We start from the raw sequence: 71,283 nt of genomic DNA, 5'->3' as shown, positions 1-71,283 counted from the left end.
GTTTGAATCCTTTTAAAGGTTTCCATTATTCCAAAACCAAAAAAGCCTTGAATTGCAAACAAAACAAATGAAAATTGTCGAAAGAATCCTTGGAAGAAATGTGCATCCTTTTTCATGTGATTATGTGAGTGCTCACTGTCAAGAACTAGGAGTTCCTTAGCCGGGCAGTGCTCAAAGCAATCAGATCCTTTTAGGCATCACAGTAGGCTTTAGTAATTGATTTGTTTAGTGACTGGAAAAAATACGTGGGAGATGATGTTGTATGGAAAAAACACACTATGAAAGGCCAATGTCCACAAAGGAGACAGAGGAGCCCTGCAAGAATCAACTTTATTCGAATAAAGGGAGAGAGCCACTAGGCCATACCTCCATGGGGCCTCTCCGAGTTTTTGGAGGATGCAGCCTCCTTTTATTCTAAATTCCCAACTGCATGTTGCCCTCCCCTTTCCCTGTTGGCTGAGGTACTAGGAAGATACAGCCACCTACTACATGTTCCCCCTTAATATGTATTCCGCTCATCACATTGTAAACCATTAAAATTTTTTTAAGACACCAGAGAAGTTAATATTCATAAGTCTTTTAAGTCTGTACATTTTCCCTACAAAGTTCAGAAGTTCAGCCTGTGCTCAGTTCTTCAACAAACTTGTGCAGCTTGATTTTCATAAAGACACCAGCATCTCTTCTTCCAGAACCCAACAGGTTCTTTTGGATCACTTGTGAAGGAATGCCCATTTCTCTATGCTTTGTCACAAGAGGAAGGAGATGATCCTGGCACTTCAAAAGCGTTGCAATTTTTCTTTGATTGAGGTGTAGATGCTTTCTTAGAAAAGCAGTATCTTTGGAAAATCATGCCAAAAGGAGCTGGCACTCTCTTCCATCTTTATTAATGGCCATACATAAATTACAGATTGTGTTTCTGTAGGTTCAGAGGCACTTTTCACTGTGGTTGACAGTAGTTGCTGTAGTTTAGATGGGAAAAAAGATTGTGGTATTGATGTGGTATCTCTCGATCAGGTTTTAAAATCCGTGCCTGAGGTTCTTCAGTAACCTGAAGAGGATGAGAGATTTCAGAAACTGATGCTTTGTCCTCTAGGTTAGCATGAGTTAGTGAGAAGCCTCATTGCAGAGAATGCATTGAAGCTGGAATCATTACTCTGAGCATTGAAATCTCTTGAGAACTTTCCTCTGCCAGCAGAGGTCATGCCAATATTTCCTTGCATGTGGAAATCTTTGCTGTTCATTTGCTAATTCTCTAGCATCAGAACATATGTAGTGCTGGTATCCATCTCAAAAAAAGTGTTAGAGTTAATTTCCTTGATTCTTCACTGTCACATTTACTTAGAGGACAGGTTTCATACCTGCCATGTGAGCTGAACTCTGGCTGCCTCTGGCTGCACCTATCTGTGAGGCTGCAGTAGTGGCTCTTTTTACTGTCTAAAGATGCCTGAGAAATCAAGGACACTTCCTCACAGTCAGGCAGTCCTTGCCCCAAAGAGATTATGAAGTAGAAATGTTAGAGAGAGAAGAAAGAAGTTTTTCCCCTATTCTTGCTGACTGACAGAGTTGGCTGACATGATACCCTGCTGTGCTACTGGCAGAGGGGAGCAAGAAGCATGAAGCACAAATGTGGCTCTTGCACATGTAACTTCTTTGTTGTGGGCAACCCCACAGTGACCCTGCCTTCAGCACTGAGTGTGACAGGACATTCACTGTTAACCACTTATGTGCCTGTCAACAAACGGGTGAGAAGCAGAAGATGGAAAGGAAGGAATGGGTACAAAGACAAGGTGAAGAGCAAAGTGAACTGCTGCAGAGCAGCAGCATCTTATGAAGTACCTCTGCATTTCCAAGGACACAAGCAGATACAAGTTGGTGGCCTATTTGTGTTATATAATGTGCACAGTACATCTAGGAAGTGACATTGTTGAAGTTACCACTACAGGAGTATTGCAGTTACCACTACTTTACCATCACATATATACTCATAAAATATTTTTTTAAATCAAGTTTGACAACTGTGTTAGGATGAGGGCCTAAGAATCCTGATGTTCTGTCAGGGAGAAAATCTGCTCATATACAAGTGAAGCCACCTGCCTTTTGTGAAATTTCAGTGCAAACTCCAGTTTGTAAACTGTGTAGTTGAATTTACACAAGATGCCAACACAACTTTGATATGCTGCTCTGTGACATTTACCTTGCTCACGTTTTTTCAAGTCACAGTGGGGAACACTGAGAACACTGGAGCAAAAGGAAATAATGTCAGGAAAACTGCCTGGGTTTTTGAAGGAGCCAGTACCTTATTAGGGAGACACTGGGAATATAATGACTTTTCTGTCCTTTGGTGTGATTAAGCACATAAATGCTCTGCATTTAAGGGCACATTGGTAACTCAGATGTTCTGGTATTTGAAGCTGTAGGATATATGTCAGTTTAAATCCAGATAGCCAGGGATTAGTATCACAGCTTATTTTAATACAGAAGCCACACAGGATTAAAGGAACTGCTTGCTTTTCTTCTCATACAGAGAGGGTGAAAATAACTCCTGAAGAGCTCAAGATTTATGCATCATTTAAGTCCTGTTCTGATGCTCACAAGTAGAGCATTGTGATGTATCTCTGCATAAAGGTGACCTTAGCACAGCAGGAGTACCCCAAGGTGTTTATCTGGCCCCTGCCAGGACATGTGAGAGAACTGAAACTCTTCTTAAAGGCAGATTTATAGCACCGGCAAGAATCTGATTAAACCAAGAATTCTCCAAGGATTTTCTGGCAAAACCCTCAACATAAGTATTTTATCTCAATATTCATTGAGTTCTGTACTGTGTCTCATAAAAGGTGTTTGTTTTTCTAGATGTCTTTCACATGACTACTTTTGAATCCTGGTTCTAATCTAACCCTTTTAATCAAGTTCTTTATTTTAAATTAAACCTCTACATTGGGATTATACAGTTTATTGCTGGTTTATATCCAAAATCATTTGCTTTCTACAGTTTTCAAAATAAGACCCAGACTGCCAGAGATTGGCATGATGGAGTTTCTGCTGGAGCCTGCCTGCCAGCATATGTACAGCAGTCTTCTGTGGACACATGAGATTAAACTCCCTTTAAGGTCAATAGCACTGTTCCCCTGTGTTATTGAAACAAAATCTCAGTTTCAAAGAGTTTAAAGTCATATATGTCAATTATGATGCTCTAGTCTGACTTCTTCCAGAGGACTGACCAAAGTAACCCAGGAATTCCTATTTAAATTCCAGGATTCTCCTCTGGGAGGTAGTCAGGCTTTTAGGAAGATATTCCTTCTTGTCACAGAGACTACAGAGAACAACAGGGAATTCAGTACACCCAACTATCCTTCACTGTTAACACATGCAGATACATGCACGAATTGTAGTAAGAGTTTCAGATATTCATAACACACTAGATCTCTCATTTCTAATTTTTTTGAGTCTTCCTTCACATTACCATGAGATTTATTGCCAATCTTTGCATACCAAAGGCTAGCTCCTCTAATTTTTATTTTTTTTTCACTTCTTACAGAAATTGTATTTTGACCAGCAATCATGACACTGAATAAAGGCACAGAATCTAGAAGCTCCGAGTTCCTGGGACTCTGTGGGAGCCGAAAAAGCATACTCATGGCTATGAATGACGATGTGGGCATTCAAGCTGCCCTTCCAGTTACTGCTGCCTTCTACTTCTATGGGTCTACTTCCATGGGTCCAGAAAACCACAGAGTCTGTGGGGAAGCAAGCAGGAAGGAAAACACCATACATGTTAAATCCCCAGCTTTTTCTATCAGCATAGAAAAAAGTCACAGACTAGCTCCTGACACAAGAATGCAGGATCAGTGCATTGCTGTCAGTCTGAGGGATGGATAAATGCCACACATAAACATTCATGGGAGGGTTGTAATGATTTAGCTAAAAAAAAAATTGCATCACACTTCTTTAGTTTAACCAGTGCACAGAGAGTGTGTTTGTACATACTCTGTAGTAGTCTGAGGGAAACTTCACCAGGATCAGCAAGGTTTAAATGGAACACTCAGTTAAACTGGTGCAATATCATCCCTGTAATGAAACAGATCCATTTCCTCTGTGTAATGAACTGGTTTTCAGACTCCACTGTCTGGTCTGCACCATCATTTATACTGACAAGGAAAGGGTACCTTACCAAATCAGCTGAGGAGATACTTCTTATCAGATCAAAAATTCTGAAGGCAAAACCAGGGCTAATCTAATAGTGACTTAATGCCTTTCCTGTTAGGTTTTTGTTTATAAAGCAATCCAGGAAATGGCAGGGACTGTAGGTCAGTATGATTGATCTCCATAAGCCTATGAGTATGGGAATAATTGCTTATTTGACATGTATGTCCATCAGGTTTCCTAGCTAAGCAAACTCCTCTGTGTAAATAATCTTGTCAAAAGACAAATTCTGTCCAGCCTGTACTTTATAAGCAGGCTGCTAGCAATTCTAGGACTCTGTATCTGTAGACTCCAGTGAAATGAAACCTTGTTCAAGAGTCCACATGACTACAACCATCTTACTAAGTACAGTGAAAGTCCTTGCTGCATCCTCCTGTGTAACAGTGCTGGAGCAGCTCTGGGATGCTGCAGCACCCTGATGTCCTGCCTCCTGGAACAGCTCACTCCTACCCAGCTCAGTAAGCTACAGTCCTTAAAGGCTGCCAGACTGAAGAGCCAGAAAGTATTCAGAGGATGCAGTATTTCACTGATTCACCCCTGAAACATGGCAGGGATCACACATAATGTGCCTGCTCTGCAATTGCTCTGCGGTTCACTGTTAGGGAAGGTGTTAAGCTGTGGCAAACAAAAGCAGGAGGAGGTGAAAATTGATTGAAGGTCTATTTTATTTCTTTTGCTAGATGGCCTACCAGACATACAATGGCAAAAAGGTCTAGTTGCTGGCCTTTGTTCCTCAAGACCCTCCCATCTGAGACACAGGCTGCATGGAGGAGCATATGCTCCACAGATAGCTAGCTAGCTGTGAATAAGCAGAAATCTTTTTATCTAAGAACTCCCCTTGCTGACTAGTCCCAGTGGCCTGTGGACAGTGGAGCGTAAATTCTAGTCCCTGCAGTCTCTCTTAGCTCCAGGAACAGGGAGTCCGATGCATCTGCAAGTTTTGGGGTAATCAGAGGCCACAGTGCCATGCACAGACACATGACAGGAGCTGGGATCTGTCACAGTCCATTTGGTTGTCAGCTCTGTTCTGATACCTACAAGAAACATTATCCCTTGCTTTGTAAGAATACGCTTATTTGCTCAAGATTTGTATTTGAGGCATGACTCTAACGCTGTCTGCCTTAGTTATTCAGCAGGAAATCTGCAGTCTCTCACTGAAATTATAGCAAGTCCCATATTTGCTCTGTATATGTTATGTAAGAGTTACTATTCTGGGCTATGCTAAATTTAAAAGAGAAATCTATCAGGGACTCCCACCAGCAACTTGGGCATTGAAATATTCAGGAGAATCTCCTTATTGATTAGGCAGATTGTGAGCAGAAAAGCCGAGTTTGAAGCTTAATTTACATCCCAGTTCAAGTCAAAAGAGGAAAATTGTAAAGCCCTAGACAAATTGTCAATGATACTGCCATTTAACCTCCAGAATAAAATTTCAGTTAGAGTGCCACACAGGATTTTTAAGAGGCCATATCCTGAGGCCCCTCAGCAACAGATGAAATTCCTTTTCTAGACTGGTTAGGATGGCCTACACTCAAGCCATGTAGGCTTACTAGAACCTTGTGAAAATAAGCTCTCTTCACTCCTGAATGTTCATGGCTTAGGTAGGGCTCACACAGAGACCTTGTACTGCTTTACCTCCTAGAAGTGATTTTTAACTACTTTCAAGTGGTTAAAATGTCAAGTGAATGCCATAGAATATGTGATACATTGCTTTGTTGCTTTCACCCTACCCACATTTTACTAAATAGCAACAATAATTGGATAACTACTTAATTTGCCAGCACTAAGAAAGTTACCGAGCGAGGGGAGATAAACACTAAGAGCTACATAGCTACAGGTTCAAATGTTTACTGGCTCCTAAGTGTATGGCATAAACCTGTGTAAACTTAGATGTTTTGATCAATGTTTGTAACATAATAAATATACACTGTCTCTGAAAACTTTTCCTTCTATGACATAGGGCAGCGGATTGTAAAAAGGCTTGAATAACTCTTTTTGGAAAGCTTTAGCAAGAAGGCAGATAAAGCGAGACTCCCCAAAGGATGATGTTGTGACAAACAGGTCGATACCTTAAACCGTGACTGGTCCCACTCGGTTCTCCATCCTAACTCCAGGCAATCTCATTCAGTTCAATTCCAGCTCCAAAGGCTATAAGGGCTCAAAAGATGCACAAGTTTTCTGTCCGTTGTGTCTCGAGGTGCTCTGTGCATGCCAGAGGGGGAAGCCCATTCCAACCCGGGCTGTCGGCGTGCTCCATCCACCATCAGCGGGACACTCCCGACTGCCAGCAGCACTTGAGGAATGATGGAGCTGGTCCCTAGGTTATTTGCCCCAAATACTTGCTTCCAATTCAACACTTTACCATTAAACACCTTATCATGGGCCAGGCTAGGTGAAAGAAAGACACCCGAGGTTTTTGAATCTCGGTGAAACGCCGAGAGCTGTGTTTTCAGCTCTCATTTAGGAGGAGTTGGGGGCAGGCTCGCCGTGAGCAGGAATGGCGTGTATTCATCACGGTGGGTTTTCACACGGCGGGCAAACAGCGTGCTGTGTGTAGTGTGAGCAGCAGCTCTTTGCTGCTCATGTGGTTTCCACCGGGACGGTGCCTCCCGGAGCCGGGGCTCATTGAGCCAACCGAAAATCCCCATCTCCACCCAGCATAGGGAGGCATCACAGCTGAGCTACTGAAACGGCCCTACAGCACTTTGAAAGGCTTCTATTTCTCCCCATAACAAGGAGGACGAGGGCCCCCTCAGCCGGCGCCGCGTCCCTCCCGCCCGGCTCCCGCCCTCAGGGGCCACAAGATGGCGCCGTGCGCGGCTCCCAACATGGCGGCGGCGGCGGCGGCGGCGGGAGCGCTGCGCTGTCGCCGGCGCTGCTCGTTCCCCTGAGGGAAAACGTGGAGCCTCGGGTGCGACAGCCCTGCCCGTGGCCTCAGGGTAACGGGGGACACACACTGCGCCCGCTGGGGATGAAGGCTCAACCCCCCAAGCACATTCCAAAGGACTAGAAGACCCTTGCTCATGGTGAAGTAGTGATGGTTTAACACACGTGTAACACGCACGCACACCCCTCCTTATCCCCAGATTTTTTTTCAGGTTTTAATTTTCTTTCGTTTAAGAAACGAGGTAATTATATGAAGACCTTCAGCACAGTCTCGTAACAGGTCAGCGACAAAGCAGGGCACGGGCCGCAGGGCGCTGAGCTGCTGGACTGCTGGGAATGCTCGTGCTTCACCTGGGATAATCCAAATAACCACTGCTCTGTGCAGCCACAACTTTCCAAGCAAAGACCTCCATGGAGCGAAACCCAAACGTGACTGAAACCCGCCTGTGTATCAAAAGCAGAGAAATCCCAGCCAATTCTGGAGGTGCTGTCAACATTAACGAGGCTGAGGGGCTATTACTGCTCCAAGGAATTACCACTGCTCTTACAGATGAGAATAATCGTACCACATTTCAATCCAACACCGGGCTAAAGAAAAGAAGGCTTAGAGGCAAATAGTTGTACAGAAAAGCCTTACTTTTTATCTTTTGGAAAACTGCGAAGCTGTATGGAAAATTTCAGGTCTGTAGTACATGAATAGCTGCAAAACGCAGCCACATTAGTGAGAAAACTCTAAAATATACAAAAATCTCTGCACTTTAAAAACACTTCTCATTGGTGTAACTTGAAATGGGGATCAGTGCCAAAGCTGGGATTTTAATTCAGGACTTTTACTCACAGCCAGTCTGGTTCCTGTGTAACAGTGCCATAATAGAAAATTATCCCCGTGGAGCCAATTGCACCTTTGGAAATTTGGAAAAGGTGGGGGTCCCCTTCCTGCTGAAGTGGTGTTCAGCTGCTGAGAGAGTGTCTTACTGCATCTTCCTCACAGGAATCTTCTGGGAATTGCATAATCCAAAATCTGTGCCAAAAGGAGTGGATGGACTTAGGAGTTCACTCAGTACCCCTGGAAAATCTCCATAAAGTTATATATTCTTCCTGGATATTGAATCTGCCTGTGAAATCACCCGGCCAGAGCATCCAGAGTGGCTTCTGGGACAGCATCCGGGCAGAGATGGCCTCCTCGTGGCTGCAGCATCTCTCCCAGATCCTAGAGGACATCAGAGCTTGCAGCAGCTCCACTGCAGGGTAAACCTGTGAGGAGTCATGGAGCATGTTTTCCCCTCTGCTGCGCCTCCTGCAGCTTTTTCCTGGGGAAGGGATGATCTAAGCCCATGTGATTTGGGATTCAATGTTTTTACCCTAACATTATTCAGCGCTCTTCCCAAGTGGAAGTAAAGAGTTTTGCCTCTCTGCCACTGTGGAGCAGCTGTTAATAGTCCATACAAAGTATATCTCTGTGCCAAAATTCAGGCTTCTCCTTTAAGTAACTTACAAACTAGCCTTCTGGAAATGTCTTCTGCTTATTTAAGTGCCAGCACTGCCCTCTTCTCTGGGGGAGGAGGGGAGAGCCGAAATATGAGGTCATGCTCTAGTCATGTGACTGCTGCAGCATCTGTCAACTGTGATACAAATACTAAGCCATAACTGTGCATTTATGACATTCAAACCTGCTCAGCAAAGTCTCTCCTCCTCTCTGGTGCCTTTGCCCTTTTTCTACCTAGGGATCATCTTAAAAGTTGCCTAAGCAAACCTGCACCACAAATCATAAAGCATACATTTTGGTGGTCCTGTTGTACCGAACATTGCATTGTACCACAAAAATCACATTCTAATTAAATCCTTTCCCTGCAAAAAGCTTCATGGCAGTCTCTTGGGTGGGACTGTTAGAAGTGGCAAATTTAACCACTGTGTTTCAGGAGAGGTCTGAGCCTGTTAGGCTGAGCAGGGCTGAATGCAATCTTCTGCCTGGAGAAGCTGGGATTTGAGACCTTCTTCCAAACTATCTGCAAGATTCTCACCTCAGCTGCAGTGTGGCTGTGGAGGTTATGCAATCACTGGATAAAGTAGTTCGTGATTTGGTGGTTTTTTTCAGTGACTGTTTTATGACTACAGGGATAGCCGGAACCATTGTGGGTTACGTCAGGAGGTGCAGCAGCACACCAGTGTTTTCTCTCTCTCTCTCTCTCTGCAGCCTGCCTTCTGTATTGCAGACTCGGAAGCATTGCCAGCACAGTGTGAACACATTCCCATTGTTTACAAGTTTCCATTTTTATTTGGTGAGCCCCAGCAAAGAAGAATGAATACCGGCTGTGCACTGGGTAAACCCTGAATTATTAGAACCACAGATATATTTAATTGCATAGGATCCAGCAATATCGAACAACATTTGGTGTGAGTACTGGATTCATCAGAACTGTACAATGCCTTATATAAGCTAGCCCCTGTATGACACAGATTACTCACTATGTTAACCAAATGTAATTTTTTTAGGGAAAATATAAGAACGTTATGCCATACCAGAATTCAGCTAGGTCAGAAACTTAACATCAACAGAGGACAAGGTCAATGCTTAGGGAACATTTCTCTCAGAAGAGTGTTTTTTCTCCCAGAACACTGTAGTACTTTTTTGGCAAAGTTGAACAGTTTCCTGAGTCAGTGATGGCATTTGGATCATCATATTTAATAGCCAAGGGTGGAATCATCCGTCACAAATCTTTCCAATCTTTTTAAAGCACACTTATCCATTTTTGCTGCTACAACTGGTGGTTATGAGTCACAACAGCATTAAGCACCATGTTAAAGCAATTGTTTTCTGATTGTTTAAGACCTGCTGCCTGGCAATTTCCTCACTTTTCAGTTCATATCAATTCACATTTATCTCATCTGTTAAGCACTGTAAAACCACTGGTCACATTTGATGAGTTATAAGCTGATTCATTATTCTCTCCACATTCAGTAGAGAATCAGAGAGAAAAGTAGCAAGCTATTGAAGTGGTGGGATGAAGGACTGCGATCCTTGCTGGCAGTATTTGGGCTGTCTCTGAAAGCTAGCAGTGATGTGGGAGAACAGCTGTACTCTGTAGCTACCCTACAAAATCCACCAAATATCCCTGAAGAAATCTGGTGAAGAGGGAGTGCGGAACCTATAAGGCTCTTGTGGCTGTTCATTGGAAAAGGTGAACAAAGGAGAAAAAAGTTTACCAACAATTCCCCTCAAAGCTTTGAATCCCTCCTGCTGCTGCAGAAAGAAACCAGATACTCAGCTCTACACTCCTGCCTATATTCCCTTAGTTGAAGAAGGCATTTACCCAGGTGACAGTGAGTGTCAGGCTAAGACAGGCTTAAGATCACAAGCAGATGAACATGCTAAAGCATCCTGAGGATGTGACAGCCAATAATGCTTCGGGATGGAAATTGCAATCTCTGGGAAATTTGTGATCCATGAATAATTTTTACAGAGCTTACAAAAATTGGCAGCAGCTAATGCTGGCAAGGGAGAAGTTACATGGACCTTGAATGCAATTTGCTAACAAAATCCTTAGTGACTAACCCAGCTCTGACCCAAGCATCAATAACAGCAAGAGTGAGACCATCCTTTAGATATACCCAAATTTGAATCAGCCTCATTCCATGCTTTAGTGTTATAATTAAAAGCTGTGCTATGAGTGTGACGTTTGCAAACAACCAGGGACAAGACTTATATCGTATCCCTTGGCAGAAAATGGAATTGTATGTCTGTAGGTAATTGGCATATGAGAAAATTCAAATAAAAAGACCAGTAGAAGATAAGGGCAGTCTTCATATTCTCTCCTAGGTATGTAATGAGCTAAGAAGTGCTATCAGACCCAGCTTCTCACTTTGGACTGTTAGGTGCAGTACAAGCCAAAGGCTGTGAGTTCTGACGGTCAGGTTTAGCAGCTTGGTGTGCACTTTGTCCTCTGCTTGTCTGCTGCTAGCTTCTGACTCTTCCCTTGCATTCTGCATCCCTGCAGGAGTTAGGCTTTTCTCAGACTGAAATTTCCTTGAAGACAGCAGTATGTTACTGTAGGCCATAGTATGACAGAGCCTCTAACTGCAGCAGGAGATGTGTTGCTATGAATGCCTTTGTTGTATATGTCATATTTTGCATTTGATAAATAAGTTCTGCAGTGGGAGAGGTTTCCAGATGCAAGAAGTTCTCTGGGAGCTTCCTTAATAGAAAAAGCATTTGATGCTTGAAAGAGCATAGTAACAAGTTGGCACTGCATCTAAGCCTTTCATAACAGTTTAATTCACACCCTCTCTCCAAATGTAAATTAATCCAGATTGGGAAATGTTGGAAATCTGAAGCAATGCATGTAATTTGGTACTAACATAGGGGTGGGGAAGGAAGAATAAAAGAAAACATCCCGCTCAAATCCTTGTACAAAATTAAGCCAATGTTTTTAAGCCTTCTTCTATTTAAGCTAATAGCACTGCTGACTCCAACAATCAGAAACTGAGTGTACAGCCCCAAACTTCCACCACTGCACCCACTAAAAAATTTCCTGGTATTTAAAACTTTACAGTTCAGCTTTCCACCTCTTTTTCAAAATTAGGAGGGCAAAATTTTTGATGAAACCAAACTAAGTTAGGACTTTGGAAATCATGACTTCAGAGCATGGATTTTGAGGTAAAATAAAGCTCTCAATAAAAACAATATGGCAGAAAAATACGACTCTTGCAAAAAAGTGCTTGTTGTGCATGTGTTGGAAAAACACACAGATACAGACTGAATCATGTTTGGAAATGCTTTTGTCTGGTTGCTATTCTGTAGCATGGCTCCATTATTTTAAACAAAATTTTCCTCTCTAATTATTGATTTTTAAAACCCAGGCCACTTCCCATTAAAATGTTCCTAGGCATACCCTGGCAGAGCAAAGGCTGGCATTCCTGCAGTCAGTCAGACAGGTGGCCTTTGCATAAAAGCTGCCATTAGCATGAGCACTCCCTAGCTGGTTCTGCTTTTAGCTCTTAACCCTTTTCCATGTCCTTTGGAAAGGATGGGTGTCTCAAGTCCTGAACCTGGGAGCTGTCTGCTGGGTGAGTCTGTGTTTGTGTAGGTGATGCAAAGGAGACGGAAGGTGTTTTGGTTACTGCAGATTACTGCAGATTACTGTGTGAGAAAGGCATGGCCTAGTAAACAGGACTGATTTGCTGCAAGAAAAGTAAATTAATGGAGATAGCAGTCCATGTGCTAATGCAGCAGCTTTGCATGCAAACACACCAAGCTGACTTCCACATAACTGCTACATCCAGAGTTGTAGGTGCCAGGAAAGGACCTGAGGTGTTGATGTTATCTCTGATTTCGTAGTACAGGTCGTTCAAAATTAAGGGTGTTCATAAATACAGCAATGTTCCTGTCATAGAGGGAAGGTGGCCTGTATTACTTTCCTCTGATGACTTTATAGTGTGCAGTTATTTCTGCAAATGCTTATGTCCCTATGTCTGTCTCTTTGGAATTCTTGTGGTCAGTAAGACAGATTCTGGAGACCCACACACAGGAAGCCGCAGCATCTTTATCTTTTCCAGCTAGAGAATAACTCAAAAAGTGCAGTTCCATGCCTGAAAACATGAAGGAGAATTTTCTAGGATAACGTGAAACTGGATGGTGAGTAAGGGAACTGGGATTTGTCTGATGCCAACAGACAATTCTAGAACAACTCAACCAGCTTGAAATTAAAAATATTTACAACCATTTCTTCCAGGATTTTGGCAGTCATTCTAGTGATGATCGTATTACTTATTTCTGTGAAAGGAAGGGGGCACACATGGGAACATGTGAGGAGGTGGCCATTTAGGAATTTGTGCATTCAAAAGCAAGCCTGTTTTGACCTGGGAAGAAACAGTTCTCTGAAAATATTATGCATGGTTTCAATCACGCCTAATTACTGGTTAATGTCGAAATCTTCCTCAGAGAGACTGTTGGAGTTGTCTGTGCTTGAACACCTTTTTTCCTCTCCGGCACTGCTCAACTGCACAAAAGCTATGTAAATTTTATTTCTAAAGCAAGATTTTCTTTGTTTGGGTTTGTTCACTGACCAAATTCAGACATCACAGGAGCTGCTGCAACTGGGCTGACTCATGCCACTGCTGAGTTCTTTTCAAGATCTATTACTATAAGCTGAAGTCTACATCAGTTTTGTCTCCTTGAGTTCTTGATATTGCCCAGCATCAAAGACCTCTTTCTGATGATGGTTTAATGGGTGGAAGGAGGAGTGAGTTTGGTGGCAGGTGTGCTCCTGTATATTCCTGAATATTCAGGAACATCTCCTTAGGTGTTTCCCCGTATTTAGGCTAGCACAATAACTCCAGTTTTCCAGTGGAAAACATTTCTTCATGCTATTCTTTGAAAAATTCAAATGCCTGAATTGACTTTAAAACATTTTTTCTTTGCCCTTGCCACCACAGTATTTTCCAGCCATCCCGGAAGGAGAGTTTTCAGATTGTGGAAATGGAAGGTCAATAAGGTTTCGGTTACCCTTGAGAGACAGCTGTGATGTACAAGTTTACATCAGAGGATGGAAGGGGTGAGAGATGTGCATCCCCTGTTTCCACTGACACTGCTGGTCCTTCCTCTCTATTCTTCTGTCAGCATGACTCTTTTGTCACAGCATTTCCATCCTTTTACAGAACTCTAGAACTGAAAAAATCAGTAATGAGTTTGTGACTGAGTTTTGACAGAACTTGAACTGAAGAATTAGATTATCTGGAGTCCTAGGTCAAGACTTCAGCCTCACTCTATCTATACACAGCTTGATCAGTTTTAAAGGGTGTTCATGTACCTCACGAAGAGCTCACTATATACTTCTGAAAAACCAGCTCTAAAATATGCCAGTGAGATCCACCAAGGATTTTGCTATAACTATCCTTTTTCTTTTTTTTTTTTTTTTTCCCCTGAAGAGTTAGAAGCTGAGCTCAGTTGAAAACTGGTGCAGTGTTTTAGGCTTCAAACGGTTACGCATACGTTTTTAAAAGCTGGTTTCTCTGTATATACCTGCTAAAGAAGACAGGTCATCCTTAACTCAGTGCTTTCTGAATCTCATTTAAAACAGGACCCATGAGAGCAATAAATAAAATAGCAAAATGGTGGTCAACACCATTCACTTGGTATAAAAGAGTCAGTCAGCAGAAAAGTCTTGAAACCAAACTACCATCCCCTACACAGAAAAAAACCCAGCCCAGTCTACCAATGCATTTAGTCCTTACTAGAAACTTCAGGACTCTTCAGAATTTTTTTCTCATCCTGAATCACAGACTGACACATTGCAAAGATGCTCTCTCAAATATATTTTAAGAATCAAGGAAATAGTGAATATCAGGTCTTTAAAGCATCTTTCCTTTTACTGACTGACAAAACCCTTTAATTAATGCAGAGTTAGGATTTCCTGGCAGTAGTTGGAGCTCTTATAAAATATCAGCTTCAGCAAATTTCAGACTTTTGGAAGCCAGGAAATACAGAGTTTAGGTCAACATTCAAGCAACTATATTTTTCCCTCATGGGAGCTGGCTGTAGGAACAGGGAACTGGCAGTATTTGCTGAGTTGATTATTGCTGTGTCAAATGGTAGAAAACTTAGTAAACTATGATAGTAGTGAAAATGGAAGTCCATACCTTCAGAGGGGCCTCAGCCCCACAGTGCTCATCACATTCTGTGGGAGGGATCAAAAGTGCAAAGTAAAGTAGAAAAAATATTCTATGGACTTAATAATATGTGTGTGATAAATTATGAGTTGGGGGAAAAGATAAAATTAATTGTCATGAAATTTTTCTCTAGGAAATTGGGTCAGAGCATGCATGTAAAAAAAAATGTCACTTTGAATACAGTCCACTTTTCCAAAGACAAGGGGTGCCTGAGCTATAGTAGTTATATGCTATGTTCTCTGAAAACCACTTACTGAAAAGGTGAATTATTTCCATTACAGGTATATAAAGGTTGAATTGAATATTGCTTTATTATCCTCTGTATTTCCTGGTTTCTCAGAAGTTCAAATAATGCTGATATCGACTTTATGGAAGCAAGCAAGCAGCCTTAACCATATGTCAGCAAAGTTTTCCAGAAATGTTTTTAATAAGGACTCTTTTTTCAGATCTTACAAGTTCTTCAGGAGCTGGTAGTTACTATTGGAGCAACAGCACTAATGAAATTAAATAAACATGTGACTCTGAAGCCCTGTTCTCTCTATTGTTATATTGAAGGAAGTTGTCGCCAGTCACTGAAATCTTTGGCATGTGAAGTTATCAGCACCATAATGAGAGAATCCTCAGAAATTATGGTTCCACTTTTATTCCAATAAATACCTAAGATGAAAACTATGGGTCTCTTCTCCCTCCCCTCAATTTCTCATCAGGATATACAAAACCCTGCCTGAGAAAATTCCAAGCATGTTCTTCTCTCCCAGCCCTATTAAACCTTTAGCTTTCTAGAAGCTATTAGCACCTAAGGAGTTTCTAATGCTTCACAGTGAGCTGCTTACAGCCCATGCTCCCTTGCATATGCTAGACTCTCCAAGCCTGGATTTCAGTTCTCAGGTCTGTTTTCAATGCCCTCCAGCTTTCTCCACATGCCAGATTACGTGACAAGTTACAGAAGAGGACAGCCAAAGAAGAACCTGTCTCTTCCCAGCAGTGCAAGGTGCATTTGGGTCCTAAAGCCGAGGTGACGGTACTGTGGGGTTGCCTGCTTCCCACTCACTCCTCTTGTTCTCCACCCCCATTTCCCAGTGTCCCATCCACTACCATTCCTTACCTCCACATGGTGCTAGACTTTATTTCTAGTCTTTTAGACTAGGGCACAGATAACTGTTGTGGGTTAAAATGTGGCTACATTTTAATGTGTGAAACATCCTTAAATCAAGAAAGGTGTATCACCATTTGGCTTTACAATTGAATCTTACTGGTGTACAGAAGATTAACTAATTTAGAGACTTCATTTTGTCTGTCAAGCAGATCTAGAATCAAATTCAGAGAAACTGTTGAAAGAAGTCCAAGCTTCATGAAAATTCAAACTTGCATCCAGACTTCATTAAAGGTTGGGGAAAATCCAGATGTCAGTTTTAGGGTCGGATTAATTTATAACAAGTGGAATTTAAAAGGTATTTTTTCATGCATATATATCTAGACCTGGAAGATTTGTTGGTTGGTTAGTTGTTTTTTGCACAAAGGGAAATATTATCAGATTTACCAGAATTAATTAATAATAATTACTGGTAAGAATCAAGGGAAATAAATTTGCATTGGATTAGTGCAGCTCAATAAAAATGAAATTTGGAACACAGAACACACAGGCCTTGCAATGCTGTGTGATGATGACATCATCCTAGTAAATTAAACAAAGTCAGGGTATATTATCAAACGCTAAGGCTCAGTTGTCAGCACCGTGACATTGACATCCCTAGAACATTTTTTGGGGTCGTTTTGAGTGGAGCCATGATTCTCCTAGGGAACTCCCCACTGCCATATAGGAATCAATTTTATCTTTCCAGCACCAAGTGTTTTGGGGATTAGTTTTGTTTCAAAATACAGGAAGGAGCCAAAATTCCTTTCTCAAATCCTGTCTCATTCATATAACAATACCTCTTCTGGTCTCTGGCAATGAGCCAAAGTTTAAGGTTTTATTTCTTTCTCCTTTAGGTACACTGTGGTACATAACAGCCATGTCAGACTATAGAGTCTTGAGTGCTGGGATGAATCAGGGATGAATCAGGGATGAATCAGAGGTGGGTATTTCTTAGCACCCATGAAAGGGATGCTCTGATGCTGAGGGGATGTATGGAGCCATAGGGGTGGCATCAGATGAGGAGGTTAAGTGCTTAGTCCTCCCTTCCATGCCTGGGAATGGTGGTGACTCTAGCTGTACAAAAAGCCCCACCATAATGCAGATTTATTTCCAATAAAGTCTCTGGTGAACTGCAAGGCATTGTTATCAGGGTGGGCTTGAGGAAAGAATTGCTTCTTCTTGACACTTAGCATAGTGCTGAGTAGCTGAGTAGAAATTTAATTCTGTTCAGGTTCCTTCACTGAATATGAAATAGTACCAAAAGAGCTCTGGCATAATTTATTTTGTATTTTAATACTCTGTCTTGAAATGCAAGATTTGTCAAGAAACCTGTGGGAGGCAGGTGCCCTAATCTCACCAAGTTTCCAACTGATTTATTCTCTCTGGTGCTTTAAATCCTTGTATAGAAAAATGAATTTTATGTTGGCCTGAATAAAATACAAGATTAACTTTAGGCATGGGCCCGGATCTGTGGACTTCTTATATTTGAAATTTAGTACCCTCTCAGAAGTTATCGGAACCAGACACTTTCATTTCCTTTTTTAGTTGGCTGTTTCTTTTTTCTTTTTCTTAATATCTCTTTTACCTCTGCCAAGAGTATGAGGAGGACGTAAACTGTTCAGAGGATGAAATTTCACTTTTATGGATATTTTTCAGATTTATCTTTGTTCTAATTACCAATGCAATCTGAAAATTTTGCAGTCCTTAAAAAACCCCCAAAACTTCTGCAAAAAAAATGAAGCTGATGGAAATGTTTAATGATTGCACCTTTTCATTTATGTTACAGCATATGCTAACACTGTGCTAACTTAAATTGAAACCATAGCGATTTAGAAATTAAAATGTTTTACTCTGCAAAAAAATAAAAAAAAGGGACTGCTTTGAAGTTGTCAGAACATTTGTATGGCTTTCTTAAAACATTTTCATGGAATTGACATGATTTCAAAAGGTATTCTTCTCAAAGGATCTGATTTTTCAGAGAAAATGTTTCCACTGATGCATTTTCTTTGACCACTTTTAAAGTTCCCATACTAGAGTTACTACGAAAACGCACGGAGTACTGATAGTGACACTTTGCCATGGTGAACGCAAATTTATTTTTGAAACATTGTATCTCATTCTCAGCTCTGCATTCCAGTTTTGGTCCTGGTGCTGCTATTTCACTTTTACCATGGCTATTTTGCTGCTATGTTGCTTTTGTGAGAACTCCCTCCTTATATCCATGCAAAAAGAAAGGAAAAGTTAATAAAGAATCACAATCTGCAACAGCATAACAGGATGAGATGAGACGTGTGCAGGAGCTTTCCAGGCAGGGCAGCACACTAGGTTGCTCCCTGAAGAGAACAAGTGATGTTTCCCCTGTTTGCAACCTTCATCCCCATTGGGAGACAGGGGCCACTACAAGGTACAGTAAAGAGCCAGTGTGCTCTGGCAGATGACTGCCACGGATGACCTAAAATGTGTCATCCTGTCATTCTGATTTCATTTAGTGCTTGCCCTTGCTTGGAGATATCACCATGTTCTTGAAAGACTTGAGGAAGGCAAACTCACAGCTGTGACCCTTTAAATTGAGAGGAAATTAGAGTGGAAACCGACATTCAGAAGGAATTAGATCTGCAACTATCGAATTGCCTATCCTTTTCTGGCACATTAGAAATGTGATTTGTTTCCTCCGTATTAGCTGAGGTACAGGCACATTCTTGGCATTACCTAATCTTGGGCAAAAAAGCAAAAGTGTAATGACCAGATTCCTAAACTGAAAAAGTGGTGTTCCCACCACTTATGACATCAGTAAATTATTCTGATTAAAAACCAGGATTATGTTATGTTCACTCAGGTGTAACCTTCTGCTTAGGGACATCTCAGCTTGAGGATGAGAGATTGATTGGTCTGAAAGACAATATGGTGCAAACAGGGCATTCAGATGGCATCACCCTTTTCACTGACTTTCCTAAAGACTTAAAGTTCCTTGTAAGTCTAGAAGTTTTTTTTAGAGAACCATAAACCATGGATCCAATCTTCCACAGACAGGGATGCCTAAAAAGAAATTAATCCTCTGATGGACTTCGTGGGACTAATTCAGGTGTTTTTCATCCATCGCTTTGAGCTTTGATTAGGACTTGGCATTTTTAGGGGTTTCCTCAAATATTGGCTATTTCCATGGAGTCATTTCACCCAACATGGGTGTAGTGAGATGCATGGCCACAGGCTAGTGATGCACAACAACCCAGTGACAAAGTGAGGCACCGCAGTTTATCTGGCAGCTGAACAGGGGAATTGGGACAGAGACTTGCTGGAGTGTACTCACAACAGAGAGTGGCAGCACAGTTGATGAAAATAACAATATTGTGTAAATTTCTAGGTTAAATTCACAGACCTTAATAATGGACAAGGACAGATCTATCTTTTCAAAATTTGTTGATTGCATGATTAATACCTCTTATTCCCTATTCCCATAGACCAAACAGGTCTTTTGCTGCTTGTACTAAGGCCTGGCTCCATTCTTTTCTCTTCTATTTTCCCTGTTGATGGTAAGGCAGATGAAAGATCTTTTTATCTTAATTCATTGTCTTGTGCCATGTTCCCACTTACAAAGTCTGTATACCCCAGAAATTACTTCAAAGAAATGTTCAGCTGCACAGTCATTAGAGAGTTTCACTAGACTTGTGTCCCCTCATAGCTTCCCATCATTTTTTAGACCTTCTCTTCTACAAACTTTCCTCCATTACTGACCTGAATTATTTGAAACAGGCCCTCTTTCTAAGGGTAATCTAGTTACATTTCTTCCTCCCAATGAGTGCTCAGCCTCATGCATATAGAAATCTTATAGGAATCCTACAAAGCAAAATTTTAATTCCTTAAATGAAAAAATGTGCTGTTTAGTACTCATATGTCATACCAAAGAAACCATTCAGCTCATAGCCTGGAACTAGTCAGAAACTGTCCCTTTTGTGAAAAATTAGATGGAACTGTTTTCTCATTTCCTATTAACTTTATAGCAAACAATGAGAAATAAAAATACATTTTAAGTATCACTAAGATGATAAAAGTTTCTTTTTAACATTTCATACTGTTTTATTTTATGACCTTATGAAAGAAGTTAGGAGAAAATGGCTAGATTGATTGCCTTTAATAAAGATATTTAAGAGAGAATTTGTTATAGGTAATTATTTTAACACTTTCTATTTTACTGCTGAAAAATGGAAGCATATTACACAGAACAGATTGCTAATCTATGTGAAAGAAGGTTGTGATAAGGTATCCATTGTGCCAATACAGCTGAATTGAAAACCTCCACTGAGCCAGTCAGCTGACACAGAGCAGACTCTAACATATTCTTGAGGAGCTGCTGAAAGCCAGAGAAGTTTAAGACAATAAACAAATTCCCAGAAACTTTCAGAATGTATATTCTCCTTACAGCTACACCCTCCTTATCCCACTGCTGTGGGTGCTGGCTGGAAAAGGATATCTGCAAAGAGAAAAAGCAAAAAAAAGTAAGTAATTACGCTGTGGATGAAACTAACAATCCTATACCCCTGTGGGTGATTCTGTAGAGCCATATCACTCTGGGACTCTAGTTAGGTTTTATGAGGTCCCAGTCTGGCAGCTATGTGATTCCCTGGCTGTACAACCACCCAAACTGGTGAGGAGAGAGCCGAGGTGTTTCAGTTTGCCAGTTCTGTATGTTCATTTTCTCTAAATATTTAGTGCAGGCTAATTGGCTATCCATTGTCTGAGCAAGATGGAGGACTGGATGAGAATCACTTGGCTGAGATTGTGCAAGTTCAAAATGATGATTACAGGATTTGGGAAGCAACACTAGCAATTAAGCAAGCAGCAGAGTGGAGGAAGTACACTTCCCACTGATTGTGCAGACGGCAGCCTGGGCTGCTGTTGCTCAAGAATGTGAGTGGGTACTCCTAAATGTGTGCATTGGCAAGCAAAAGGGAAGCAGATGTCACCTGGGCCACTGAGTATCTGCATGATCTCAAGTCCCTCATGGATACTCAGAAACCTCTAAAGCAGTTTTCCTGGATGTGGGGCCATAACCCACCCTGAAACAGCTGCTCATGCAGGACATACCTGCTCACTAGGAAAAGCTGTTGTCTGGGAGACCTGTGTGCTGAGTCCTGTGCTGGCTGCCAGTTGACTGCTCGGTAAATCCAGCTTTCTTTTATAGCCGGTATTTTCCAAGGGCTGAGGAAATACCTCCTGGGGCAGCTTCTGTCTGTTCATGGGTTTGATGCTCTCTGGCTGAATTGTGACGAGATTGCACCAGAGCAGTCTTGGATGTCCTGCTCACTCCCTCTGAGGTCTGAAAGTATGAAAGCTTGACTGACTAAGCTGAAAAACTTGCAAAGTAATAACTTTTCTATTTTGCCCTGGTTTGAAAATGTGTTCTATTGAATATTCAGATAAGCTTTGTGCAGTGTGGGATTTGCATTTATTTTCTCCCTGAAGGATGTCAGATCAAATAGAAACACAAACTACACAACACAGAGGTCTCCTCGTGGCTTGCACTGTCGTGTACTGTTTTTGTTGTAATTGGATAGGGCTTATAGCATAAATCTGGAAAAATTGTAAACTAAAAAAGGCAATTGTTTCTGTCTGACCGTAAATGTATTTACAGCATTTGAAAATGTGAAGCTGGAAACAGCTTGCCAAGGTGACAGCCTAGTGCTGCTGAACTAGTGGTACTTTTGCCACTGACTCTAGTGGGAGCATGATTTTACTAATTTTTCATGCAGTATCTACTCTTTTTAGGTCTTGTCCTCTGGTGCTTTAGCCTTCCATCGGGTATTCAAGCCTGTTCAAATGACATACGTTGGTGTATCTAAATCTGTTTCCACCACTGCATTCAGACCCAAAGACAATAAACTCAGCGCAGAACAAAATCCTTTCGCATCCCGTTGATTATTTTCGTACTTACCGGCACAGTTAGAGCTAATACCAGAGGACGCTACCTGAGTTTCCTTTGTACGCACGGGGCGATGGTGGGGGCTCACGACAGAATCAAGGCTGCTCGCGCGGGGCAGGGGGTGCCCGCAGCGCCCGAGTAACTTGCGGGGCGGGGAAGCGCCGTGCATGCGTGTGCGGGCAGCGGGGCCGGGGCGAGGGCCGCTCTCGCACGGCGGCCCCGGTCCAGCAGCCCCGCCGCCCGCCCGCCCCCGCTGTGCGCGCCCCTCCCGCCTCCGCCGGCCCCCGCGGCCGGGCGGGCGCTCCGTGCGCGGCGCGGCGCGGCCGGGGAAGGCGGCTCCCGCCGGGCCCAGCGCGGCGGCGGATGGCGGGGGGGCCGCGCCCGGCGGGGGCCGGCGGGGGCGCCCGCTGAGCGGCGGCGGCGGCGATGCCGAGGGGCCCGGCGCGGCGGGGCGCGCCCGCGGGGCCATGAGGGCGGGCTCCGGCCATGGCCCATGGCAGCGCGGCGGTCATGCTGAAGTGCGTGGTGGTGGGGGACGGCGCCGTGGGCAAGACGTGCCTGCTGATGAGCTACGCCAACGACGCCTTCCCCGAGGAGTACGTGCCCACCGTCTTCGACCACTACGCAGGTGAGCGGGCGGGGGGCCCCGCTACCGCCGGGGGCGGCGGCCGCTCTCTCCCCTCCCTCCTGGCTCCATCCCCTGGCCTTGCCCTGCCGGGGGGGGGCCGGCAAAGCGGTCGGCCGGGCTTGCCCCCTCTCACCCGCTGTGTTTCTCCCCCTTCGCAGTCAGCGTTACCGTCGGGGGCAAGCAGTACCTGCTGGGGCTGTACGACACCGCCGGCCAGGTGAGTGCCGAGCGCTGCCCGCGGACCCTCGGCCCCGACCCCCGCCCGCCGGCGATCCCGGCGCTGAAGTTATTCGCAGGGCTGTGGTCCGGGCTGGGCGCTTCAAAGGCGGGTTGGCGGGGGTGGGGGGCGATTGATAAAACCCGGCTTTACAAGAAAGCCATCGATTCAACCTCGATTCCCTAGAGCGGGCGGGCGGAGACGGGCTTTATTTTTAGCGGTGCTGGGGCCGAGGCGCCACGGCATCGCCCGGCGCTGGGGTGGGGGGGATGCCCGGCGCCTGCGGGGCAGTGCTCCGGGCCGGCCATCGCCACCGGCCAGACCGCCTTCCCCGGGCTGCCGACCCTCCCGCCGGCCTTCAGCTGGGGAAATGTGCCCCATTCAGCACGGAGGGCACACGCTGCCTCAGCCGCCTCGGGTCGGATGGAGAGCCAGGCTGCCGCCGCTTGCCTCGGCTGTGGTTTACAGCACTCAAATAGCTACTGAGAGTTGTTCAAACTAAAGGTGGAAAACAATAACACGTAATTTTCTGCCGCTGCCTTTGAGATAACGTGGGTTTCTTTTGCTTTCCCAGACAACTGACGTGATTCATTTGGTTAAGATTATCACAGCCAGTTGTGAAAGATGCTGTGATGCCAGCATGGCTCTTAAGTAACTTTAATGATGGATAAAATACTGGATGTTTGGAGGAGTCACTGGTCTAGTGGTTTCTAAAGGGCTCCACGTTTCAAATCATCTCTTCCTTATCTTAACTTGCATGGCACCAGCCATGGACCAAGCACGGTCTCCGGGGTTAGAGTACTTTCTGGGGATCCCTTATTTGAAACAGTTTGTGAAGGGCTTGACCTCAAGAAGTGCAGGCATCTCCCAAGGAGGTGCAGAGCATATATGGAAAAGCAGCATGGGTTTCTGTAAAGTTGTGTATTCCCTGTATAAAAACTTCTTCTTGCAGCATGTGAGCATGTGCTTTGGTCTCACATGACCTCAGACATGCTTCCTTGTTGTAAAGAGCAACTAGTAAGACAATCTCACTGAACTCATATAGACGGAAGCTGTAATTTTTAACCATGTTGTTCCTATACTTAACTGAACAACTGCTGCCTGATATAGTATGCCTTTTTAGATCTGCATATAGCCTTGAGTTAGGGAATCAGCATTTAACCAGTCTTATTTAGGCCTGAAATCCATAAAAAATTATTTCTGTGAGAATTGTAGAAAACAGCACCATTTCCAGAAAGCTGATACCCTGAAGGGTGAGACTCTTCCCACAAAGACTGACTTCATGCTTGTCATCTCACTGACATAAACACAAACTAGTCAAATTTATGCCAGCTAAATGCATTTCTTATTACTATCACAGTCCTGGTTTTGAATAGTAATTGGTTCAGAACATGGCTTTAAAATGTTGCTTAAATAGGTTGCAAATTGAGGATCAGACAAAGCATTTGGTTAGTGTGCAACTAATTTTTTTTTTTTTTATAATGTGTGAAAGCAAGCCTAGCACTTCTGTACACGCGCACAGTTTATCTGGGGGTGCCGTCTCAAACTGCCTGTGCTGGGCTTGTTGCTATTAATGTATGTGTTGTTAGCTGTGAGTAACCTTAACTGAGGTGGCTTTGTGGTACCCCACTCTGCCTAAATGTGCTGAGTGCAAACACAGGTGACCTTTGGCCCCCTCAAAAGTCAGTAGGGTAAACTGGCCAGTTTACGACCAACAGCAAATGAAGGTGTTCCTATTATACTATGAAAAGCTTTTCAATGTGAAGCTGTATATAGAGAAAATTGAGGTAAGCTTTTTTTTCCAATTTCTGAAAAGCTGAAATCTTCATTTTGAATTCCAGGGCAGTTTTTGAGGCACCTAGAAATAGATCTTGCTGGCCTGATTCAGGGGACCCACAGTTCAAATAGGGTTTTTTAATGAGGCTACCTTTACAGATATAACTGGTCTTGGCAAAACTCCCCTTTTAGCCAGACCTGTGGTACTAATAAAATCTCTGCCACTATCCCCATCCCACTTCAGCGTATTTGGGGAACTGGTGGACATCAGAGACTGCCCACGGGAGCCCTATTCCAACATCCAGTACAACTAAAGAAGGGAGTCTCTATCAAGATGCCAGTCCAGCAACTTCATTCAGTTAAAAGCTACCTTGTCAGGGCAGCTGACAAGTCTGTCTTCTGAAAGCTATGCAATAATAGAAAGATTACATTAAAGCTTAAATATATATAGTAAAGAGCAGAAAAGGCATGAGTTGATGATGTCTTCTCTGTGTTGAGGAAACAGCATGCTGTACCTGCTACATGCCTGCTGTTTCCACAGACTTCCATATGGATCGGATACATTGCTGCCCAAATTTGGGATTTCTATGCCAGCAAACATCAGTGCTTTTGCCTCTAATTCTGTCACTCCCAAATAATTTTACTGTAAAATACTGGCCTGATAGTATCATTTTATAAAACTTGGCTGTGTGTGATCACTGTGGTATCTAAGCAGTTCACAATCATCAGCATGTTTGTACTTCCAGCTCTGGACAAAATAAATAGGTACAATCTACAGATCACCATTTGGGGGAAGTGGAGTGAAGGGGGTTATTGAAAGTTCAGACAGTGACTTACTCCAAATCCATGCAGAAAGCCTATAGCAGAAGAAAGATTAAAGACAAGAGTTTGATTCATAGCTGATGCATAGCAGGCTCATCACCCTGAAATACTGGCTTATCAGTGTGTGGGTCTCTTTAACTTGCGTGGTTATGTATTTAGCAACTTGTGACAGACTTTGCTTTGGCAGAGGAGTTGCAAGCTTTTGAGTTCATCCAGTACTCATTTCTAGCTCGCTTCCTCACAACACACACAGGATCACATGTAGTAACTATAATGATGACATAAGGCCTCATATCTTCATGAGTTTAAAGTAGGTTGAAAATAAATCCATTAAAATCCCCCTTTTTTCCCCCTGGTAATATATATAGCAAGGAAAAATGCCACTAGTGGTTCATAAAGTTCAGTTTATACACAGGCCTTTGGGTGTGTGTGGGTTCAAGAAGGCTTTTCTCTGGCTGAAAATACTGAGGCCTTGGTTTAGCAGAAAATAGCCAGTACAGCTGCTGGGCTGTGGAGGCTGTGAGAGCCCATTTGGGTTTGCAGCTGTGGAGGCAGCCTCTCGTGTCAGGGAGGTGGCCGGGAATTTGGTGCCATTCCTCCAGCAATTCCTCCCAGAGGAGCAGCTCCCTTTAGTCTTGCTGCATGCACTGAGTGGGTTTAGAGCAGGTCTTGGTTTCCCCAGGAGATGAGAACTGTGAGACCTGCCTGCATTGAAGACTCATCAATGCACTGAAGTTTAAACATGAGGTGCTTGTGATTGCAAACTGATGCTTGGATGCCTCTGGCTTTGCAGCAGCCTCTTCTGGGAGACTGTGTGTCAGTACTGCTCTTCACTGAACAGGGGTACATGGCAAAATCAGCTTGGTAAGAGAACCATCAGGGGTCTTTTAAGATCACCATGTTGGAGTGGTTTTGAACTGCTGGCAAGTGATTATCATTTTGCTCTTCCTTGATATTAGAAGTAATACTGCCAGTTCTCAAGATGTTAACATTTTTGGAGGAATATCTGCAAGCACTAACAAAGAGATGCCACATGTCCCCTTGCCATGTCCCAGGTGGTCAGAATAAGCACAGGAGTTGCCTTTTGGGGATTCTGCTCTCTGTTGAAGGCTGTTGTTTAAAATGCCAGGTGGTGTCCATCCTTCTGCCAGTTCCTTTTGCTGCAGGATTTTAATTCCCTTTCTTCCAGTGTGTGCTGACCACATACAAGGGGAAGTCTTGCTCTGCTCCTGTGTCTTTGCTGTAAAGGATGGTAGGGGCCTAGAGGAAGGATGGGGGAGGCTGCAGTAGCAGAGCTGGTGCTGCTTGTATTGCTCTGGGAAGAGAGATGCTGAGGCATAGCATGGCAGATTTGGCACCAAGCCAGCATCTGGACAGTGCAGAGCAGGGGATGGTGACTCTTACTACGGTGCAGTGCCACATAATAACATTTATATCCCTCAGCATCACTTACTGTTGATACTAGTGAGGCCTGGTGGGACAAAGCTGAGATGAACGGTGTTCCTTGGCTTTCTACTTTTATATCTCTGCCTTAAAGGCCCTAATACAGGGTCTGACACAATGAAGCTCTTGGTGCCTTCTCACCTGTCACCAGAACAGTACCACAAAACATGGTATTCACAAGCACAGAACAAGCCACTTCTTTGCATGTCTCAGCTCAGATGGTCACACTGGGTGCAGTCACAGCCACCTTAATTTAGATATACTGATTTTTTTGGTCGTAACAGAAGCCCTGATGATAAAGCAATTTTATGTTAAAGTTGGTCAGGCTGCTGAAGTGTATGAAGTTGTAACTCAGTTATTAGGGAGATGAGTGTCTCCATTAAGGAGAGGTGTAAAAACAAATGGTTACAAATCTGAAGGTATCTGTGCCTGAGCTGTGGTTATTAAAATGGATGGTCCCAAACCTGCAGTGGTTGTCATAATTAAATAGCAGTAATCTTTATGGTCCTTGCTGGCTCTTTGTCTTGGCTTTGGTAGGTAGCCCTGGTCTAGCCCTAGGTACCACTCCAGTATCTTACTAAGAAGAGACGGCAGCTGCTGGTCTGTTGTGAAACAGAAATGTCCCTCTTCAGAGCACACTGCTCCTTCCGAGTTGCCCCTACCAGGCAGCCATAGCTCCAAATGTCAGCCTGGAGTGAAGCAGTCTTACACAATGCAAAGCCTGCCACCCTTTACTGCAGAGGTGTAAACACCAAGGCCTCCAACTTAATTTTGGCAGATCTAAACATGAAATGCTAGCAACCAACATCCTGTCCCCTTTCTGCCCCCCACCCCGTGCCTTCCTCCTCCCACATGCATTTTCCCTCGCTCCCTTTACATGTCCCAGCCGAGCTGGCAGCTGGCACTGGGAGGCTGTGAGTTCATGAGCTCACTCCCAGCCCAGCGTGCTGGCCTATGAATAGCTCAGCCTCTGCTGAAGCTGCTCTGTGCCTCAGGATGTTGCCAGCCACGTAGATATAACAACTGGATGTATGCAGATAAAATAAAAACATGCCTAGATTCTCCCTTTGGAATTTAAGTTTTCAGTGTAAGAGGAGGTGAAGTGCCTGAGCTAACAATCTGTGTTTAGAGCTCTCTAGATAAGGGTTTAAGTAAAGACAGGCTTTCTCTTTAAAAGGAAAAGAACTTATACCTTCAGATTGGTTATTAAAAATGGCCTTGCAACAAAATAATACTCTCAGTGCAAAGCCTGCATCTAAACGCCTCCTCATGAGCTGTGACTCATGCTTTGAAAGCACAGTAGCTTTCCTAGAAGGATAGGTAAGTACTGTTCTCACCAGATTGGGAGTTGCAGAATGGGAGATGGTGTTCTGAGTTCCCAGAAGTATTCACTAGATAGATGCTGAAAACTCAAGGCAGTTACATTTCATTTACAGAGTGCTGAAAGCTCCACAATACTTCTGAACAGCAACACTAAATTATGTTAAAATCAAATCTAAGAGATGCATTTGATAATGTCCAGAATATCTTTGCCACATTAACAGTTGAATTTCTAACAAAACTGCTCCTCCTCTAATGAGAAAAAATGCAAAATAAGGACACAGAGGAGAACTGTGTCTTTTTACTCCTCTATTCTGTGGTTGTATAAGCAGTCTGTTTGAATTAGTGATTGGGTGAGTTAAGAAAAATGTCTGAATGCTACATGACACTTCCAGCAGTTCTGAAGAGGTTCTGTCATTTGACACTTTACAGTTACTGTCCCCAGTCTGTTTTAATCCTGCTCCATGGTGCATCTGTGCTGTGGCACGTGTGCAATAGTTCTTTACTATGCCAGGCACTCGCTGGTGTGCACATAAAAATGCAGGTGGCAGCATTATTCTCCAGAGCAAAGCAACATCTGTCAGCATCCTAGGTGAGTATATTGCTTCACATGAATAAAACACAGATTCAGAGCACCTGAGGCAGCTTGTGCTCTAAATTAGATGTAGTCACAAATGCTTTAAGATTATGATTAGGAGTTAATGCTAGTTCCTTGTTGGTCTGATTTCCAGTTGGGATTCAGTGTTGGAATCAATAAGGGATGGATGCCAGGTGTGACCTGGGATGCATCTTTAGTTATGACCAACTGATAGGCCAGCCACAGGCAGTGAGATAGCTTACAAACTCCTCACTTGAGAAAAAACTGCCCACGGTTTTTCTTTCAATTGCCTTAACATCTGCTGAGTGTTTTACCACATTCTTCAGTGGAAGCTATTAACCCCAGCAAATGGGACTTGATATAAAACGAGGTGCAGAAGACTCTTAGGAACTCCTTTAATTCCAGAAACTTTTTCACTGTGATGTGTTCTTTCAAGGTGCACATGATGGCCTTGGCATTCTCCTGAGCTGTGTGATGGGAGCTAATCTTGAAGAGGCAGTAAAGCTGTAATCTTCTATGTGTGCCTTGACACTAAACTGAAGAATGTGCTTTTGGAGTTTATTTGTAAAAGGTGAAAGGGAATGGGACACCTAACTGATCAGTCTTGTTTGTCTCATCACTCTTTATATAGGTAGCAAATTAAAAGATGTATCTGATATGACATGGGTAACTGTATTAAACCAACTTTATTCTGTAGTCTGTTTTGCCTGTGAGAACAGGTCATATTCTTCTGTGAAAACAAAGTCAGAGAACCCATCTTTCCAAAGAGCAGATTTTGCAGAGGATCTGTCCAGATCTCTCATGTCAGGGTGCATTTTATTTTTTAACTTTGATTTGCTATATCTGAAAGAATGGAAAATCCTGATTGTTCATGGCTTCAGACACAACAACTAGGGTGAATTCCTTTCTCAGGGAAAATTGAAATCTGGTGTGGAAAGAATGCTGTCCATAAAGTCACTGACAGTGAGAAAGAAATGCACTGCAGGACTGAGATTTCTCATAGGCAAGGAGTGAAAGGGTTTGTCCATGGCAGCTACTCTGCCATTTCTTAGGAGCTCCATAGTGGGTAGACAACAGGTTTAAGTGATGGTGTTCAGGTGAAACTGTGCTTGCAGTCAGTTAAATACATGTTCTGTTGATAAAGATGCTAAAATAATAAGCCCTATAAAGAAAATTCAGGCACTTTCACTTTTATAAAACCAAGAAGAAACCAGCAAGCTGAAGTTCTCGTGGTGGAGAGTAGGGAGGGTGCTATTGAGAATATCTAGGAAAGTAGTTTAGCATCACCACATGGCAAGATGTAGCATTTGGACAGTACTGAATCCCATATTAAGGCTAGGATCAAATCTGATCACTTAAAGGCAATTTTGTGTATAATGTAAGAAATACTCTGTCCTTCCTGTCTCTGATGCTCTAAAATCCATCTTACTAGGCTCCATCTAACAGCTAGTTACTTCTCTCTATCCAGAAAAGCTTTTCAGACATGTAAGCAGCTGCACAGTTCTCAAATATGCCAGGAGGAAAGTTTTGTTATTAAAAGGTAATTCACAAACCCTGGGCTTTTTCAATGTATAATTCATATGTCCTTTGAACAGTCCTCACAGGAATTCAGAAATGGATTTAGATCAGTTTACTTCATTTTTAGAATACAATGGAAGAGCACTTACTCTGTGTACTTGCAGCCTTTTCTATAAATTAAAAATAGATGCTGGGCCCGAACCAGCAGCTTTTTGCACTCTCTGGGAAACCTATGCGAACAAACCACAACAGGACAATTCTGCTTTCTTTAGCAATGCAAGCCATATCCTCAGAAGAGACAGAGAGTCTGTAGTGCGCTTTTCCCCTGCAGCCAGGGAATAATCCTTGCATCTTTCTTGTTCTGTGTGTTCAAAAGCTAGGGGCTACAAATGTAGGCAGCTGAAACATCAAATGCAGTCATCAGGATAGCAGAGCTTGGGTTGCAGAATTGGATAAGCAGATGTTTTATTGCAATGCACTGTCAGTCCAAATTGCAGCTTTATGCCAAATGGTCCTGCATTAGTGGTGCCTTGTGAGTGGCAGTGCCAGGAAACCAGCATCCTGGGGGACGCCCCACACTCCTTCCCTGCAAAGAGTTACAGTGTTACACGGCCCAGACTGAAAAATTTCAAGAGTGTTTTTTAGCCAGGGAAGCAATTTGTGCTTGGCATGGGGCAGTACAGGCCCACTTCCCTCTCTCCTCCCCCACCAAGCATCTCCTAGAATGAGAAACCACAGGGTGATTCAGCGGAGTGAAGTCTGTTTCCTTATCAGCCTTTAATTCCAAATAATTTGGGGGAGATGGTGAGGTGTGTCCAGAGGTAACTGTGAGCTGTTACTAAGTCCATGTTATGTACATCAGTCATTATGGTTCACTTGTTATGTTTTCCAAAATATTACAGGGAGCCTTCTAAAACAGAAACTTATTTTCAGGGAGGAAAACTTAAAAATGCAGTATTGAAGGACAGCTTTGAAATGCATTTCAAAAATTCAAATATGGCAATTCATATTGAGAGAGGACTTCTGACTCTTGTTACTATGAAGTAGTTAAAACTTAGACTTTTACCTGGGATTTTACTCTGCAAAACTCTGCCTCACTGAGCCCCTCTGAGCAGTAGTGATTACCCTTTGCTGCATGAAGGTTGGATTCCTCTAGCAACTCTGCCTGATGTCTATTTTTGGCTTCCCCTCTAAAAACAGATGGTTGGGAGTGAGAACCTCTTCTTACGATTGCTGTTGTAAGCTGTGAAAGCAACAGATGGTTGCTAACACAGAGATCACAAACGCAGAGGTTTTGAGCTCTAGTTTTTCTTCCAGTGGTGCAAGCTTTATTTTGTTTCCACCCATCCACTTTATACCTCTTGGAATAGAAATAGGTTTATCAAGAAAATGTCAGTGTAACAACTGAAGATGCACTGTTAAAATTTCATTCCTAAGCTGCAAAACACATAAAATAATTCATTACTTTGGTTCTGTCAGAACATGACACATCTTAGGCCCCTGCATCCGTGTTAATGACATATCAGAATTTGGTTTCTCCTATTTTCTTAAAAACACTAGCAAGGAAACAAAAATCAACCCGACAGATCTAGGTTAACATTATCTTCACGACTTGCAGTGGCAGATCTGAGGGGCGTGGACTTCCTCAAGTCAAGGTGTGGGAAGGTATTCGTTGCAGAGGACTACTGGCCTTTCATCTCTCCAGAGCGGACAGAGAGACTCTGATACCATTCCAGATGAGCAGGAGGCTTGTGGTCTCACACTGCTGACCGAGGGCTAAGGACCTCTCTGTCTCTGTGTCCATGGCCTCAGCTTAAGCCAGGAGGAGAGTGATACCATATCAGGGTATACAGGAGAGCTACAAGGTCTCCAGTACAACAATCTCTGTTTGTCTGCACCTTGCACTTCAGTGTTCTAATAAATACAAGGAAATAATGCTTTTTGTGGGTCAAGAAGGTTGTCCAGAAATTATTATACTCCACTTTGTCTATTTTTTTTTAAATATCCCACTGCACATAAGCTGTGTACATCAAAGGCTTTTGGACTGCTTTGCAAAGACTAATGCATTATTAAGCTAGCAAACCCCTACAGATGGGAAGATGCAAATAGAGAGAGGATAATGATTTGCTCAGGACTACATACTGTGTCAGTGGCAGAATTCAGAATACAGTTTGTGTGGTTTTAGCTGTGTCTCAGCTGATATCCATAGAACTGGGCAAAAGTATTAGTTCAAAATCAAATGCACGACTTGAAATGGGACACTGTGTTCTGCTTTTGGTCTGAGCAAACCCATGAAATGAAGAATATAATAAATGCTGTGGAATTGCACTACTGTTCTTCAGTCTGCATACAATAAGTTTTTCAAGACCTCTGTTTCTGAACAGGTAAATGTTGGAAATAGCCAGATTTTGAACATGCTAGAGCAAATTCACTTCACCATCCAAAATACAGTATTCAAGTAAAAGGCAGCAGAAAATCTCAGGCAGATTATTAGGTAGTGTAACATGGAAAAGGTGGCATAAAGGATAGATTTTAAGGAACCAAGAGAAAGGCAATGCTAGACGTACCTTCAGCCTACCATAAAAAACCCATGGTAATTTAAAAGTCTGAATTTCCATTCTCCACTCTAAAAACAAAAGCCCCCATTTGTAGCTGAGAAACCAAGTTCTTAGTTCCTTCATTTCATCTCCTTTTTCATGTCTGTTGTGTACTGGCAGCTGTCCTGGGTTTCCACAGGGATACCAGGAAAATGATGAACAGCCCTGCTGCAGTGTCATGTCTTTTAGAGGTTTCACAGCTCCACAAAACATTAATTGAGTGACATTCTTGTGTCCAATTTTGTTTGAAGTTATTACAGCCCTTGTATTTTCTCATATTCACCTGCTTCAGCAAACTTTTTTTTTTAAACTCTAGAGTATGTTGGAGAATGAGCTATTTCACTATTACAGCCTGGAGTTTTTGAGATTTATATTGACTATTTCAGTCCTTAGGGGCTTTCTTGCCCATCTTACTCACATTCTTAAAATATTCCTGCTAATATCCTTAAATATTTTTAAAGCCTAAATATACATCCCCCAATCAGCTTGTCTAATTAATCTAACTGCTGTATAGTGTAGTGTGTATATGCACTCAAATTGGAATTTATGTTGACTGGCTAGTACAATCAATTTTGCCCTTGCATTTAATTTTAGAATAAACCACATTTATTTCCCTTACACTAGATTCAGGAAATAAATTATAGTTGAAGCTGTAAGATTTTTCCAGGCTTCTCTAACATCCCATCTAAATTAATTTGGTATTTCAGATGCTTCTATCATTTGTAGCAGTTATGCTGGCCCAATACATGAGAGAAAGTTTACAGGCTTTATTGCTGTTTCTGAGGGGCTGTTGGGAGGCAAAAGGTGTCTTTAAGCACAGATGGCCTACTAGATACTGACAAAAATTAAGCAAGGTTTCTCCCAGGAGGACTCAGGACCAGACAAATCATGTGGTGGGTGGTTTTGTTAGAACTACTGCCACTATTAGTATCAATGCAAACCTGATGTTCAGAGCACAGATAAGGTCTAAAGAAGAGCCTGAGAGCACTTACATGTTTCAAGCTGCAGGACTGGTGGGTACAGCCAAATTCTCTGATAATTTAAGGAAGCTTAAATGCAGTGAAGCCACTGTAGCAAATACCACACACGTCTTTGGCCAGGGTACATGATGTATCCAATCACACTGTACTTGCCTTCCATTTATCTTCTTAATTACACTGTATGGACCCACAGCTTGCCCAGTGCAAGTGGGACAGGGTATAAATCAAAAGGCACATAAATGCAGGAGCAGGAAAGGAGTTCAGACCTGAGACTGGCTTTAAGAGTATTATTAACATTTGCTATGAATAAAAGGTCCATGTGTAATTTGAAATGGATTAACTAAAGAGCTATTTTAAGGTTCATGGACTAACAGCAATTTCTAGTGACGGTGAAACACTTTCTCCATTCCAGCATTTAGTGTAGTATTCCGGCTATTCTAATCCAGATATGAGATATTTAGAAAAGGTCGAGTATAGGGATGGCAGCTGTTCGGTGGTAGGAACAAAATACAGCTTTTAACTAGATTTTTTTAAAACACAACTTATTCACTAATACCCCACATATGATTTAGAGCTGAATTTGACAGCAACTGATGGATCCACTATGTGTTCTTTCATGCAGATTTTGTATTTCCAGGGAACAGAGTAATTTGTAGTTGGGAAGCTTCTTTTAGCATTTTCATCTCCATCCCAGAAAACAGTGCAACCCTGAGCAGGATCTAGCAATATTCAGTAGTAGAAGTGAAACATAAAACACATGCCTAAAAAAACCAACTGAATGTTAAAGAGTTTCAACTTCCTGTGTTGATGTTTTAAAGTTATTTCTGCTTTCTATGATGAATGTCCACAGATTTCGAAAAGACAGGGTTACTGGCTTTTTTCTTCTGAGTCAGGGCAAGAGCCTGACACTGGCAGGGAAAAGGCCTGTCAAACATTTGAGTTTCAAAGTGGTGTCAGTTACTGTGGTTGTGAAATTGGGAAGCCATGTCAAAAATTAAGCATGCTCTAGCTAATTGACAAGCCTGCATACAAAACTAGAGTGGATACTCAAAATGGCACAAGAGTATGACAAGTAATGATCACCTCCTTGCTGCTGCAGAGTTTGTTTCCTCCAGTTCATGATGAGAATAACAGCTCTCTTCCCACAACTGTTGACTTCCAAATGGAAAGATGGGCCAAGCAGAAACTGTTCGGAGGAAGTTCTCAGTTTTCTGAAATTCTAGTGACCATGTTTAAAACTAACAAACCAATGAAGGGCATTTTTGAGGGTGTGACTGTAGGTTAATAATCTGGTAATGCGGCTGTTGCCAAGGAAACAAAAATTTGATTTTCTGGCTCATTTCAAACATGGACTTCAATTACATTTCTGTCTCTATGTTTAATGAACAAATCATTGCAATATTTGTGAGATTTAATTAAGATGGGGAGTTTACATGGGGAAGAGGGAAACTGCTGCAGCAGCCCTAATAAAATGGTGTTTACTGTGAAAGGTATAAATCCAGCATTTGTCAGTGTCTCTGCAATGCCTGGGCTCAGTGTTAGTTTTCTGTGTTACAAAAAACACCAAAATTCTATGGTAGGAATGGTCAGGCATAGGTTCACTGCCAAAGACCTTGCAGAGAAAAGCTGGGGCATGTTTCCTCTGGCTGTTAGCTAAAACACAGGCCAAAAATCCACTTCTTCCCTTGCTAGAGAGAACTCTGATTTACAACAGGGGCAACACTCCTAGGTACTTGTCTTGCCACAGTATTGTACGGCCTGGCAGTAGGACTGCTGGCTGGCTTTAAATGCTGAGGCTCTCAAAGTCGTAAATAATCTTTTCACACTAACTCTTTCCCCACACTCCCAACAAACAAACAAACAAAGGCATTAATATTCCACTGATATGTTCTTGATCCTGAATTTCTGTTCCCTCTGATCCTTTGCTGGGCTTGCCAATAGAAAGCACAGTCTAGACAAAAGAGGTCTCCCTTCTGATCCTTCCTACTGCCCTGAACACTAGGCACAGGACTGTAAGATTTCTAAGAGACAAAGAAAATTCTAAGGAGGGTTTTAAATATCACCTCTGTGTATGATCCAAAATAGAATATTTAAGTGCATCGAATAGCCTTAATCAAGCCTAGCTTCGTATAACCTGGATGACTCTAGAGCAATCACACCTGCTCATTTCTCTACAAATACTAATGTCTGATCTGCAAGTATGTTTGAACCATAAGCCTTTTGGTTTTTTTCCTTAAGTGATAACTTTTTGAATGGTAATCTTCTGTATCTGTATATTCTCATGGAGAAGCAAGTTTCTATCAGTATTGACACATTTTTCAAAATACTTATATTCACATACAGTTATCTTTTTATGTCTATTTTGCTCTATCAGAGACATTAACTAATCTGGAATAGTTTTAAACATTCAGAAAGTTTGCCTCAACAACTGTTGCAACAAACAACCTTCATGAAATACAAATACAGTTTCTGAATACAACTGTTAAAATGCAGGCAACAATTAAATATTGCAGATAACAGAATTTTTCTTCCTTAGGAAGACTATGATCGTCTGAGACCTTTATCTTACCCTATGACCGATGTCTTCCTTATCTGCTTCTCAGTGGTAAACCCTGCTTCATTTCAAAATGTGAAGGAAGAGTGGGTACCGGAGTTGAAGGAATATGCACCTAATGTTCCCTTTTTACTAGTAGGAACACAGGTATATTTGGTTCTTTTCTGCTTTATTTAAATGATTAGGATCATTGTACAGTGCCTTTTCTCTGGGCTGGAAGTTCAGGCCCAACAGGACTTGAGCAGCACCTCCTTCTGCCTTTGGAGGAACAGCCCTTAGAGGTGGCAGAAAAACACATCTGTGTGTTGTTCTCCAACGAGCTATCTCCATTTTGCTAAGAAAACTTATGTCCGTTGTAAACAGGGTGGCAAGATGGATTGCATGTCTCCCATGTGACCTTCTAAAAAATCATGGGACTTCAGGAATAAAATTGTCTGCTCATGCCCATGTTACTTGGAATTACTTGGGTCTACAGCTATTAGTCACATGCAATATTTGCTGAAGCAAAGGAAAAGGGGAGAAGTGAGACAATTTCCTCTTGCTTCTTGTGGGTAGTAGACTGGGCTTCATTTATGAAATGGCCCACGTGTTGGTGTTACCTTTGGGAAATCTTTCTGCCACTGCATTTGGCATTCTAAGATGATCACATCTAATTGAAGCGCTGAATTACAGAATAAATATTTCTTCCTTCTGGATTAAAGAGTCACAGCTTAAATTTAGGGCTTTTGAATCAGGAATGGTCCACGATCTGAATCATGACATGACTCCGTTTTTATAGAGATAATATTCCATTGAAAAATTCTCTTTTAAAAAGAGGGTATCATATTGCCTGCTGACTTTTGTTTAGAGAAAGTATTGCAGCATGACTTCAATCTTTCTTGCTAGATTGATCTCCGTGATGACCCAAAAACTCTGGCAAGACTGAATGATATGAAAGAGAAGCCCGTATCTGTGGAGCAAGGACAGAAGTTAGCAAAAGAGGTAAACTGGATACTCCTAAATGAAACCAAGTAACAAAGAACAACAACAACAACACACCCTATTTCTACTTGACTGTAGACCTTTACCACTTTTTGCATATCTTTTAGCAGTCCACATATGAAATCTTGTGACTGCTTACCAGTTAACAACACTTACATCAATGAATATAGGTAACAAACAGACCTATGTAATTACACTTTCTTGTCAGTAATACTTCTAATTTTCAGTGTAGACACTTGTAAAAGCTATACAAGCTATATAAATATTGGTCAAAGATAATTAAAATCCACAAATTGGTTGAGGTTGGAAGGGACCTCTCCTGCTCTACCAAAATGTTGGAATGTTTTAGACATTATTTGAGAATATTATACTAGCACTGTAACTACTGTGTTACAGTATGCTTATCAGGATACTTACAGAGCTTTTATTTTTGAAAGACAAATGGGTCATGTCTTTTTTGTTCTTTAATTATTAATCATATCTTAGGCCTCCACTGCCAATCTAAAGAACTTATACGTTTACCATAGAAACCAATCAGCTTAAATATCTTCCAGATTTTTGGACAAAAGACAAATCTTATTTTCTCCTACAGGGGGATGCACATGCACATGCACATAAACTTTTTTAGATTGCAAACATTGTAATGTTGCTATAGGGGGGAAAAAAAAGCAGAAGTGCCCAGATGGAATTGAACAACTGAGACATACTGCTATTGAATTAACTTATTTTCTTGACAGATAGGAGCCTACTGCTATGTGGAGTGTTCAGCTTTAACACAGAAAGGACTGAAGACTGTTTTTGATGAAGCTATTATAGCCATTCTAACTCCAAAGAAACACACAGTGAAGAAGAGAATAGGCTCAAGATGCATAAACTGCTGTCTGATCACGTGAGAGACATTTGACAATGGCCAAGCTTACTGTGAAATTCTACTGATTTTAAATACAATGCATTAAGTACATAGAAAATTTGTTCCAGGTTTGGAAGTTAAACCTATGGTTCTGCCTTCTACAACCAGTGAAATCCAGAGGAATAAAATCAAACTCAATGAACATGTAATAAGAAGCCACCACATCTGTTACAAATATTTTATTCAGACTGGAAGGTACAATCTCTCAGGGTTACACAGTCTAGAGGAAGCAAAAACTGCACCATGCTGAAATGGCATCTATGTGATTTTATTGAGTGGAGATGCTTGGCCTGAAATACTCTAACTGAATTTGGACAGTCTTCTGCTTTGACTATATATATATATATATCTATATATATATATCTCTTTAAAAACCCCAACTTTTGCACAGTCTGTATGGAATCTGCACAAAGAAATACCTTGTCTCTTTTTGCTCCAGTTATCTGCTTTTGTATGTAAGCTGCTTCCGGTTCCAGTGTATCCACAGAGGTGCAATAATCAGACCAGCCATATAGCCAAAGGTAGCTCCGAGGGAACAGGAAATGGGCCATACCTGAGGGGAGAAGGCAAGGTAAAAGCAGACAATGAGGGAAATGTCTGTGGGTTTTGTACTTCATGAGCACAAAGTCTAGGTACTGAAAGACAGTAGACTTGTTCTACTTTAAAGCTTGATGTGCTTTCCTAAAAATGCCAAAAGTGTAACAATCATCTTCATGAACACTAAATGCTGTTGTACAGTTTTTAATTAATAAGCATTAAAATGTAAGCAGGCTTCTGACTATTGCAGAATTTAGTTTGATAGTCCAAAAACTATGTGGAAAAAAAAAAACCCTCAGAAGTATTTATATCCCCTGAAGCATTCAGCTGACCTAACTTCCTACTCTGCTGCACACACTTGGAAACCTATAGATTTCTCAGCAATTTCTCCTTTCAATCTCTCATGGTGTTTTGAAACTTTTAGGTACGTATAGATGAACTAGTATTCAAGTAACACCAGAGACTGAGATGAATAGAGGTTTGTTGGCTTTTTTTCTTGAAAAGGATTAATTTTCCTCTGGCCAGCAGTAGGAAGAGAACACAAATTTGGAAGCTGACTGAACATCTTGCACCCAGATCATCAGACTTGTAGTAAGCCAGTTATGTCAAAGAGAGCTTTAATGATATGCTCTATTTTCTAGTATAAGAAAAGGAAGCCAACTCAATAGAGCTGACTCACTTTATCAAGCCATCTTAGACCGAGCCAGAGTAGTAATGGAATTCTCCCCTGCCCTTTTATTGTTTTAATTGGTATTGGTTTGCAGGGAGGAGTGGCCAAACCAAGACTTAACCAGTTTGTCATCAGATGTAGCTTATAGTACCAGTCCACTACATACTGCATTTGATGAAAGTCTCAACTAAGGTGGTGATTAATTTATTTATTTTAGAATAAACAGTATTCCCAGGTTTCTTCAAAATTCTCCTTGGTTGTTTTTTTTTGTTTGTTTTTGTTTTTTAGGAAGGACAGTTTTGCAGTTTCTGTGCATATTCCTAAAGCAAGTACGGACTGCACTCTCCTATTCTTTTGTTCTTTAAATTAAGGGGGATATTCCCCCCCCCCCCTCTATCGTACTTGAGACTGAAAAATGCACTAGACAATAGAGGAAATATCCCAATCTCCAGCCTTCTTTTCTACTTCACTTTGACTCGCAATTCATGAATATCAAATGAACTTACTCTTAATGGTACTGGTTTCTCCTTTCATTCATTTTCCTAGCTCTGATTCTTCTCTTTACTTCATTATCACTTAAAAGAATATATTTATTCACATCCTTTGATCATGGGAATTTTAACTATGAATAAGAGTAATGTATTTTGTCCTCTGCTCTTTCATCTTCAATCTCCTCAGTTGTTTCATCCTCACATTCCTCAGCATTTACAGCTTTATATGTTATTTGGAGGTCTTAAGGAGTGTAGCAAAGATGACTATTAAACAAGGTGCCTTAGGTACTCTTTATTGACCTTGTTTCATTCTTTCATATATTCTGTCTCTGCTGCTTGTTTTTGTTGCTGAGTATTTCAGCAGTTGCCTCTCAAGCCAAAGATTTGCTTGTTTTTTCATTTACTGCGTATTGTAGATCATCTGTAAGAAGCCTTGAGAGGCTTTGGCATGGTAAGCTACTACATATATTTGAAACTCACAGAAGTTTGTGGCCTTGGCTAAACTTACACTTCAGGTGGATCTTTTCAACTTTTAAACAAAATGTAATCATTTCTAGCATTTTGCATATTACACACGTCTAAAGAACAAAACAATAAAAAAGTCTCTGAAACCCTTTTGCTCACTCAGTAACATTCAGATGGAACACAAGTCATACTTTTTTATCCACTGATGAAGTCAAATATCACTCTAATATCCACAAAATTATGAACAAAAGCTTCTTAACTTGGTGGTGCTTTTACATCAGATTTGCTGAGTGATCAATGATCAATCAATCCTTCATTAATTTTTTACCTACATTAGGTGAATTTGTAGTTGCCTATTTGCTTTACAGAACTATAGGTGGATGATGGACTCTGAATTGATCATGTTCCCCCAACTAGAGAGCAAATATCTCTGATGACCCAATGACCCTGTATATTGTGCTATTTTGTGTATAGTGGGTGATTATTGATATGATTAAAAAGATCTCTGATGACTGTTGTAGCCTCTTTCACCTGACTGAACTGCAACTCGGGATGTGTTTTTTCAATAGCTATGTATGTTTTAATATTAATTATGCCTCTGTCTGTCTTCTAAAACATTTAATTTTTGCTTTGGCTTTTAAAAGTCAGTGTAACCTTATCTAAGTTTCAGGTTCTCTCTCTTAACAGCTGAGTCTCTTACCTCTGAACATTCACAAATGGCAGGTGGCAAAGACAGGGAACAAAGGGAAGAAAATATAAAACATGCCATCTCCCCATCTATGAATAAGACAGAATGAGACACCACCTCATCCTTCTAGTGGCACGGAACAAAGGGGTACTAGGCCAGGCACTTATTCTTACTGTGCTGCTTGGACAGAGTAGTTCTGAGGGCAGTTTGATTGGCGTTTTGAAAACTCTCTAAGCACAGCAATTAAAAGCCTGGACTTAAGAGCACTGCTGTCCCTATGCCACTTTCTCTAACCCTCAAGACAGAGAAAATCTCCCTAACAAACAGGTAATATTACCAGTTTTGCAACTTTCATTCTTGACCGATGGCTTTTAGGCTACATATACCCATGGGTGTATCTAAAGCACCAAGTTATCAAAGACAGATTAAGATACGGCTCTTAAGCAGATCAGCTGCACTAAAATAACACCACTTTCACATGCTTTTGACTGTCTATGAAAATGGGTTGCTTCTTTCTGTGGAAGTGGGTTGCTTTATTTTGTATTAGCTGCTGGCCTCGTTTTTCTGAGACCCAATCACTTCCTTCTGGACCTTTTTAAATGACTTTGACTTACTCAACTGGCCTGCTTTTGCCCTCTCTTTCACATTATCTCAAACTTGGTTTAAAGTCCTTGACTTGGTATGAACTGCCTGTAAGTGATAAAAATCTAAGCAGCAAATATCTGTCTGCCTGTTTCAAGAGATTCCATTCTGCTTGCTTAAAATATGCAACTTGTCATACACCCCTCTCATCCCCTGAGAACTTTTTAGCTCAGTTCCTCCTACATCATGCTCCCTTCTGCCTTGAGGAAGCTGACATATCCTGCCCCAGTACTGATACCATGTCTGGGGCTGGGTCAGCAGCAGGGCAATAAGATGTTGGGCCACACAGCCTAGCTGCGCTTTTCTTGAGAAGGAAAAAAGGCTGATATGGAGAGAAGAGTGTGGGAAGCACAGGAGATAGAACAGAACATTTCTCATGAAACTATCATGAAATGCCTTATCTGTCTCGGCAGCTGGGAGGCATCAGCTACCATTCTCACAACCTACCACAAGAAGAATCAGTTTACATATCAAATGCATGATGAAAAGGGCAATTTTAACAACCTGTAAATGATTACTAGGAACCTGAACAGCAGCTTGGCAAAACCAAATCTTAACAAGAACAAAAAACGCATTTTAATGGACAGAGCATGAGCCAGCGTTTAATGCAAAATAATTCTGGCTTCTGCTATTTGTTTAAATTTCTTTTTTCCTTTTCATCTGGCAGCAGTGTTAGGACTTCACAGGAATTTCTTTAGGCTAACTAAATAGACACTGCAGAACTTCCAGGTTTTTAGTATATATTAGAACTCATTTTAAGCATAATGACTCAAAATAGGAATTGCCAACCTTTCAGGACACAAATGAGCTAGTTTTCCTTAGTGCTCTTTAGAACACGTAAGATTCTATGATGTGAGAATGCTTGGCATATTGCATGGAAAGCAGAGCATGTTGCAGGATCTCAGTGAGGTATCTAGCTCTGGTGGACTGTGCATGTAGCTAGCAAAACCAGATTTCTGACTGCATGACAGTTTTGTCATCTGAGTCTTGCATCCCATGCAAGGGAAAGGCCAGATTCTTATAGACCAGAGAAGCAACACAAAGTTTTTAAAATAAGCAACTGCCTGCTGGAACTTTCATTATACAAATGCAAATACAGTGGGGCAATCTATTGTACTTACTTTTCTTTTTAGTAAACTTAAGTGTTTTTCTCATATTCCTAAACACAATTTTTTTTGTATGCTTACTGTTTCAAAGGACTCATTTCTGACTGTCATTAGAAGGCTATGTAATAATTTTTGTTTCATTTTAAAACTGAATAAATGAGCACAATTATTTTCTTTCCCTGTTTCTAACATGCCTTAAATTCCTGATTGTTTAATCTGTACTGTCTTAAAAACTTCAGTACATGCCTTTAATCTATTTTGGTTGCATGCACATGTTAACTACAAGTGTCTTATCACATTGAACAGAATGTGTGTGTTGACAAGCACACACCAAGAAGAAAGTGTGAAGTTTTTTTCAGGATGACATTTGTAACTAGGAGTTGGTTTCATGGATTTGTGTTCTAAAGTTACAGCAAGCATAACTACCTTTGATCTCACCATTAAGGTTTACATTGAGAAAACACATTATTAAATAAACAATGATAACCACACTAAAGTGGAACAAGCTTCTACCTCTGTTTAAAACAACTCCAACTGCATATTATCCCTTCTCCCATTAAGTAACTTCTCTTATATCAAAACTTTCACAGTAGGTAGTAGATCCAAAAAGGAATACAAGAAGGAAACTCTGAGCTGTGTTAAGAAGAACCAAAGTAGAGTGAAAGTTTATAGTCCCATTTCAGCTTACTTGAGTAAGCACCAAGAACTGTACCCAAAATTGTCCAGATTATTTTTCAGGCTACAAATGTCTGAGAGGTATCTAAGGCCAATATTTATAGTTATATTGGCTAAATTACATGGCAGTCAGTCAACTCAGGTGAGCTATATCAGCACTACCTATTATTTTTGCAGTATCCACTATGAAGCAGGCGCATAGCAATTTTACTTCTTCCTAATGATAACCACTGTACACAGAATATTGTGTTGAAGTCACTTTTTACCACTAGTACCAGGTACTACGGATCAAAATTATGCTGCAAAAAATGCCCAGATGTATGGGAGGACATGCACACAACAAATTCAGAGACATGATTTAAAAGTCTGTTATCAAAACATGCAATAAACCCAGGAACTCCCCAGTGAGCCAAATCCAAATGTTGTCACTGGTAAATGCTATGTCTGGAATAACAGTTCAACAACATATAAAGTCAGCTGATAAAGTTCTGGTCTTTAACAAGACCATGTTGTTCTGCAACTAATTTCCTCAGCCTGAGTAGAGAAAGGATGTGTACCACCTACATCATTCCCTTCTGTTTCCATGTGTTTTAAGGTTCCACTTGTCAGTGAGAAGTGAAGCCAGGATCCTGATCACATGTTGTTATTAAAAATACACCATCCACTTGAAATAGGCAATCTGGAAAAACTAAGCAACTGTAACAAAGGAAGTAATTTTCTATTTCTTTGTATAACTGTCCTAGCTAACTGTAACCCTTACACACCCATTGTGCTTCAGAGGCCTAGAGGCAACAGGAGATGGATGTGCAACTCTATAAATTGCCTAGAACAGCCTTATTCAAATAATCACAAGTGTTGCAAACTGTTTTAAAAATTGCTGAATAATAAGATAATCTCAAAACACTGGCAAAATAAGTCTGCCAGTCTAACTGAAACATGCCTGGCAGAATGAGTCCTGGAAAGTTTGTTGGTTTGGGTTTTTTGGGTTTTTTGTTTTTAATACAGGAATCTAAGTACTGTAGCACCTAACCTGCACTCCTGTAAGGCAATTATCTTTACCTTCTTCTGAGATAGGCTGAATTCTACAGACCCACAACCAGGAATAACAATAGACTAGGCCTCCTTGAGCAACTGTTTTGCATAGTTACAAAATTTTTGTTAAAGCTAGCAGAGGATTAATATACGCAGCATGCTTAAAAGTTGCTTTAAGAACAACAACAGAATAATGAAAAAAAAAAAAAGACTCATAGGACACAAACGGACTTTCAGCAATATATTTTATACTTCTAACAGAAATGCTTTATATATTTTTCATTTCCATTCTCAAACATTATTCAGATAACTAATGTTAGTTTATTTCTGAAACAATATTCTGTTCCTGTTAAGTAATATTTACTTAGCATAGAATTGTTGTATGCTTAAAAATGCAATTAACATTATTATTTTTAAGGGTAGAGAGGCACATTAATCTGAGTATCTCCTGTATACAATATTTTTCAAACATAAACATGGAAAATAAAGTGAAGATTTTCTGATACATCTGTATTTATCTCAGCTTTGTTGCATGTCACAAGACATATGTATAATGAAGCAATATGTTTCCTTTAGTTTGTAAGTAAGTCAGGATGAAGCAGCATTTGGGCTTTAGTCATTAGCACATGAGTTGGAACTCTCATTATGAAAGTCACCATCAGGTTTACTCCACAGAACCCTGAAGTACTTTGAAGTAAAAACAAATTCTAGTGAAAGATACACAGGATTCTGACATCTGATTTCTGACCAGGTAAGATCCAGGTAATAGTACAAAAAGACTTCTCAGCTTCTACTGATACATCTCAACCACAATGTAAAGCAATGACTACCAGGTAATTTTGCAGTTCTATTAGGTTTGCAGTAAAATATGCTAGACCCAAAACAGACTGTCAGGGGCAGGGGAACAGATTAGCAAAAAATGAAACCAATGTTTCTTTTACTTTGAAGGACAGAAAGCAGCAAAGTGACAGCAGAACTGTCCCATGTATGAGTGTGGCAGTTCAGACAAGTACAGAACAGTGCAGACAGCTTTATTTAATACTCAACTGGGATTGGAGCATTCTCAGTACTCTCTCCAACCTCGTTTGCTTTAGGTGAGTGACTACAGACCATTTTCATTTGAAGCCATTTCTATGAACAAACCAGACTTCACAGAAGCAGCTTTACATTACCCCCTTTCTGAATGATTTGTCAATTTAAAAGTTGACTGTAGACACTCTTAAACTGTCTACAGTGTAGACACCAGATTTGATTAAGTGCTAAATCCCGATTAAGTGGAAAAATATGCCAATTCAAGACACAGTAACTTTTGCGAACCTTGTCCCATATTATATTCTAACAAAGCTAAATCAATAGCAATAGCATTTTTCATCCCAAATTCACAGCACATTTCTGTACCAGGTGGATATTCTGTGGTTTTGACAACTCTGGACATTCCAGGGCTACCAACAGAGCCCCAAGGGCAGCAGCAACAACCCTTTGGTCTGCTTTATCAGGTGATATTTCTCAAATATTGCTGATCCATCCAGTTCTTGTAGTACCAATTTCACCTGGTCTGTGACAGTCTGCCAATAATGCACTGTCTGAAGTTACAGGAAGCAATGCAGCTGTGTCTCCATTGCATGTTGTTACACCACAAATACTAACTATAATCAATACAAACACAGAAACAGATTTTGCAGTAAACAGGCTTAAAGGCCTTAACATTGCTCTCTAAAATAATAATATCACTTCCGTCTTCCCCAAGTAGTAGGATTTTAACCACATTTTCTGCTTTAAAGCAGAACCACTTCCAATACAGATTAAAAAATATATATGTTTACAGCACTAAGGCTAAAATACAAAAAGGAAAACAATCACTAATAAAACCACTTTTTATCTCAAAAGCTTGCCTTGAGTTCTAAGACTAAGCTGTTTTTGGATAAGAAAAGGGTAAATCCAAAATTGTAATCCTCAAGCTCTATGTTTTTAGGCTAACATGAGGAACAGATGATGTCAGAAGCAGGACAGCTTAATTCTTTACTCATGCAGATGTCTAGAAGTAATTTGGTTTTGACTGGGTTCTGATTACTTTTAAGTCTTCATTAAGATGTACATGATTTCTTTCAGACCTTGATTGGGACTTAGCCTGTAGGTATTCCTTTAAGCATACCAGGCTGGAGTGCTAAGCAGTCCTATGCAAACTTAAGTTCTATGCAAAACACTAGCAGTCCTCATATTTGGGGGAGATTAAAAAATATTACTATTAATCCTGCAGCTGTATTATGTGCAGGTATTTTTATGTTCAGTAGGTCAGTGGTTAGGTCACTCAGGGACAATCAGCACTAAATATCTTCTTTCCAAACTAAACAGATCAGCAACAACAGCAGACTTTTCTTTAAGGATCATTCTTCTTTCCCCTGTCTGAGGCTGAAGACAACACAGAAAGCACCTCTCCTCTTATTGTTACAGTGAAAGAATTTACTATGAATTTCTGTAATCACTGGACACCAGGTAGCAAAAGGAATACTCTTGTGGAAAAGGGGCTTTGTGCCAGGGCCCAGTGAACTGGTGAAGAACAGAAATGTGTTTTGGTTCTGAAGATTTCTCAGACAGCCATGCAGCTACTACATGCAATACCTTCGTTGCTGAATCCATACTGCTTAGTAGGAATGGAAAGACAAAAGATATCAGCTGTTGCATGAAGCTGTGTTTCCCCAGAACCTGCTTCACAATATATCTCAGCCTGGCTGAGCTGGGCAAGCTGGGAAGCAGTGTTCCCTGGGCAAATACTGAAAATGCCTGGCCAGGACACTGCCACCACTTCTGTGGTTTGGTGACCAATATTTAAGAGATCACATTCAAAAAAATGTTATATTATTAATAGGTGATTGAAAGCTGTTGAGAGCTGTGAGCAGGATCCTTGACAAGCTGTTTTAAAGAGGTTGAGTTCTGCCTTGAAGATCTGTTACAATTTTGGTACTTCACTGTGTTGCTTTGCTGAAACACCTGGATTTGTACAAACTATACACTACATTTTAACAAGAACTTCTTTCATCTCCCCTAATACAGCAGATCTTAAAAAATTAGCATTTAAAACTGCAGTGTTCGAAGACTGCTGGAATGGCAGCCTGCAGGACTGATAGGCAAACCTTTCTGTGGCTGCTCCTGAACTGCCCACATCATTAATAATCAGGCAGGTCAGACTCAAAATAAAACAAAAAATTTCTTCCCCCACCCCACTATTTAAAACTCTACAAGGTGTAAGATGGAGAAGTGAGGATGGGAAAAAATGAGGGGAAGGGAAAGAACACAGCAGCAACTGCTTTAGATCTAGGCAAAAGAAAATTGCTTTGATGTAGAACTTAGAGTCATAAACTCTCCCTGACTAACTTTAGTATCAGGAGTATGTAAGAAATGAGGGTGGAGATGGTGAAGGAAAAGGGAAATTGCAGAGAGCAATTGGAGAACATTCACATCCAGAAACAGCCAGTGACAAGTTTGGGTATCTGAAGTTTCTGCAGATGCTTTGCTGTTCTGAGGAGTAAGATAGTATCATTTCAATGTTTAAGTGTAGATTATAGAGCTAAATTTTCAGTCATGTTTGTTTTTTATTAACTTGGAAGAGTTTTCAAACAGAAAAAGTTTTCAGAGCATTATCAAACTTGTGTCTCCTGCTACGGGATTGGAATTGACAAAAAACTAAAAATGAACTCTACCTCAAGTATCTGTCTTCAGCTGTTAGTGTCTTCTTTTTGTTAATCAGAGCCCCCTGACCTAAGTTCTCCTCATATCATTGGGGCATAAAAGGTCAAGGCTTTATACACAGCATATTAGCAAAGTCTGAGATTTTGGAAATAAAACAAAACCTGCCAGATGAGACATGCTACTTTAAAATCCCATCTGAGCAAGGAAAAAATGCTTGCCTCTCATTGGAACAGGTGAGTAAGACTTGGAAAGAAGACAGGAAAATAGGAGATTGCATTTCAATGAATCTCTTGATTTTTGGGTTACATTCATGTCCGTCAACAATTAATTAGTTGCAAACACATACCTATGGCAGGCTGATGGTGAAACATCTTGCAAGAATAAAACCAAGTGTTTTCAGGGAAGAAATTTTTTTTGCTTAAAATATTAACCTACCCCTCTATTATTTTTTAAATACAAATTATAATGTCTAATTACACTGCTGCAATGAAAGACTAATGGCATAAAAGCAGCTGTGAGCTACTTACAGAAGACAAATTATAAGTGCAGCTGTAAGCCACAGCATCTCTACAATATCACAGAGGAAAGTGTGCTGCCTGTTACACTGATTTCTGGAAGGAACTTCTGAAACCATCTGCTTAAGAACAGGCCTGGTAGACACTACTCAGCTAAGAGTGTGTGAGTTTGGTAACCAGACAGAAGAAAACATCCACTGAGCACATGCAGGAAAAAGCTGTTACTAGTGCCATCATTTTATGGCAATTGCAGACTTCAGTTACATTCAATTGAATCATTTCTCCATGCCAAAACATAGTAAAAGCAGCATAAACATTTGAATTCATGAAGACAAAATCTGCAATGTCAGCTTCACATTTTTTCTTGTTCAACTAAAAAGCTAATGTTTGCCTTCTTTTGAAACCAGAAGTGTTTAGTAGGGTGCTTTGGCTACACTATTTCCACATACCAATCTAAATCCATTTAAAATACCTTCTGTTAAGTGCTTTTATGGAAGACAGAAAGGAGCTAAAACACCAGGAAAGCATCTTTCTTTCCCTACTTGTGAACAATAAAAGCTACTAGACTCGAACTCAAAGCAATCTTCATCATTTCACATTTCTGCTCCAGCTTGTCTAGCTTCTTCTTATCCAAATCCTTAGAGCTCTATTCCACTCTAAAATTTGCATGCAACAGGTACTCCCAAGTATGTAACAAAGAATCTATTTAAACTGGACGTAAAAAGAACGTATTTTACTTCCTTACACCCTAAGCACAGATGTTTCCAATGAGTTTTTAAAAGTCTGGCATAACCCTGTAGGAACAGCTTGTACCAAGTGTAATACACCTGAACAGCTTCAGAGCAATTTTGTGTAGCATTCATCTCCAGAAAATCAGTATTTTGCACATTTAAGGTAAGGGTGTACATACTAACCTGCCAAGGCCGATCCCAGTCAAGAGGAATAGGAAATGCTCCAAACCAAGCTCCAAGTATACTGCACACAGAAGTTATCTGTAGACTGCTTTCCCAGATGGACATAGCTCTGTAAAAAGTTGTTAGAAGTTTTCAACAACAGCAGAAGTTACCATGGCAGAGAGTTAAATCAGATTTCTCCCAGAAGTTTTGAGACTACAAACATATAAAAATTAACATATTTAATAAATAGCATGCAGGTTTCTCCTAAAACATACAAACTAGAGTAAAATCTAAGCGGCATATTTTAGCTGTAATTACAGTCTTTTTATACCACACTTTCAGGATTTTTTTTTCTTGAGATGTATACTGCAAAAGCTAATTTATGTTACCTGGAAATTCTCCTATTGAGCTTGAAACACTGCTAGACAGAGCAAATAAATCTATCTTCGTAATTGTGTGCACTGCAGGGAGAGGCAGACATGAAAGGGTACTGTGGGATGGTACAAGCACAGTCACAATGGCCTCTGTGATGTAGACATATTTGATGACTACAACAATTTGATATTTAAAATAGAAGTCCACTATGAGAATGTTTCAAAACAAGTTTCCATCGCCTGAAAAGGAACATTGCAAGTAAATGTAACTGCACGTTGGCGCCCTTTGGTAGCCATGCATCCAAGTTCAAGTACACTGGCTGCAGGAGAAATTTTTTTGCTCACTAAAGACCTCTTATACTACCAGTCATGGCACACATTGCAAGAGACATTAAATTACTTCAGTTCTCAGTTTACAGCCTTCTGCTTTCTGTTTAACAGACGAGCACTTACTATCATCAATGTACCAACTGACTGCCCTGCTTTGCCCAGGCCACGAACATTTGGCTACTTGGTACCAATCAAGAAAAGAGCAACAGAAGTTCAGAACACAGTAGGGCACAGTTTCAAGACAGGAGACCCAGGCTAGAATCACTGCTCCAAATCAGTACAGTCGGAGATCTGAGTTTTAAGTTTGCTACATCTCAGATTATAAACATACTCCTAGGTTCAGCTAACAGAGGAAAAAAATTAAGCATTTTTATGGCTCAAAGACTAGATGCACAGTAAACTCTGAACTTTGCACGTGCTGTTTAGGTTGCATGACATGAACACTTGGTGCTGAAGAGAATAAAATTTCTTTACTTCTGAGTACACACTGCTGCACTTGCTATTGACCAAACAGCTCATAAGATTAAAGCAAACATTTTTCAATGTTTGCAGAAAAAAAGGCCTTGCAGACGACAGTACTGACAGTGCAAGGTTGACATTTTAAGCAGAACTGTTTCTTCTACAATAACACGATCCCTTTAACTTAAAATACACCAGTTCACAATTCTACCAATTTGAGACTCCGTTTCTTGAAGAGGAAAGTCCTGATGTAACTGTAAAACTGTTTAGGATCTGCAGACAGAAAATTGTTGTGAATTATTTTCAGAAGCTGAATAACTGAGCAGAGAGCTGTTAGGCAGAACAAGGAAGAGACTTAAGAGACACTACACCCTTAAAGCAGCAAAAGAGACAACAGAACACACCAAGGACTGACTGAGGCACAGTTATACTTCACAAGACATCTTGTGTGTGTGGCAGATTCACCAGAAACTGCTCTACCATATGGAGATATCAGACTGAGTCCAAATGCAAAACAACAGAATTAGCAAGGCACGGTGCCCAAGTGAGAAACAGCCATTGGCAGCTTGGCAACTATTTCAGCTGCTAATTGAACCCCTCTGCAGCATGGACTGGCTACCCAAAGACAACCTGACTTGTCCTCCAGCATTCTCCTGAAGGAGAAATGCTCCCACTACTCACTTTTCTTCATGAAATGACTGACACCTATTGGAATTTTTGAAGGTATTCTTTAAACCACCACATAAACGCCTCATTTGCATGAGCATAACAACTGCAGCAATGTTTATAAACTTTGCATTTTCCAGGTTTCTTCCATTTTAAACTAAGATGATCCTGCAGACAGAACTAGCAATGTTTAAGATAATAAATGAACACAATTGGCAGAAAGGTCTTTAGAAGCCTAAAGTAATTATTTAACCCTTTTAAATAATACAACATACTCAGTTCAGCCTTAAATGATGTTTGAATTAAGAGGTTAGCTGACATAAAATAGTCTACTGAGACAGCTCCTTCATAGACAAGATTTGGAATTCTTGGCTGCAGCAGGACTAAATACTAAGCAGCCCTGTGTGTGATGATGCCTACACTTACAAGTGACATTTCAAGTCTGTAAGAGTAAGCAGTTCACAAACAAAGTGATAAAATAGGCATAACAAAACCAGGAAGGAGACTCAATGTCACGGTTTTTACTATTTTTGGCAAAATCCAAATAAAAATCTCTGTTCTACCCTGGTAACACCTTATAATTGCTATTATACCAGACATTTCAACATAATTTCTCAGAGCAGTGATTTGAAATAAACAGTCTCCAAAAGGAGAGAAAGAAAAAAAAAGTCAATTGAAAACTGGTTTCTTAAAGACTTTTATGCAGGAGGCAATTTCAGCTAAGTTACTGAAACAGTATTTAAATAACAGCCACACACTGCCAATAATGCTGAAAACCCTTTCTGTAGCTTTTACTTCCCTCCCTCTAACTGCTCACAGCAGCACAGGACAGTATATGATCAGTGTCACGACACTGCCATCAGTCACAACTGCAGAGGTCAGAATAAGGAGCCCAGAGATGCTGGTGTGGGCCCACCCCTTTTCAAATGCAGAATTAGTGAACACGGCCCTATTTAGAGCCAACTAAGATTGGAAGGGTTTGGGATGTAGAATACACAGACTTTTCTCACACGTTCTATGTGCACATAGGCTTAAGGTTACTTAAGTCTAAATTGCACTCAGGTACTTTTAAAACACATTTATTTTCATACTAAGCTATACGTTTAATTAGACTTTCAAGCTTACTGTTCCAGTGCAATTCAATTCCCTAAACTCTGCTTTCAAAGAAAGCAGCTCTTTTGATTTTACCTGACCATCCTTTTCTGACATTTAACCAGTGCCACCTCATTCCACACAGTTAAGTTAGAGACAACCTTTTAATATATCATGTCTACACTCATCTCAGACCTAAGATGTTCCAATTTCATGAGGTCAAATGAAAAAAACACAGGATTATTTTGAAATGATAAGCTTGCTACAATATTTCTTTGTACTCTACATTCACTCAAAGTACAAACAACACCATTAAAAAAACATTTTACTCAGATAATATCACATGGCTCACTAGTAAGAAGTACTAAAAAGTTCTCACAGCAAAATTGTCAAAATAAGACAGCTGTTTCCTATGCAATGACTGTGCTGAAATTGCATTAAGGTCTAGACTAAGAAAGAAAGAAATCAACACGCATTCAAAATCTACCTGCCACAAAGACACACTGATATTATCAAATGTGTTACTTCAATTCAGCTGTTATTTCCAGTTGCAAAACCTCCAAAGATGACCAAATGAATCAGCAGCGATTTTATTTTGGCTAAACAACTCATTGCTTTTACTAGAGTATATTTAACTCTTCCACTGAAAAAACCCAAGTGTAAACAACTTGAATAAAGTCTCAAGATATTTTTCAGTAAGTTGAGAACTGAGATAAACCAAAGTTCAATACCTGAAGCTAGTATTAAAGTCTACCTTTGTCCTTCCCTACAGGAGTACAAACCAAAAATAGTTCCATATAATTCCAGGTCAGTAGCATAATACAATTTTTCACTTGCTTTTGAGATAAGACTCACGAACTATGAAAAGGGAATGAATACTAAAATCTTATTAAATCTCAAGCATATGTGAAGCCTCTTTATGTTTGTGTCCTGGTCTTTTGTGTCCTGCTATTATTTATGGAATACAAAAAAGCAGAAGAAATTGTAATCTTCTGAAAAACAGATTATCCTTGATACATGCTAATGCCATGGCTGTCACTGGAGGTGAAAAACGTGGTTAGAAGGCTTGTTTTACTTTAAACATACTCTTGAAAAAATTAATGCTTAAAAAATCTGATGCTGAAAACAGCTTTCTTTGAAAGTGGAAAAAAGAACATGGGTTAAGACTACATATTTAAGAATACAGTAAGTCATGTATAATTTTCAACATTATATTCAAGTTGAAAACAGTGCTTGTTTTGGCTTCTTATTCCTACTTTAAAAGTTGTATTTACAAAGGGAATACTGGATCATGTGCAAGATTCTCCCCTTTATTTGACACGTAGGATTGCATAATGTTTTTACTCCAGTAGAACATGTGCTAGAATCTTTACTTCCTTCAAACACATGTGAGATTTAGCATCTGAACACCAAAAATAAAAAGCCATTTTTCTCAATCAGTGTCTTCAACTCTTTCTTTGTCAGAAAAGCTTTTGTATGTCTGTAATCAAATAAAAAGAAATACTCTACCCATCATTCAGGAAGTTTTCTTTTCTTTACAAAAAAATCCATTATATATTGTTTACATCAATTCTGCCCATTTCTATTCAGAGAAATGCCAGAAACTTTAGATTAGAACTTACCCATTTTTACTAAATACCCGTATCCATGCCTGTATGTTTGGTCCCAGCAAACACAAGCACTGTAAAGTAGTAAATGTAGACAGAAGAACTGCAAACAAAAATGTCTCAGTCACTAACCTACAAAAAGGAAAAGAATATTAAAAATTAAGTGAGGTGGTTGCTAATGTTCTAAAAGTTCCAAGATTTAGGAAGAAAAAAGCCTCTCTAACTCAACTTGTGAAAGCATGTGTGCTTTCTTAAACCTCATACAGAAGAATAAAATATTCTCTTCTTACTCTATAGAATAATAAAGGAAGCTGGAAAGAGTTCTGCTGTTATCTCGAGAGTGAGATGCAGCAACTTTTTAAAATGCCTGATACCTGTAACATTTTTAAAAAAACACAGGTGTACCTTACATAGATCATTAGTTCTACATTGAAGTATGCTTGGATATTTACTTCATTATTCCATTTTGTTTTTCCAGTTTGATGTTGTGACAGCAACCAGGAAACCAAACTATGTGATACTATTGTTAGTCAGCAACTTAGTGTAGCTCTCAAAACCCAGGCTGCTCCACACTTCTATGCAAGTTTAAAGAAAGAAGTTAGAACACTAATATCAAAAGGATTAAAGATATGCAAGATGCGTGGTTTAGAATCTTACAGGGAAATTTACTAAATTAAGCTTCAAAAAATGTTTGTGCCCATATGTTTAACATAAAAATTAAAGTAAAATAAGTTGTTACCAAAACACAAATAACTGAACAAGAAAAGAAACAAACAAAAACCAAACCCAAACCAAGAGAAAGCTACAACAGCCACCCTTCTTCCCCCAGCTAGGAACTTATCCCTTAACTTCCAGTCTACCAGAAAACACACAAGTACTTATACCAACATCTGCAAGGAGAGCTGCCCCTTAGAATGTTTAGAGAAGGAGAGGGTCTTCTGACTTACTCTATGAGAGGTGCTCCATAAAGAACAATAATCGCATGAAATAGTATGCAAGACATGAAAAAGTATATACAGCATTTTAGAAATCTGGATATCTAAAAAAAGAGCAATGAAATATCAGAATAATGCTTCAAAACAGAACATAAGTAACACACACACAGTCTATATCTTATCAACAGCATTGTACTCTAATTACTTCTTTAACTTGAGCTGCAGCACAATATAATAGCATGGCATATTTCTAAAGTTTTCCATCTATTAATACTTCAACTAATTAATTTAAAATTCACACTCCACCTACAATTTTTTTCATGCATCCCATTAAACAGGGCAAACATACAAAAAATATAACTAGAAATTACAAGATAACCAGAAGTAATTTTATTGGATATTTTTATATTTCTGTCTTACATCTGTCTGTCATAGCCATTCATTAAAATGTAACTCTCACAAAAAATAATAATAAAAAAAAAATAAAAGCAAGAAAACATACAATATAAAAAAGTCAGCTACATAGAGAATCAAAATTATGTTAACTAAAAAACTACACTTTGAACTTGGCATTTTAAATTCTGAGTATATCTGAGAAATATCTATAGCTTTCTATAAGTCAGCAAAACACATAATTTTCTATTAACTTAAACAATAGTTTCTGGGTACTCACTATATCATGCAGAAGCAAAAACACTTGATAAACAGTTCTGGTTAGGTCTGTTCTGATCAGGTCACCCATGCAAAATCCATAACTTTCCTTGAACCCTTATTTTTCTATATTTATTCCTTTCTATATTTATTTCCTGGGATGGAATCTCACCTAGAACATGAAGTGTGCTTCATTTTTAAATCACGGATAGTTAAAACACTTGCTTTCCATCATGGTTTTGTGCATTTCACATCCTCCTCAGTCAGCAACACTTGGGACAGAAACTTTGCATACAAAGATATGCTCGCGGGGACAATTAATTAAATGTTAAAGAACCACCTCAGAGCACTACATCTTGCGTGGCTCAGCAAGTCAGGAGCACAAGACTATCCACCCACCTGACTTCAAAACTCTGGGGTATTCCCCCACTGCTGGGCGAGTGGTGTGCTGTTCCAAAATCACTCTGCTCAAAAGCATTTCATTGGGATTCACACCTTTAACGCTCCCCCTTGCAAAATGTAAGTACAAAAAGTTTCTCCCAACTTTAGATTCTTCTGTATGCAAATTTCATGATACAAGGAAAAGCAGCCATTTTAATACTTTCCCATATGATTTTTTAAAAATGTTCAACTGTGGCATAGTATCTCTTTCATATGTCAGATTCCGAATTTTTTTTTCCTTTTAAAGTTATTACAAAGTTACAACTATACACGAGAAACGTGTGATGACATTTCTTCTTGGTATATCCACTCATCCAGAAGATGAGCCAGGCCTGGGCCACAAAATGAGTTCTGTGCCATTTAATTTTGCCAGCTTTTGCCACCATGCAAGACTAAAAACACTGCATTGATAAGAAACAGGAAAGCATAGGATCACTCACCTGAACAGGTTATTTACAGGTAAAGAAAGTTTAACATCATAGAAATACTGAAAATTTTGTTTCAAAAGCGCTACACGCAACTCCCTAATGGAAAATGAGAATTCACCATAAAAAATTGTCTTCTTTCTCATTTGATTATTTCAGAGAATTTGCTTCCCCTCTGTACTGTCTGGTAGCAACTTAAGAACAAAAAAAATATCTTACCTTGTGAGCAAAGGAACGTCTCTTAGGAGACTGATTTGGCTTAAGAACTAAGTGCAAGATTATATTAAGGGTAGCAACACAAACAGAGCAAACACAGAGCCACGTGAGGTGCGTTCCCAGGATGCTGAAGCCGTCCAGGAAGAAAGCCGGGACCACGGCGGCCAGGACGATGGACAGAGCGCAGAGCAGGTTGGCAGCCAGCAGCCTCCGGATCTCCGTCTCCCTCATGGTGTCCGGCCAGCGGCACCTGCAAGACACCGAGTCGCGCCCCGTCACCGACACAGCGCAGCAGCGCCGCAGGGCAGCATCCTCCCTGAGCTCCGGGCCCAGGCCGGGGGGGGGACCGTGAGGATTCTGGGGCAGGGAGCAGAGTTTGTGCCAATAAAGGCAGACCCCGCGGGCCGCGGGCGCCCCTTACCGCGGAGCGCGCGGCGCCGCCCGGCAGCGGAAGGGGGCGGGGCCCGGCCGGCGGCACTTCCGGGGCGGCGCCGGAAGCGGCGGCGGCTGCGAGGGGCCGCCATGGTGTGCGACAAGTGTGAGTACGGCCGTACGGGGGGCCCTGCCCGACCCTGCCCGGCCCGCGGGGATCTCGGGCTGCCCTGAGCGGAGCAGCAGCCGCGGGTCCCGGGCTGCTCAGGGCGGGTGGCGGTTCCCGGCGAGGCCCTGTGTCAGCTGTCATTCTCCGCCTGTGGAGGGTGTTAATGCTCGGAGTTTAAATTATTCTATCCTGTATCAGCAATAGCGTGTGCAGCAGGACCGGGGAAGGGATTGTCCCCGTGTACTTGGCACTGGCGAGGCCGCATCTCGAGTGCTCCGTTCAGTTCTGGGCCCCTCATAATAAAGAAGACGTTGAGGTGGTGAAGTGGGTCCGTAGAAGGGCAGCAGAGCTGGTGAAGGGTCTGGAGCACAAGGTCTGGTGAGGAGCGGCCGAGGGTGTTGGGGTTGTTTAGTCTGGAGAGGAGAGGGCTCAGGGATGCCGCCTTATCCCTCCCTTCAGCTCCCCAAAAGGAGGGTGTAGCCAGCTGGGGATCGGCCTCTTCTCCGGGGCAACAAGCAACAGGACGAGAGGACAACTGGGCCACGGGACTTCTAAGTTGGACATTCAGAAGAATTTCTTCCTAATCATGGAGATTAGACATTGGAATGGGCTGCGCAGGGGGGTGGTGAAGTCACCATCTCTGGAGGCGTTTAAGGAAACACTGGATGTGGCACTCGGTGCCATGGTCCAGTTACACCAGTCACAGGTTGGACTCGATGAACTCAGAGGGCTTTTCCAACCTAAATGACTCTGTGCTTCTGAGATTTTTTCCTTTGTAATGTGTCCTTATGTAGGTGAGAAGAAGCTTGGAACGGTGATCACTCCTGATACATGGAAAGATGGTGCAAGAAACACTACAGGTAATCTCGGCAAGGTTTAGCAGCTTGGTTTTGAGGTATTGTAAAGCCAGTTGGGCACCTGAGCTATGTTACCATCTTAAGACCAGAACTTTATGTTACTAATCAGGTTAAATATTAAATCAAGTACTTTCCCTCCCATGCTGATTTAATGCACTGGGAATTTATTTGTCCAGGACTCTCCAGTATTGAGTTTGTCTGGTTTTGTTTTCTGATTTTTTTTCCTTCTTAGATGGGAGGACAATACAGGGGTATTTAAACAGAGTATCAAGTGTTCTCTTACACTGTCCCCTAAAGCTGTGCTGAATATTTTGTGACTCTTTGTGACTTTATATGCATATGTGTAAAAGTTGTAAATGAAGTTTTTTTTAAGTGTGCTTGGAATGGGGAAATTTATTTCGTTATTGTTTTTTGGTTTTTTTTGGTTTTTTTTTGTAGAAAGCGGTGGTCGCAAATTAAATGAAAACAAGGCATTGACCTCAAAGAAGGCAAGGTTAGTACTTAGCACTGATTTTGGCTAAGAACAGCAGTTACCAAACTAAGTGAAGCCTGTCTCCTGCATACCTGGGTAACTACTCCAAACTTCTCCAAATACTTGTCCAAAATACACTTAATAAATTAAGAATGCAGGATTATGGTATTTGATTAGTCAGTAAAAATATGTCCATACATATTTCATGGGTGCTTTCAGCTCAGTTGTATAGTGTGGGCAGGGATTTTACTGCACTTCTCACTAGAATTGCTAGGATTTGATGCTTTTTTTTTGTAGGAGAGAAGCTGAGAATACTTATTTTCTGTGCTGATATTGCCAGGATAATCTCTTGAGCATTTCCTTCATGTCTGTGGGACTTTGTGTTTGTAAGGGGGCAAGATGCTGCTGGAAAGGTGTTTAAGTTCAAAGTCATGTAGTATCTTAACAAAAATAAACATTTTTAGTTCTGGTTTCATGAAGTTATTGTCTGTGATGGAAGAAATGTCTTGTATTAGGGAAAGTGGGAGCTTTTCTGTGTACTTTGTGTAGCCTATTAGAAATAATTCTTGTATGTTCCTTTTCTGAATTACAGTTTTTGCTGGAGTTTCTGACTGCACCCTCTGGCTTAGACTTTTTAGGATGAGGCAGAAAAAATACTTCATTTCAAGGTGTATAGATAAAATACTTTTTCTTTTTCCCAGGTTTGATCCTTATGGAAAGAACAAATTTGCAATATGTCGGATTTGTAAGAGTTCTGTCCATCAGCCAGGGTCCCACTATTGTCAAGGATGTGCCTATAAAAAAGGTGAGTTTCATTGAGTGCCAAAATACCCCAGTTTGGCTTGGAACAAGAGAGCAGGTACAACACTTGAATTTGTATTTATGAAGAGAATGCTAAACATGAGATTTAATTGCCATCTTCAGCTACTGGTAGGCAGGCACAGGGAACGTGGAGTCAGATTCTAAGTTATACAGTAATAGAATAAGGAATAGTGTACACAGGTTAGAATGTAGAAAATTCTAATTACATACAAGGAAGGCAATTTTTCAGTCTGGGAATGGTCAAATATTCTAGCAACAGGTACCATCAGAGGTTGTGGAATCTTTACAGGAGGTATTCAGGGCATGACTTGAACAGCCCTGAGCCAAGTTGGCTGTTTTGAGTGAGGCAGGATTAGAGACTGAAGGAGATTCTTTTAAACCTTTGTCATTCTGTAATTCTGCTTCTTTTAGAATGTTTCTGGTATCTGAAGCAGAACATTTGGAAAAATAACTCTAAACTTAATCTTGGCAATTGCATAAGAGAACTGTCATCTAAGAAGTTAGATTTTCCTTAATTAAAAAAAAAACCTGGATCTTGTAAAGCTCAATTTTTTTGTTGCAGTCCCTTTTCTGGTCGCTTCTCTCCCCTTTTTATAGTACTAAATCTAAAATTTCTGGATGGAAAAAAAAAGCATTATGAAGTCAGTTACATGATTGAATGCCAAGGAGTTCTTACAGCACATGAGGTGAACTGATTTTTAGATGTAGAGCTACAGCTAACCAATAGTAAGCTTTGTTTATGAAATTAACTGTTGGATAAATATGTGCTGTGTCACTGAGTCAGTGGTTTAGCAGCCTGCTGTAGGAATGTTGCCTGCTGGGTCCTCCCCAGATGGCTGCCTGAACCCCAGATGGTAGAACCTTCTACTCTTTCTTGTCTGGTTTGCCTGGGCTTCAGGATTTGATATTTGTCTGTGTATCCTTCCAGGTTGAACCTGTTATCTTCATAAAATTGAGAACTTTTTAAGTGCTTTAAGTTCTAGCTCTAACCATCACAGATGTCATTGGGGTATACTTTTTGAAGCAAATGCAGTCCCACAGCTCAGTGCTTCAGCTGTTGCATATCTCTGAAATTGAGAGGCAATCTCAAGTTAATTAATCCTCAGTTTAGACCTGAAGTCAGTATTTAGTGGGCTGAATTTTGGCTTCCAGAGTAAATCATGTGGCATGTTCCCTGCTGTTCTCTTCCCTAATGGACTGCTAGATGCATGTCCAGTCATGATGTCAGTGTAGGAAAGCACACAATTTGGAGAAGGCAGAAGTAGATGCCACTTGACATTTTTTATCTACTGGTGAATGTGTCTGTAACTTGTGATGTGGTCCTACTTTGAAAGGAGGGGGAAAGATTGAGACAACCCACCCCTCTGCCAAACTTGTATACACTTTGGTGCTCTGGTCTTTTGACTTGACACTCTTGGAGTTCAGGACGAAGTCCTTTGGGACATCAGTGTTCATCACTTCAGCTCTCAAGTATTCTTGGTTCATTGTTTTTCGCTCATGCTCTATAAATAGAGCATTCACCCTTAATTCTATGAAAACATATTCTAAATTTCCCCAGTTCTCTGAAGCATCTCACCTGTTAATGCCCCATTTAACAGTCAGTTTGTTGGTGACTGTATTTTCTTAGCCCTGCTCCTTTCTGTCCATCCTAGGCCTTGTTTGGCTACAGAACTTAAAATGATTTTTACCTTTTTTTCAGAAGTGAGCCTTTCCTGACTCTCTTCAGGCATTCCAGCAAATTACAGAGGCTTCCAGCAGTACTGTAAATGATAATACTCTCAAATTAGAGCCTGTTTTCTTTAGTGGAAGGATTACACATAGACTGTATATTAATTTGTATTAGGAGTTACAATATTACTTCTAAGTTTGTAGTATCTGTTGAGAACATGTCTGAGAACAGATAGAATGCCAATAAGAGCTCATTTGAACAATTTGTTGAAAAAGATCCTTACAAAAACATAGCAACTGTGGTTTTGATGAAAGATTTTATTGATTCTAAATAATTTACACACTTTGTGTGCTTATAGGCATCTGCTCAATGTGTGGCAAGAAGGTCTTGGATACGAAGAACTACAAGCAAACGTCTGTCTAATTGTACTGTCTACTCTTTTTATGACTTTTAGCTTCTGTGTCTTTGTACAGTAACTTTTCTCTAAAATGATTTGTGAATATTACTTTCTGGAAGATAGTGCATTTACTTGGAATGAGAGGTAAAGACAGCCTGATTCCCTAAAATGTACATAATATTTGATTTTTGTTCTTTTAGCACTAATATTAACTGGTATTTAAAGGTAATGGCTTTCAGGAACTGATACAGTTCAAAGGGAAAGAGAAGATCCAAGTGGATAGGTTGAAACTATGTTACCCTCAAAACACAGATCTTTGAGATGAATACCTTTTTTTCCCTATCACAAGTCTTCTGCTTATCTTGTGGTAATGTTTTGTAGATGTATAAAATATGAACTTGCATCACCTCATTAAAGTATCTTCATTTAATTGTATGCCTATAAGTATTTATAAGTATTCTCATCCCAAACTATTATGACCTTGCTCTTCAGATTTTAATGCAATTGTCCTGTTGTGTTTTGTTTCTGCCTACAGGATGGTTGGTTAAATCACAAATTGTTAAGCTAGTGAAAATCTGGTGTGTTGCCCTGCCAGTTCTTTCTTTGGCATTGCTGTGGTTTAGCCCCAGCAACCAAACCCCATGGAGCTGCTCCCTCACTCTGCCACTATCAGAACTGGGGAGAGAATTGGAAGGGTAAAAGGTTGAAAACTTATGGGATAAAGAGATTTTAATAGTGAAAACAAAACAAAGAATTATTTTATTATTTTCCATGGGCAGGCAGGTGTTCAGCCATCTTCAGGAGAGCAGGGCCCCATTACCTGTTAGAGTTTCTTGGGAAGACAAACTCATCACTCAGAATTTCCCCCCTTCCTCCTTCTTCCTCCCACTTTATAGGCTGAGCGTGGTGTCAGATGGTCTGGACTATCCCTTTGGTCAGCTGGGGTCACCTGTCCTGGCTGTGTCTCCTCCCAACCTCCCAGACAGCCCCAACTCCCTTGCCAGTGTGGCAGTACAGAAGGCAGAAAACTCCTTGGCTCTGTGCAAACTCTGCTCAGCAATAACAAACACATCTCTGTATTATCAGCTCTGTGTTCAGCACAAGTCCAGAACACAGCCCCAACAGGCCACTAACAGTGAAGAAAACTAACTCCATCCAAAACCAGCACAGGCATTAGGACTGATCAGTTATTCCCTTGTTAGCCTCCAAGGAGACTTTACATATGGTATCAGGTGGCCCAAGGCAATAAAACAATGAGCATCAATTTCTAAATATCTTAATCTCATAATTTTCTAAGTTAGTCTGTCATTTTTTAACACTTGGTTTGAGTTCTATGATGTAATTGCTCATATACATGTCAAATTTAAGAGATCAAAGCAGGCTGTCTGCTTTTCAGACCAGGTTTGATACAAGAAGTGAGTCTCTGAACGGGAGAGGCTGACTGTGGCTCTGCAATTCTTTTGTCCTTTGCTTAGTTCCTACATATTGAAGCAATTACTGTTATGGTGCATAATAATTACTCCCTATGCATGTATTTTAAGAAAAAAAGGATTATTCATTCTTAATTCATGGTTAATTTTTAATTCATTCTTAATTTAGGGCAAAGAATTATTCATTCTTAATTCAAGGTGAAGTTTTTACTAGACCTAGTGTTTACTTCTCCCTGCAACCTCCTCTTGGCAATTTCATGCTTCTGCAACTGTCTTTCAACTGTAACAGAAAAACTATCAATGGGAATTTGCCTATGAACAGATACTCTGTTTTGGGTTTCCTTTTGTTCTCATATTATTACAGAGGAAACTGCATGACTAATGGAAACTGACAAAATTGCTGTTCTTTCTGCGGGGCAAAATGAAGAACACTGGGCATACAGTCATCCTCTTTGCTGTTGACTTCCTGCCATGCTGTGGCTGTGCTGCAAGTAGCCCTCTAAAGGAGATTGTTTGACATTTCCTATCATCCTTAACTATCCATTGTTAAGCATTTATCACCAAAGTTTCTGGTTCAAATGTGTTGGCTTCCTGCAGTTGCTAAAGAGGAAATTATTTTTGCCATTTTATACTTGTTGAGAAGCTTGGTCAGAATAGTGAAGTGAGCTGGGCCTCCCAAAAGAAGAGAGAAATGCTGCTGCTTTTTATTGTAAAAGCTTCTCCTACTGTAACAACTGCATGGAAATAAATGGATTAGCTAGCTGGTGATAGCTTGGTGCTGGCCACTTGCTTCCAAGCACATCAAGGAATTCCCATATTAGTGTATGATCTTTATGACACATCCTTTATGTGGGTGAGAAAAAAATGTCTGTAATTGGCTTCAAGTTTCACAGCAAATCTTGTCAGCAGCGTGTGTGACAATTTCAGGTGGCAAGTTCTCCAATAATCCCTGAACTCTTTACCCTTTATTGATGTGTGCTATAAGATTGATGGATTTTTGCTATTCTGTGAATAAAACTTCCCTTCCTAAAATTGGCCGGTATCTGTATTTCAAAAGCATGACATCATAATTCTTGAATGAATTGGCATGAATTGAATGTTTATTGCACTCTATAAATATTGGCACTGAGTTAATACCTCCTTTTGAAGGAGGAATTAAAGACTGAAGAACAACAGGGATTTAAATAATGTGATTCTTGGTTCATAGTTATTTTGTCAACTGAGCTTTTGTATATTTGTGTTCTATTACCGGACAGCTGCTTTTGCATATTAGAATCTGTTTTTATTGTAAAAGGACAGGTTTTGATTTGGTGGGGTTTTTTAAATGGTGGATACAAACTTCTGTTTTTCTAGTGGTTTTTATATGCTCAGGATCTTTCATCTGTAGCTGTTGAAGTTCCTCAGCTTCATGAGAGTATCAGTTCCAGAGATCTGTAAAATTTGCTGATATAACACTCAACTTTCAGAAAAGCTCATTCTCCAAGCATTATTTTGAAGTGTGACTGCTTTAAATTTAGATCACAAGCCATTCATCTCCTGAGCCTGAGATCTACCACAGTTCAAGGCAGCCTTGGCAGAGAAGCACTTAAGGGTAGCTATTAAACTTATATACACCCTCAGTATAATTGAATTGTCATATAAAAGCATATTGTTGATGGTAAAAATGTTTTGTAAGCATGAGATATCTTTCTTGAGATATTATGCAGTGAAAAACAAAAGAAAGTTTGTAATGGAAAATTGCCAGTTTTGTTTAATGTACTGAGTAGATCACAGTAATATTCCGAGATGATCAGCCTGTCCTCTAAATCACAGGTTACATAAGAGATTTGTGCTGCCAAATTTAGTAGTATTAGAATTTTCCTCAGTACTGCTGAATTCTTATACTGTCCTTGCTGTTCTTTGTGTGTTCATTGGCCAGAACTGTTACTGAGCTAAGTGTAAGCAACATTTTGGTGCAGAGCATTCAGAAAACAGATTAGCTACGTAAGGTCACTGTAAGGTGGAGCTAATCAGATGAAAATTAAACAGGAACTGCTGAAGGGTCCTTGTTGGATCATGGTGTTCTCCCATTCTTTCTCATGTTTTGTTTAACCCTGCTCTTTCTGCTGCAGAATGTGGAAAAAGGACCATCCAAGAATGATCATTTTGCAATACTGTTCCAAAGCTTTGAGACAGTTTTGTTTACTTGAAGAAATGTGGTAGTGGTGTTGTTTTCCCTCTGGTTCATTCTGTTCCTTCATCAGCAGAACAATAACCAGAAAGACTTTGTCTTCTATACAAGGATGTCACTGATCACTCTGCATTCAGTTTTTCTTGAAAATGGCCCAGATTTGCACCAATTTTTTGTTGTTGTTTTTTGCAAAATAAAATAGGTACAGGTTTCAAATGGTAAGTCTGCTACACCTGCTTGTTCTGGCATCACTCCTATAATCAGCCCTTCTCTGTGCAGTGCCTCAGTTTGTCCAAATCTTCCAGTTCTGCTCTGCCTTTCAAAGACACTTAGGCCATGACCCTCTGCCAATCTCCCCACAGTTCTGGGCAGAATGACTGGTACCTTTGTATTATCAGTGGTCATTAAAGCTATATGCAAAAGTTGAAACACAGCTGTTCCAAGTAGTGCAATGAACCTTTGCTTTATTTTTTTATTTATTTTATTTATACAAAGCTGTAAGTTTCCTATATACACAAAGTTCCCCAGCATGAGCGATTCATTATTCATTGAAAGATGATAGCCAAGAGCACAAGTTCTTCACATCTTTAATGACAAAATTTAGTTTGTGATAGGGACTCTATGCTGTGAATAATACTCTGGAGCTACCAAAGTCTCTAGAAATCCAAAGTCTTGATAAATCATTGCTTTTCCTGCACTGGAGCTGGGCTTCCTGATTTCATGTAAGTATATGCAGCCTAAAGATGTGCCTTTTTCTGTCATTTGTTTTGTATGTTGTAGAATCCAAGAGTGGTTTTTAGCATGTTGCTCCCCAGGTCCTGACCTACCAGTTGCTTAATAGAACTGTCTATTCAGTGAGCACTGGTTCAGCATGGGATCATGAACATACCTCCTTTGCTTAAGAGTTTCTCACTAGATCACCGGTTTAGGAAATAAATGTGGCCAGGTGTAAAAGAGAATAGTGGTCACAGGAAATCCTGTGTATCTCCCTGAATATCATGACAGAATGAAAACATTGCTGCATCACAGGTGAGGCTTGCTATTAAGCAAAAGTATTTTTGCTTTCCCAGTCAGCAGAAGTAGGTTGGACAATATGAGAAAGCCTGATGGCAGCCCTTACAAGTAACAGACCCACATGTTTCTTTTCATGGGAGTTATAGCTGTGGTTCAAAACCAGTTGGGTTTGAACTGCTTGTTTTCCTCCCAGATGTGTGCTTTTATGGATGAAGTTGTCATCTGAAATTCATCAGGAACTGCTTTTTTATCAAATTTTATGGAAGGGGCCACAGTTCACTTTGCAGAATGTGTGTTCATCATGTCTGGCTAATGTAGAAAATGAAAGTGCTCTGTTATCAGGGAGTGCTTGCTTCTTGCACTTAAGGGCAACAGGAAAAACTGTGTTCAAAGAAGAATCTGAAATCTTGCCAAGCAACTGAAGAAAGAGATTGGATGAAGTAATCTCCACATGGGTATTGCTAGTAAAAGGTTACTTTGTTACACGGTTGAGGAAGACACTACTGACATTGGATTTTTTTTGCCTTGACGCCATTCATTTGTGATAACCAGCAAGATTTTTTTCAGGCATTGGTGACTTGATGACCAAATAATTACCTAATTAGGCAGCCATTTTCAGACTGGCTTTCTAGTAGAAAACTTCTCAAAACTACTTCCTTTCTGTCTCTCTCTTTGCACTGGAAGATGTGAACTGAACTTAGCAATGTTAGTGACTCATTAGGCATCAGCACTTCCAGCAAATGCACTTGCTGTGTGCTCATCTGCCAAGTGCCATTGGGAAAACAAATGTTGAGGAGGGTTTGTTTTCTGTCATTACAGTGCTGATGATTCAGTATCAGTATAGTTAACTGTTTCAGGCCACATGCAAACACATAGAACTCCCATTTGCCATTTCTACTGGCTAATGGGTCCCATCACATGCATCTTAAATATGTCATATCCAGCCTAGTCTCCAGGAAATCATTACTTGCTGTTGATTTTTGGTTGCTCCTTTTGCTGTCATAGAAGATAAAGATTTTAAGTTGATACAGCTCCCAGATTGTGTCACAGATATTTACTGTTCTGATATGTTTATTGTTCAGTAACACAGCAGTACAATTAAGACTATGTGTGACAAAAGGCGTGGCTCTCAGGGAGTTGGCTTCTAGCCCAGTCCAATTGTCATCCTTTATTGATTAAAATATTTAAATGCTAATTAGATTAGGCAGACTTTACTCTGACATCTTACATTGTCTGTCTTTCTGTGTGGGAGGCTTTTGAAAAACTGATGACATTTCAGTGATGAATAGCTTTCATTTTATGGCTTTCAAAAACATTGTTTCCTGAAGGATGGGAAGTAAAAAAAAAAAACTTGATATAAGGAAACAGCTATTCTACTGATTTTCAGATTGGTTTGGTTTGATTTGGTTTGTTTATTAGAGTTCCAAAGAAATCTTTGAAAGATCAGGCATATTTTGTTAATGAAGTGTGTCAGCCTGTATTTGAAGTGAGTCTGAAGCTGTGACTGTGTTGTTCTACCTTAAAATAGATCCTTGTTTGGATAATGAGATATTAGTAACACTAATTGCTGCTTTGTCATCAGAATATGTGAAATATAAATTCAGAGACATTTCCCAGCCTAGTTTAAAAGTTGTGGACAGGTAAGTAGATCAGTACAGATTTACATCATTTGGTAGGGCTGCCCTGAGATGAAGAAGGGGGCATCATGTACTCAGTCCGTGTGGCATCCTGCAGCGCTGTTGTGGAGACACTGGGCAGAGAACTCCTGGCAGTAGCTAAAGAAAAAAGTGTCTGCTAGCAAGGGCAGCAGAATTCACGTTCTAGAAGACAAAGTTTTCTAGAAATTTAATTTCTGTGGCAAATTCTGAAACATTACAGTGAACTATGTGAGTGAATCTTTGAAGCTTCTAGGAAAACTTTGTAGAGAACAGCAAATGCAGTTTATTTCTCAAGTTTTTGCTGCTATTCACAACCCTCCCCCCCCCATGTGTTTTTTTGGAAGGGGATCCAAATTTCCTGGGTAATATACAAGCATTTGTTACTGGTGAACTTTGACTAAGCACAGTACTGATAGTTGCACGGAGGAAAAAATAGATGACCAGATATTATGAATTAAAAAGAAAAAAAAGTTTTTAAAGACTGTCACATTCATTATAAAAGTGAAAACTTTTAAAATTATTTTAGGTGCATTAAAAACAAATTATCATGCAAATATTAAGGTTATAAACCAGCTTGTAATCTCCATACTTTTTATTCTATGAAATATTTGTGGAGGTTGTGTTGTGTTCTGGTTTGGTTTTTTCCAGAAACAGCTGTGGGCCAGGGACTTTTTTTTTTTAATAAGCGAATAATTAAAAGTTTCAAATCCTTTCCAGGATGAGACTATATATGGCAAGTACTTAATACGTTGGGCTATGCATCTGTTTTCTTTGTGTAAACATTTCCTCTGTATATTGGGTCAGCTTTCAGCATTGATTAAAGTTAGGTAGGAATTTTGACACATATTGAACATTTCATACATAAAACTATCAGCTCAATTTGTTTTCACTTGAGCACGTATGGGCTATGATATATTATCCCAGTTCTGCCAAAGATTAAGGCACATCCAGCTTATTGTAGGGCATTTTGTCAAGAAGATGAGTCAACAGGATTACAGTGCTTTGAAGAATAACTATATCTGAAAGTACATTTGCATTTGAAAAATGCTGTATTCATAAAAATGGTAATACTAGGAATGCTGAATAAATCAATAATCTGATAGGAACTCCCTCTCACCAAATCTGTAGAAAATAAAATTTTGATTCAAATTCAAATTAACAGTCAGATTTTGTCACACTTCTTGATGCAGTATAGTATCTTTTTCTCCCAAGTATTGCTCCTCATTTGGTTTAGAGGTGCAAATATCTAAGGATAGTTAGGGACCTAATTCTCATTAAAATTATTTCATTGAGAATGGGTGCTCACATCAAGCTGTGTAATGAGATACTGCACAGTATGTGTAAGGTACAAAATGTGGCATATCAGAACAAGTGGTATTTTTTATATACCATCACCATCTGATTTACTATTAGTGCAGGTTTCTTTTCAGTAAAATTTTAATAAAAATTCAGTTTGCCATTAGTGGGTATATAGTGATACAATAGAAGCTGATTTTTTTGTGTTACCTTGTTGGTTCTGTATTCCCTTCAAAAAGTGGGGAACTGCTTCTGAGCTGGAATTTCTAGCTAGTGGTAAATAAATTGCCTTCACTGGAGGAATGAGGCAGCCTGTTAACTGATGACTGAATATTTCTGATACATCGAAACAGGCTGAAAGTGCAGTACTGATAGACATTGCATGGTACTTCATTGCATGATACAGTGATTCAACCCTTCTCCAAGTTGTTTTAGAAAATTGCTTTAGGTTAAGGAAAAGAATTAAAAATGTTTTTTGAGGGCTAAACAAATACAGGTTTGTCCTCTCCTTTGGATTCTGCAGAAAGCCCCATAACATTTCTATGTATTAGAGAGTCCTAATTTCAGGATATAGAAGCATTTCTGTGGAGGAAAGGGACAGTTCTGGAGGAGAATGGCTCTCCACAACCACATATCCATATTTCATTGTAGTCCACTTAAGCAAATTCCAGATAGTGACTTTTAGGTATGGGCACATGATTGCCTTGGCTGTTTTTGTGTTGGGCCAAGAATTCCAAAGGGCAGCTTGACAGGCAGCTGTTTCTGAAGCATTGTGGCATGTTTGTCTAAACATGTCAGCTGGGAATTTTAGCTTGTACCCTAATTCTGCTGGCCAGATAGGACAGAGGACAGTGGAGAAGCAACAAGAATCAATCTTGTATTTTCTGGCTGTTCATAGGCAGGATGCTGTCTGGAGAGATTCTTTTAATTGAAGCATCTTTTAGAAAACAACCCTAGAATCCTCTGAAGTGGGGCTGAATCCTGAAGAGCAGGGCTTAGTGGTCTGGGCCCTCAAGGATATTGTGTCTCCTTCACATCTGGTTAATACCTGTGTGTCTTTGGGAATATATAGTTAAGTTTTTCTTCTATAGGCTTTTTTAGTATGTGGGATGAGTTGGTTTGTTTTTGATTTCTTGTGTGGGAATGAGTAGGTGGTTTTAGATTCTGACAGTAAAATGTTACAGTGGCATTATGCTGCAAACAGTGAGAGAATATCTCATCTGTTTTTTGTTGGGTAGCTATGAATTAAATACTTTTATTCTCTAGCAAGAATTTTAGGCGACTGCAAGGTGCTAACAGAATGTGAGAACAAAGCTGTGAAGTAGCTGTTTCTCTGATAGAGTTTCTCCAAACATAACACAAACACCACATATGGTAGCTCTAGTGTCTGGCAATTGTTTTTACTGTTGGTGCTGTCAAAGTGTTGGAGTCTGTTTCCATTTAATTCTTTATCAGCATGAGAAATTTCTTCCTTGGATTTTGAATCTTCTTTCAAGACTGCAAAACAGAATTGAAGAGTAGAACAATAGAACAATTAGAAACGATCAGGGGAGGAAAAATCCTCAGGGTCTTCAAGTCCAAACTTTGACCAAATACCACCATGCCCACTAAACTATATATCAAAGCACTAGGCCTGCTTGTTTTTTGAACACTTCCAGGGAACGTGACTTCACAACTCCCTGGACAGGCTGTTCCAATGCTTAAAAATGCTTTCAGTGAAGACATTTTTCCTAATATCCAGCCTGAACATCCCTTGGCACAACTTCAGGCCATTTGCCCCTAATGATGTTGGTGACTGTCCTGCTGTTTGTCAACACTGAGCAATACAATTCATATGCATCCATAAAGGGATTTGTTAAATCTTCAGTCTGAGTTTAATATTCTAGAATATTATGTCTGGACTAAGGTTTACAGCAGTATTATTCTTAACTTTTGAGAACAGCTCTGCACTTTTGTGCAGATAAGCAACAGTGCCCATCTCAAGGCTGAATATGCCATTGCATGGGGATCAGTCTAAAATGAAGCACTGAAGCACCTCTGTCTCTCCTCTGTGGAGCTAGCTGCAAATGACTTCACCAAGGTCACGGGGTTTGGGTCCAAAATCAGATTTGGCAGCTTGTACTTGTGAAGTAGCATGGAGATGGTCCTGCTGTGCTCCAGGCACATGCCATCATATTTGAACACCAAGTAATAAAGTGAGCTGTTGTGCT

The 71,283-nt window shown here is 40.5% G+C and overlaps 3 protein-coding genes across 7 annotated transcripts; 2 read left to right on the top strand and 1 right to left on the bottom strand.

Moving 5' to 3' along the window:
• The first annotated feature begins 22,143 nt into the window (after window positions 1-22,143).
• On the top strand, window positions 22,144-43,242 carry RHOQ (ras homolog family member Q). Of its 3 annotated transcripts, none has more exons than XM_066316065.1 (5): window positions 22,144-22,431; window positions 22,590-22,648; window positions 36,239-36,403; window positions 37,142-37,237; window positions 37,979-38,109. In XM_066316065.1, the coding sequence occupies exons 1-5, from the start codon at window positions 22,290-22,292 to the stop codon at window positions 38,009-38,011; spliced, it is 495 nt and encodes a 164-aa protein (XP_066172162.1). In that variant the 5' UTR covers window positions 22,144-22,289; the 3' UTR covers window positions 38,012-38,109. The 3 variants fall into 3 exon arrangements, with proteins under 3 accessions (XP_066172162.1, XP_066172161.1, XP_066172160.1); XM_066316064.1 differs by having other exon boundaries at window positions 22,150-22,431; window positions 36,306-36,403; window positions 37,975-43,242; XM_066316063.1 differs by having other exon boundaries at window positions 22,152-22,431; window positions 37,975-43,242.
• On the bottom strand, window positions 37,006-57,222 carry PIGF (phosphatidylinositol glycan anchor biosynthesis class F). 2 transcript variants are annotated; one of them, XM_066316062.1, is made up of 6 exons: window positions 56,751-57,134; window positions 55,027-55,118; window positions 54,095-54,211; window positions 49,570-49,678; window positions 38,567-38,700; window positions 37,006-37,205 (listed from the first exon to the last, which is right to left on the bottom strand). In XM_066316062.1, the coding sequence occupies exons 1-5, from the start codon at window positions 56,976-56,978 to the stop codon at window positions 38,587-38,589; spliced, it is 660 nt and encodes a 219-aa protein (XP_066172159.1). In that variant the 5' UTR covers window positions 56,979-57,134; the 3' UTR covers window positions 37,006-37,205; window positions 38,567-38,586. The 2 variants fall into 2 exon arrangements, with proteins under 2 accessions (XP_066172159.1, XP_066172158.1); XM_066316061.1 differs by lacking the exon at window positions 37,006-37,205 and adding an exon at window positions 57,169-57,222 and having other exon boundaries at window positions 38,312-38,700; window positions 56,751-56,997.
• CRIPT (CXXC repeat containing interactor of PDZ3 domain) lies at window positions 57,164-65,327 on the top strand. 2 transcript variants are annotated; one of them, XM_066316067.1, is made up of 5 exons: window positions 57,164-57,285; window positions 58,083-58,148; window positions 58,584-58,638; window positions 59,319-59,422; window positions 63,300-65,327. In XM_066316067.1, exons 1-5 carry the CDS (start codon window positions 57,270-57,272, stop codon window positions 63,311-63,313), a joined length of 255 nt encoding a protein of 84 aa, XP_066172164.1. In that variant the 5' UTR covers window positions 57,164-57,269; the 3' UTR covers window positions 63,314-65,327. The 2 variants fall into 2 exon arrangements, with proteins under 2 accessions (XP_066172164.1, XP_066172163.1); XM_066316066.1 differs by having other exon boundaries at window positions 61,467-63,967.
• The last annotated feature ends 5,956 nt before the right edge of the window (window positions 65,328-71,283 follow it).

Source organism: Sylvia atricapilla, chromosome 3 (genome assembly GCF_009819655.1).
Source record: "Sylvia atricapilla isolate bSylAtr1 chromosome 3, bSylAtr1.pri, whole genome shotgun sequence".
Classification (NCBI taxonomy): Eukaryota; Metazoa; Chordata; class Aves; order Passeriformes; family Sylviidae; genus Sylvia; species Sylvia atricapilla.
This window is presented reverse-complemented; position numbering and strand designations above follow the sequence as displayed.

Coding starts and splice junctions, on each gene's coding strand:
- RHOQ (XM_066316063.1), top strand. CDS start 22,290: ATGGCCCATGGCAGCGCGGCGGTCATGCTGAAGTGCGTGGTGGTGGGG. Junction 22,432..22,589: donor CGTCTTCGACCACTACGCAG/GTGAGCGGGCGG, acceptor CCCCCTTCGCAG/TCAGCGTTACCGTCGGGGGC. Junction 36,404..37,141: donor TTTTACTAGTAGGAACACAG/GTATATTTGGTT, acceptor CTTTCTTGCTAG/ATTGATCTCCGTGATGACCC.
- CRIPT (XM_066316066.1), top strand. Junction 58,639..59,318: donor TTGACCTCAAAGAAGGCAAG/GTTAGTACTTAG, acceptor TCTTTTTCCCAG/GTTTGATCCTTATGGAAAGA. Junction 59,423..61,466: donor AGGATGTGCCTATAAAAAAG/GTGAGTTTCATT, acceptor GTGTGCTTATAG/GCATCTGCTCAATGTGTGGC.
- PIGF (XM_066316061.1), bottom strand. CDS start 56,978: ATGAGGGAGACGGAGATCCGGAGGCTGCTGGCTGCCAACCTGCTCTGC. Junction 55,119..56,750: donor GACGTTCCTTTGCTCACAAG/GTAAGATATTTT, acceptor CTCTTTTTTTAG/ATATCCAGATTTCTAAAATG. Junction 38,701..49,569: donor ACTGGGATCGGCCTTGGCAG/GTTAGTATGTAC, acceptor TTCTCCCCTCAG/GTATGGCCCATTTCCTGTTC.